Source organism: Agrilus planipennis, unplaced genomic scaffold, assembly GCF_000699045.2.
Source record: "Agrilus planipennis isolate EAB-ADULT unplaced genomic scaffold, Apla_2.0 scaffold218, whole genome shotgun sequence".
In the NCBI taxonomy this organism is placed as follows: Eukaryota; Metazoa; Arthropoda; class Insecta; order Coleoptera; family Buprestidae; genus Agrilus; species Agrilus planipennis.
The window spans coordinates 458,081-520,842 of NW_020440118.1; the positions used below are offsets into that span (position 1 = coordinate 458,081).

A 62,762-nucleotide genomic window follows, 5' to 3' on the forward strand; every position below is an offset into this window, starting at 1 on the left:
TTTCAAAAGCAAAGATAGACCACCCACTGAAAAACTGAAACCTTTATATACTGAACCTCCAAAAATTAAAGGCTTAAAATGGAAACTTCTGTTAGAGTTTGTGTCTCCTGTACATCATAGTTTTTACACAAATTTATCACACGAAATTGAATCCAAAAGAAACACCAAAAAGAAACCCAACAGCAAAAAAGAAACAGAAATGTCAGCAATTTCTGAAGTGGAAAATGATAATGAAAATATGGATGATACAGACAACTTTGAAGAAGAACGTAGATTTCTTATCGAGTCTGATGATGATGAGGATTCATAATGTAAAATACCCATGTACTTACATTAACATTTTCTTGTTATTTTTTATAATATTAATAAAAATTTCATAGCATATGTACCATTTTTACTCTCAACATTTCCTTGAGGAAAAATGATACAAGTGTCGCGCGTTTAGACGTTGGATCGCAAATAAATTTAATGTCGACAGCTACATGTAAACGACTGGGCCTAAACCCGACAAACACGACTATTTCCGTATTGAGAATTAATCACACGTGCACCAAAATTTCAAAATCAGTCGAAATATGGATCAGGTCGTCTGATTCCAAATTTAAAATACACGTTACTTGTTGTATCACAGAACCTGTAACTTCAAATTTGCCCATCGTTTCATTCAATACCGAAAACCTTCCTATTCCGTCAGACATCTGTTTAGCGGATCCAGATTTCAACACAAGTCGTCCTATTAATTTATTATTAGGGGCTGAATTATTTTGGAATTTATTGTGCGACGATCGCAGCAGACTGTCGAATCCTAGCTTGTTCCTTACAAAAACATTGTTAGGTTGGGTAGTTGGGGGAGCATTTTATAATTTAGAGAGTTTGGGACGATCCGGAAATCGAGTCGCGAACCTGGGTATAAAGGATGAAAGCGACGAGCTTCAACGACTCATGGAAAAATTCTGGATTCAAGAAAAAATCCCGGAATCCAAGGAAAACTGGTCCAAAGAGGAAACAGAATGTGAAGAACAGTTTAAAAACACGTACATGCGTGATCCATCGGACGGTAGATTTGTCGTGAAGTTACCATTCAAGAAAGAAAACGTAGAATTGGGTGACTCAAACGGAGTTGCGCTCAGAAGGTTCTTGTCATTGGAAAGGAGATTCAAAAGGGATCGTAAACTGAAAGATTTGTAGTCAAACGCCATGCAAGAGCTCATTCAGTCGAATATTGTGGAAAGAGTACCAGAAGGCGAAGTCGCTCATGATTCCACTTACTATTTGCCACATTCGGGCATAATAAAGGAAGCCTGACAAAAGGTAGAGAAACGAATAGTGTATGATGGTTCGGCAAAGTCGACCAACGGGTTGAGTCTAAACGACAATTTGATAACGGGCCCTAATTTACAAACAGAATTATTTTCTCTGCTCATACGCTTCAGGATGCATCAAACTTCCTTCTCATGCGACATAGAGAAAATGTTTCTACAGGTCAAAATAAATCCTGAAGACACGAATTATCAGAGACTTTTCTGGAGAAATTTTGAAAGTGAATCTGTTCAAATTTACCGACTGACAAGGCTGGTCTTTGCCTTAACAAACTCCCCATTTACAGCCATGAGGTGTAAGGCAGTTAGCCACATAATTTCCCACTGGCAAGCGAAACCCTCGAAAGAGATGTTTATATGGACGACGTCTTGAGTGGCGGATCGACTATTCAAGATGCGTTAAAATTGAGAGACGAATTAATTGAAGTCCTAAATGGAGGAGGATTTAAACTGTCAAAGTGGGCTAGCAACGATTCAAAACTAATACCCTTACCTTTGGAACAAGGAGATGAAGACCGAAACGCGATCGAACTGGATAAAGCTGACACATCCAAAGTACTAGGCTTAAGATGGAACTTCAGGGAAGACACCTTATATTTCAGAGTATCTGTCCCCACATCACATTCTAAGATTACGAAAAGATCGATACTTAGTTCGATAGCGAAACTATTCGATCCCATTGGAATTGTTTCCCCGGTTATTGTCAAGGCTAAATTAATAATGAAATAATTGTGGTCATGTAAGCTAAATTGGAATGATGAAGTTCCCCTAGAGGTCCGGAGAGTTTGGGAAAGATATCTTGAAGAGCTTGAGGAATTAAACTCGCTAGTAATACTTCGTAAAGTGCTACCCGTCTCAAGCGGAGTTCACGATTTGATTATGTTTTGCGACGCCACATTGCAAGCGTATGGAGCGAGCATTTCCGTCCGTACGAGAGGGAGTGACGGAAACTATGACTATTACATGGTTTGTAGCAAATACAAAGTGAATCCAGTGAACGTGATTACCTTGCCACGCCTCGAATTTGCGTTGCTGTTTTAAAGGCAAAATTAATGAATAGGGTATCACAAGCGTTAAAGCTGAAAATCAGAAACAAATACTACTTTTCAAACTCAGAAATAGTATTGCATTATATAAAGTCTGATGCGAATATTTGGCAAGTGTTTGTCGGAAATAGGATTTCCCAAAATTAAAAATTTAAGCGACATCCGAAACTGGTATCATGTGGATTCAAAAACGAATCCTGCCGATATCGTCTAAAAGGGAGCTTTCCCAACACAACTCATGGATTCAGAACTGTATTGGAAAGGTCCCGAATTTCTAACTCATGAACAATTAGAGTGGCCAAAGTCAAAATCAAATAATCCACTGGATGCGAATGATCTTCCAGAGAAAAGAGAGGTTGTCCTGATAACAGCAAAGTAAGCAACATGATTGATTTTTCGAAATATTCATCCATTCATTCATATTTCTAAGATGCATGGAATTGTTGGCTATGTGCTGCGATTTTCACACAATTTGAAAAACAAGAACAATAAGCGAGTTGGAAGTTTGACGACAGGAGAGTTGAACGAAGCGAAATTGTTGATATTAAAACAGATCCAAGCGGAAGAATTCCAACCAGAAATCGCTTCATTGTCCAAAACCAATCCAGTGAGTAAATCAAGCAAAATATTTAACTTGGACCCGTTTTTGGATAAACGCGGATTGCTGAGAGTTAGAGGCAGATTGCACAATGCGCCTATTGAATACGAAGGAAAAACACCATGTGACGATTCTGTTTATTCGGTCAGAAACACATATCACTGATGCATGATGGACCTACGTAGACTCTCGCGTCTATCCGAAGAAAGTATTGGCCTATTGGTGCCAGAAACTCGGTAAGAAGGGTAATTAATTCGTGTACAATTTGCTTTGATTCGTCACCCAAACTTGTTCAACAAAAGATGGGAAATTTACCGAAAGTAAGAACGGAACTTGTCAGGCCATTTTTGCACGTGGGTGTTGACTACATTGGACCTTTATATTTGAAATACTGTAAAAGAAGTAAGATTAATGGAAAGGCTTGGGTCGCATTATTCGTATGCATGGCTTCAAAGGCCGTTCATCTTGAAGTTGTTGCAAATATGACGACAGAGAGCTTTATCAACGCTCTTAAGCGAATGATAGCGCGAAGGTGAAAAGTATCAGAAATTTAGTGTGACAACGCGAAAACCTTTGTAGGGGCTAAGGCAGATTTAGAAAGCGTAATGAGTAATCTAAGTAACAACCAACTTCAGGCATATATAGTTTTAGAGAATATCAAATGGAATTTTATTCCACCCAGATCGCCAAACATTGGAGGCCTCTGGGAAAGATTAGTTAGGTCTACCAAACAACATTTTAAGAAAATTGCGTTAAATCATTGTTTAACTTTTGAAGAAGCTGTCACGCTCATTACCCAGATTGAGGCTATAATAAATTCTCGCCCTCTGACCCCATTGCCCCAAGATCCTTCCGACCTACATTGTCTAACCCCAGCTCACTTCTTAATTGGTGAGTCGCTGACCAATATACCAGAAGTCAAAGCCAACCGTTTGACACGATGGCAGCTAGTACAATGGATGAAGCAGTACTTCGAGGAGATGGAGTAGGGAAGTCCTTCATCAGATGCAAACCGGATCCAAATGACAGAGTTCGTCCTAGGCACCGCAAAAAGGTGACCTGGTGTAACTCTCGGAGGATAACATATCACCTTTAGCATGGAAACTGGGGAGAATCGAAGAGGTTTTCCCAGGGTCGGATGGTGTGCTCCGAGTAGCATCTGTGCGCACCGGCCAAGGGATATACAAACGTTCAATCAGAAAATTAGCCGTTCTTCCCAGAGAATAGGCTGTGATTACGGACTGTTAAGTGCACTGAAGTGCGCGACTGGAAGTTAAAAACCAGAGATTTTTCATGTTTGTTCTAATTTGAGTTTTGTTCGCATGTTTATTGTTTCAGAATTTTCTGTATTTCTATTCATAATGTTTAGCTGCATTACTGATTAGTTGACCATTTGTCAAAGTGGGGAGGAAAGGTGCAATTCAATGATTGTTTATTTGGTCAGGTGTTATTCATATAGCAATTTGTTACATTTCAAAAACTTCCAGATTATTAGTTCGTGTTTATCGCTGTCGCGACATTGTCTATGTTATTGTTTCAGCGACTGATTTTTCGCTGCTAGTAATAGGTTTAATAATGATTCATTCATTCGCCTGCTTGTATTAGTGAATGCAACCCGGATTATTCCCGCGGTACTAAATGTATAACTTTATAATAATCTTTGAAAGAATAAACGTTAAAACTTAGCAGCTCTCTTATTGAGAAAAGCACGCTGTACAATTATTAATACAGCGTATTATGGTGAGATACCCTTCATTTCATCCACATCAATTTGGTTTTTCTAAGAATAAATGTACGGAGGATGTATGTAAAATCCTATGTGAACAGGACAGAAGCCAAGTATGTGTTAGGAATTTTTATAGACTTTAAAGGAGCTTTTGACAATATCAAATGGCCCATAATTATAGATAAACTTAGAGAATTAGGATGTGCTGAATATAACATATGGCTAAATTACTTCGATCACAGATCGGTCATCTTATCCTCGGGTATTAAATCTATTCGGAGACAAATTAACAGAGGCTGTCCCCAAGGCTCCATTTGCGGTCCATTTTTCTGGAATCTACCAATGGATGAGCTTTTATATAAATTAGAATCTGCTTGGGCCAGTTTTTCTGCATTTACGGACGATCTGGTCATACTACTTGGAGGGGACAGTAGGAGAGAAATAGAGGAAAAAGGGACGGCTCTAGTTGGAATAGTTAGGGACTGGGGTGGAAATGTAGGAGTTGAGGTTTCCTACTCCAAAACCGTTTCGTTATGGTTAAAGGGACATTTATCGCATACACGTCCACCAAACATACGTTTAGAGGAAAATGTATAAAGTTAGTTAAGTGTTTGAGGTACTTAGGAATTTATATATGAGAACGAATGAATTTTAGAGAGCATTTTTTTAAAATTAAGGGATAAACTAGTGTGTGCAGTTGGATGTTTAATAAGAACTATGAGGGTGGGTTGGGGACTAAACAGAAAATCCTATGGAACTATATATCGCAACCTATTAACATCATGTGCTTTATATGGGGCTGGGGTCTTAGTTGAAACTATGCAGTTAGGGCACATTAAAGAATTAATTAATAGCTGTCAAAGGGTATCATTATATGGCTGCCTAAAAGTATGCAGAACTGTATCCACGGAGGCAATGCAAGATTTGATGGGAGAATTACCTTGGGAGCTAGAATTATATGGGAAAGGCATAAGATACCGAATTAGAAAGGGACTTTTAACCTTAGTATTCCCGGCGAATGTTTTGAGTCACATCCTGTTGTAAACGCAGGGGCCGTGAAAACGTTGCTGTGAGCGTAATGAACGGCTTGGGGTTGGCGATCCCACGTACCCGAGCTGGCCTATCAGTGCCGGAGTTGCAAGTAATCCAACTGAGAGGAATAGTTTTGTTGCTCTGAACATCCAACCAGTGATGCTGACTGGTACTACGGGAGGTCCGGGTGCCCCAGGCAGGGATCTTTCCTGTCTGCCCGGCTGACCAGAGGTTGGACTCGTAGTGACAGTGGTGACGGATGAGCGGCGTTCCGCTCGGGTACGAAGCCTGCTAAGCTTGGTACCGATTAGATAGATCCCGCCCGCACCAGAGGGTTCCAGATGGTCTTGCTAACCACATGGAAGGACCTGGTAGCGGTGACATAGTCATCGCGCGCTGATTGAGGATATCTCAATCCCGCGCCCCTGAGGGCCGTGGTGGATATGTTATTAAGTAGGAATCACCACGTTAAATTAAATAAATTGGGGATCATCCCTTGTTACGTCATGTACCCTCCTGCGAGGACACCTGCAAAAAATAATAACTAATGAATTGTTCTGAACGTATGTTGCAGTCTACTTTCTTCTGTGCTGCCATCCGCGTATGCTAGTCTAATTGTCCCATGTTGTTGTCGAATCCTCCTTGCTCACGCTACCAATGTAAGGTGTGGGCAAAGAAATTTCCTCGACACTCGTGCATTATATGTTACATTTGATTACTTTCATAGCACAAGTTTTGTTCACCAACCAATGACTTTTCCCACAATAAGGATTCTCATTCACCATTTTACGATATACAATTTACGTCATCTCTCCAACAATCCCGTCAAAATTACCATGTGTACTACAGTTCCTCTTCACGTACGCCACATTTAAGCTGAACAAAAAAAGTACTAACGTCTACAATATAATAATTTCCGTAATTAGCCAACAAAACCCGCAAAAATACCTGTGTGAACTACACTTCACCCACAATAAATCTAATATTAGAACATGAAGTTTCATATACAAGCGAAAATAAATAGCGTATGTAGTCTAATAACACTAAATAAAACATTGGAGTTAAAATCAAACTTTAATAAACGAAAACGTATTGTTATGTAAGGATACGGCGAAGCGACTGTACAAACTATCGGGCATGTAATGGCACATATAACAGTTCATGTTCACGTAACGGGAAGTTTCCATCCATGTCGTAGGCAATACAGTACTGACAATACTGTACTTGTCAAACATTTATTTTACGAATCGGTCGCTCTTTTACGGAATCAGGGAATATTTATGTCATTAAATCGACAAACTGAACTTCTATGAAGAAAATGATGTTATGTCCTGTGAACCAATAGAGCCCAACAAAAAAGTATCCATGCAATCCGATAGATCTGTTACTATTGTACAGGGTGTTAATCAGAGCGGAAATTTCAGATGGATTATTAACCTCTAATCCATCGAAACACTCATAATGGTATATCCAATCGCTTAGATAATCTTCTGCAGACATAGACATTGTTTTGTGACAAACACATCCGAACTGGGAAACAGCTCTGTGAAAATGAAAATAAGATTAACCAGCTTTACTCCTATGTTACAGACCATATAGACATTCCTTTCATCAGCGACAAATAGTGCAAGGTATTTTCAATGACCTTCTCAAGAATGATATTATCGATCCAACTGTTTCTGAGTACACAAACCCTATATTACTCGTTAAAGAAAAAAACTAAGTGAGATGCGTCTATACGTTGATTACCGCAAGTTACACTCAATAACGAAAAAAAGACTACATAGGTCTATGTTCCAAAACTCCCACAGGTAATTCTCGCATTTTAGGGGTAGTGCATATGCCTTCACTAAATTTACATGGTTCGAGGTTGTTAAAGACACCAGTACACAACTGTCATTCGCTGCCTACAAAAATTAATTTAATTCTACGGAAAAAAGGATTCATATGCAAGGAAATGGAGCACTTCTTGTAAAAAAAAAGAACATTGAACACGTAAAAAAGCGATATCGCTTACACCTGCAGCAACGATAAAGCTGACCACTTCAACTATACTATCTTAATAATGACAGCCATTGAAGACAATCATGAATCATGGAAAGGGAAAACCCCAGTACGGTGATCGTCAGTTAGTGTCTAAAATACGTTGTAAATTTACTGAGTACTAGTACGGTTCATGACAGATTGGATAAACTTGAACTATTACAAAAAACGGCTTTTAGTAATATAAACAAATGCGTGAGTGCAACCAAACGATGTTATTATCGTAACAAACTAAAACCACGTGAGTTTAAAATTGGCGAAATGGTGGAGAGGATATCAGTAGTAAAACAATGGCGGAGCTTGGACTGAGGATGGCCTATTCATCCAATTCTAACCATCTTTTAGTTCTTCGGCGAATTTGGTGGTCATTCCTCAGCTAAAGAAGGTCATTTACGGCTAGGCCGAAGGATGCACACACACACATACACATACACATATGCTCAGTAAGCATCCTCTACAACCCCGTTCCATCATAGACGTCGCTGTTACTGCAGTTATGGGTGTGTGTGTGGTTTTTGTGCGTGTTGTGTATTGTTTGTTGTGTGTTGTCTATGTGTCTGTCTTGTGTGTTGTGTATTTGTGTGTCGGGGGAGGATGGATGGATGATCGTTAGGTTATGATGATGACGTAGACGTCTTTCTTTCCCGAAGCCGGATTCAAACCGAGTACGAGTTCGAAAGTACGACGACCGATCACGACGTTAACGCGCTAGGTCACCACCTCGGCCCGTTTGATCGATGCCTAAAGGCGGCTGATACAACAAGTGGTGTGCGGATGTGCGAGTGTACCATGTCGCCCGCCGACGCGTTGTGGCTCGTCGCACCAGGCCACAGCAGCCGTCGGCTTAGAATCTTGTAACATGTATGTATACGTATAGTAGTAGTAGTACGTAACATACCTACACACATGCATACATACCTACTTACATAAAAAATCAGTGGTTGTTATTCGAATCCACTTCGCTCATCGTTCGATGCCTGGTAAATGATATCCATTCAATACTGTACATGGTCACTATGTTAGATCGCTCGTCACTTATGAGAGCGAACGGTATCCTGGTCGCATATTATTATTATTATTATTATTATTATTATTATTATTATTATTATTATTATTATTATCATCGTATTTCGTCTGTCATCGACNACTTTTTAAAAAGAAACCTTTTTAATTGAAAAACGTAAGTCACTTATTGGAGGTGATGTTTTGGGGTTCTATTTCTTAGAAGTTGCCTTTCGCTGTTTTACTTATTCTGTAATTTGTTTTTTGTTCGTTAACAGTGTCGCTACAAAGAGAACCGTCGCCAGCAGTGCTCTTTTCGCGATACCGCCTTACGAGGAACGTGTTCTTACCATTCTCGAATACCCACTGTCCAGGCGTGCACGTTGGTGCGCATTTACCTTTACCCATTTTACCCAAAATGCCCCCCGAATCCATTATGCCCATGGACAAACAGGTCTTTCATCGAGAACCGTGGTGGATGGGTTTTCGTTTATAAGGGAAGTTCTGATCGACTGGGTACATCGTCGATCGGAAAAATTAGGTGGACCGGGAAAGATAGAAAAAACTGAAAACTGGCTAGGTTCGGAAAGTAGAAGCACATCCGGGGCCGTCTTCTTGGCGGACAGTGGGTTCTCAGCGGAATTGAACGGGGTGAACGCGGATTAAATCCCGGAACAGCGTTTTTAACGTGATTGTTAAAAATGTGTTGCTTGGTTTGACAATTTTAACTAATTGTTGGCGTAGTTATAATTTGTTAAGTGAACATGAATACCGTCATCTCACCGACAACCAGTTGAACGCACTGAGAACATTTGTCCTTCCAAGATTGGACTTTATCCTGAGAGAAGCTGAGGTGAAAAAGAAACCATTAACGGAGGCGGATAAGGTCATTAAAAACTACGCAAAGAAATGGATGTTTCTAAACCAAACAACGAGTGCAGAATTGTTATACATCCCCAACTGGAGAGGAGGGGGACGACCCGGATGTTGCGGACGTCGCCTGGAGCTCCCTCACATCAACAGTCGGACGAAGAACTAAAAAACAACCACACAGGAGTGACATATGTGACCTGCTTTCAGGAGATATGGACCATGGTTTAGGCAACTTCTTGAAAGACAAAATCCTTATGGCCCAGGGCGAGGAACGCAGCTATACGAAAGAAAAAGAAACTCAACATCACATGTGACAGTAGGACACCTTCTCAGGCATAAAAGTCTAGTCCGAGACATATTACAGCCAGAAACGGAAGGAGGCGTAGAGGTAGATCTAGATTAGATTACTGTTCAAACAGTTAAGGATATGGGTCGTTCTAGTTTTAGGGAATTTTCGCATTAGCTCAGGATAGGAAAGAGTGGAGGTGCGTGTTCAACCAGTCTTAGGACTAACGACCTTATGATGATGATGATGATGTTGTAGGGGTCCCAAAGGCATAATTACCATCCCACCGAACGCAGGTCATAAGAAGGCTCAAAAGAGCACTATGCATATATGCTGATATCCAAACCGGACCAGGAAAAAACTTACAACTTGCTATTAAGCTAAAGCTGGTCAAACAAATTCACCTGTGACGGTAAATTCACCAGATTCGCCGACTGGAAATTTATCCATTGGGCAAGACTCAACACTCTCCCTAAATGGCGCTAAACAACGACAAACGCTGCAGAAGATGCGGATACGTAGGGGAAACACTCCCCCATGTACTATGCTACTCAAACGCCTGAAACAAGAATTTCGAAGGTCAGCAAGATCGAAGGAACAAGGAGCGCAGGCAAGAGAATAGAAGCATTGCATGTACATCTCGGCACGTTAAGAGCTGATCTAGTTATCCTAAACAACAACAACTACATCATCATTGACGTCACCATCACCTTTGAGAATGGAACCGATGCATTTCAACTGGCCAGAAATGAAAAATTTCAATTTCAAATACCAGTTCATCGCTGAATTTCTGACCAGCCGGTGTTGTACCGTACAATAACTACACCAAGACGCATCACCAACTTGACTAACTCTTTTAATTCGATAGCTACTGTGCCCACATGGCTAAGACTAACTAGTGCAATACAGCATTACATATGAGGGGGTCAGTGGAAAAGTGGTACAAGTAACATTTTTTTAATTTGAGAAGAAGAGAACTACAGAAATAGGTAGTGGAAGTAAGGAAGTGGGACAAGTGATAATCTTATTTCATAGGGACATATGTGACATTATAGCAAAAGTTCTTTTACTAATGCTTAACTTTCATAGGAGAAAAGTGGTACATGTGAACTTGTATTCCTTTTCTCCTACAAGGAAGAAGTGGTAGATGTGCACTTGTATTAGTTTTCCTTAACAAGTCTGAACTTGGTCAGAACAGCATATGCACACCATTCATTCAGATTGATTCAGTTTACATACGTGTAATCCTTTTGTGCTGCAAAAAATTTGTTGAAACGTTTAGTGGATTTTGTTAAGTGGAAGTTCAAAGAAAAAGGAAGACGGTAAATACAGTCTTGAAACTGAGTTATTGCAAAATAACTAGCCTTAGCCTATCTTTTTCAGAATTTTCGGATGTTGATGACTCGGACGTAGATAAAACGTATTACCTCGATAAAAGCACTAGTGAAAGTGGAAGTGAGGTTCCATTGGCATCATCGCCTGTTATCAAAGAAAATGTTAAAGGAAAAAAAAGAATAAGACCCGATACATATAAAAAACAAGTACGAAAGAAGTTGAGAAACAGTGGAAAAGCCTATTTAGGACACAAAAATAAGCCCAAAGAAGGGAAAAAATTTACGTACTTTATTCATAATTGCCGGTATAAGTGCAACGAAATTTTAGAAGCAGATGCATTGAGGATTTTTTCCAGTTTTTGGGAGTTGCAAACATCATTTATTTCTTCCTGTTTAAAGATAGGAAAACCTTCAAGAAAAAAAAATAAAACACTTTCACAGAAAATCTGTTTTAATAACATTAAAGAACCATAGAGTCTGCAAAGATTTGTTTTTAAAAACGATGCAAATAAGTAATGGAAGATATTCAAGGGTTGTTAACAAAAAGACAGATACAGATTTTGCCGCTCTCGACGGCAGGGGAAAGGCAGCTAATCCAAAAAAGATTGCAGAAGATGATCGAGACTTTGTAAAAAAATTTCCAAAATACAAGAGTCATTATTGCAGAAAGGATAAACAATATCTTCCATCTTATTTGAACATTAAGAAGATCTATCAACTGTATACGCACTTTTTCGAAGAGAAGAAGAGAAAACCAGTTAAAGAATGGCTTTATCGGGAGATATTCAATACTGCTATTAATCTTTCATTCCATCAAGCACACACAGACACATGCAACAAATGTGACTATTTCGCAATTTCCCTCAAATCTACAGTAGATGAAAAAAAGAAAAAAGCTCTAGAAATAGAGAAAGAGCTCCATCAACGTAAAGCAGAGAAAGCAATTGAAGAAAACAGAAAAGCAAAGCGCCTTCCTCAAGAAACAGAAAATCAAACTGAGATTAAAGCGATATGCTTCGACCTCCAAACAACACATTCCCTGGTTAACAACGAAAACAAGGTCTACTATTTGCGAACCTTATGGACATATAACTTTGGAGTTCATGATCTAGGCCAGTCTAAAGCTCACACGTATACATGGGATGAAAGTGTTGCTTCAAGAGGTTCTTCAGAAGTAGCCTTATGTTTACTTAAATTTGTTAAGCAGTTGCCGCCATCCACGAAAAATATTATATCATTCAGCGATTCTTGTGGGGGCCAAAATAAAACAAAAAACATACTTAAATTGTGGATGTACGTTGTAAACAATATTAACGTAAATACTGTTGACCATAAGTTCTTGGAACCAGGACACACGTACATGGAATGTGACGAAGATTTTGCTCTCATAGAAAAAAATAAACGTTATATCGTGGAAGTCAATAAAAAATAGGCGAGATAGGTTGGTAGGACACCTTCTTAGGCATGAAGGTCTAGTCAGAGACNTGCGAACAGTAATCTAATCCAGGTCTACCTCTACCCCTCCTAACTCCTGTTTCTGCCTCTAATATGTCTCATCTTTTCCCTATACTTTAAAATAATTAACCGTTTACTCAATGCAAACAAAAGGAGAGGAAAATAGAACGTACGGAAGAATTTCAAAAAGAATTTCGTTTATGTAAAGATATTCTTTGCAATTATCCCATATTACAATATTCCGATTTTAGTAACTCTTTTATCGTAACTACAGATACTTCCAATGTGGCGATAGGTCTTGAGTCAGGATACGATAGGAAGGGATCTATTGGCGATACAAAGATTATCGGCGCGCCTCTGGATGCGAAATTTAAAAGTTGTCTAAGAACGACAATCAGCACTTTTATTAGAATAGAAAGTAAACTGAGCTACCGCTTTGGAGGCTGTTTGTCTCACCTTTCTAGCTTTATGCCAATAAGAAGTAGCCTGCTCAGCATTGATTATTTCTGTACTTTGGTCTAATGATACAGCTACATGTCTTTCGTAAAATTCAATTTCATTTACTTCACCAGTCTTCTTAACACATTCATAACCCGCCACGAATTAAAAGTTAATAGTTTTTCAGGAAATTTTGTTTTGTCTACACTTCTACTAAGTAGCCTTTCACTATGAACAACAAGTCCATCACCTCTTCACAAAAAACTTGTAAAAATAGAATGTTCACTATTTAGTGTGCCTAAAATAAACAATAATCAATTTTTTAAACTTCATTCTAGTTTCTAACTACTTTTTATCTGCCAATTTAGAATGTTTTATCAAATTGATGTTTTCCAGATAGGTGCCGTATCCGTATCCTCTGATGCTTTACAAGTATTTACTTTGCATTAATTTCATTCTCCAACGACATTCCATCTCTTCACTGATTTCTGGCATTGTTTTGACATAGATGTCCCTTTGTCCTTTCACATGACACATTTCTGACAATGGTTTCGCCTCGTACTCCTTCAATGCTGTAGTTTTAAGTGTACCCCCATTGTTTCTCAATATCCGTACAACTCAGATCCTCCAGATCTGCCTCCTCAATTCTGAAAAAGAAAAAAAATTGGTGATCATTTACAACATTATGATCAAAAATTTTAGTACTTATATAAGTACTTGACATTATCTATTACTTAGCTGTACAAGTATTACAGACAGCCACAGTTAAATGCTTTAACATTTATAGAATTCATCGTATCGATTAGGAAAGATACAAATGGATATAAAAGTAATAGATCAATTCACAAACCTTGAGAGATAAAGCATGACAGATAAGACGTGTTTACATTTCTCTGAAGATTCAGCAGGGCAACGCAGACTTTTGTGACTTCTTGTTCAATATCACCAACTAATGTATTTCCATATTCTTGAGATACATCTATCCACAGTTTTATAATGGCTGGATGTTTGGAATTTAATCCCGACGTGTGCAGTACTAGTGCTTGTACATGAATTATGTTACTTTTTTTCCCACAGAAATCACCATTCCACTCCGTAATAATTCATCTCCAGAACGCAGAACCTCTAAAATCATCGACAAAAAACGTTTTACTGTCGTAAACCTCGACAACAAAATTGTTCAAACACTCAGTAACTCAATTTACCCCTTTCCAGGTAATCAACGGACATTTTTATTCGAATGAGCCTTTTGAGTTATCCGACGAAAAAATTATTTCAAAATAGAAACGAACCTGCATCATTTGAAACAAATAAAGTAGCTTATATTAATACAAAAAATACGAACAAAAGCAAACCAAAATTTTTCAAAGGTGTGGTTATCAACGATGGAGTTACTAAAGTAACTACAGATAAGGGAACCTATCATAAAATAATTATAAAAAAATATTTAAGCAATGTTTTCAGGGAAATGAAGATTGTCAGGACAACAACCCTTTTCCTAATAAANTTTATGTTGAAGAAATGAAATCAGACGATTTCTTCGCTTTTTCTGAAATGGATGGAATATCATCTATAGTAAAGAAAGATAAAGAAAAGCAAAATATTTGTTGGAGAATGATAGTGGTTGAGAGTAGAAAAGAATAAGCCATATACTATGCAACTTAAGTATACTTTGAATGAAGAGTTGGAGTTTATGGACACAGACTGGTATTTCAAAAGCAAAGATAGACCACCCACTGAAAAACTGAAACCTTCATATACTGAAGCTCTAAAAATTAAAGGCTTAAAATGGAAAAATTTGCAACTTCTGTTAGAGTTTGTGTCTCCTGTATATCATAGTTTTTACACAAATTTACCACACGAAGTTGAATCCAAAAGAAACACCAAAAAAACCCAACAGCAAAAAAGAAACAGAAATGTCAGCAATTTCTGAAGTGGAAAATGATAATGAAGATATGGATGATACCGACAACTTTGAAGAAGAACGTAGATTTCTTATCGAGTCTGATGATGATGAGGATTCATAATGTAAAATACCCATGTACTTACATTAACATTTTCTTGTTATTTTTTATAATATTAATAAAAATTTCATAGCATATGTACCATTTTTACTCTCAACATTTCCTTGAGGAAAAATGATACAAGTGTCGCGCGTTTAGACGTTGGATCGCAAATAAATTTAATGTCGACAGCTACATGTAAACGACTGGGCCTAAACCCGACAAACACGACTATTTCCGTATTGAGAATTAATCACACGTGCACCAAAATTTCAAAATCAGTCGAAATATGGATCAGGTCGTCTGATTCCAAATTTAAAATACACGTTACTTGTTGTATCACAGAACCTGTAACTTCAAATTTGCCCATCGTTTCATTCAATACCGAAAACCTTCCTATTCCGTCAGACATCTGTTTAGCGGATCCAGATTTCAACACAAGTCGTCCTATTAATTTATTATTAGGGGCTGAATTATTTTGGAATTTATTGTGCGACGATCGCAGCAGACTGTCGAATCCTAGCTTGTTCCTTACAAAAACATTGTTAGGTTGGGTAGTTGGGGGAGCATTTTATAATTTAGAGAGTTTGGGACGATCCGGAAATCGAGTCGCGAACCTGGGTATAAAGGATGAAAGCGACGAGCTTCAACGACTCATGGAAAAATTCTGGATTCAAGAAAAAATCCCGGAATCCAAGGAAAACTGGTCCAAAGAGGAAACAGAATGTGAAGAACAGTTTAAAAACACGTACATGCGTGATCCATCGGACGGTAGATTTGTCGTGANTAAAAAAAAAAAATGGAATTATTTAAATGAAACGTAACAGTCGTTCCACACTGTAGGTAGGTACGTAGGTAAGTAGGTAATAATATTGGTCGGTGATGACTGATGATGCTGCAGCTGTGCTGCTACGCTGTCTGGTCTTACAAAAATTCTAGGTATGCACAGTTCGAACCATCAATGGTTGTTATTCGCAGTCTATTTAAGCCACGAACTTGCCGTCCGCTCGTCGTTCCAAACCGGGTAAATGATATCCGTTCAGTACTGTACATGGTTACTACGTTGCCTTGCTCGACACTTATGAGAGCGAACGGTCTCCTGGTCGCATATTATTATTATTATTATTATTATTATTATTATTATTATTATTATTATTATTATTATCATCGTATTTCGTCTGTCATCGACGGCAATAAAAGCTATGATATCTCTTCTGCTACAACCGTTTTTCTAACCATTATAGGTATATTTAAAATACACACAAAATACCTACATAGCTTTTGATTCTAAAGTAGCAAATTACATACATAAATATTCTTTTAATAGATATAGGGTGTCTGAGTTATAATAATTAGTATTTATACGACACATTCCTACGGATATTTTGAACATAAACTTTCGACTTGAACCAAAATGAAAAATTATAAAATTATAGCAGTTTGATGCCGGCCCTGCACAATTAATTACGATTGCCAGTTGTTCGTAGAAAAATTCACCTTTAGTAGGTCGGAATCAGCTGCTTTTTGGTGTAATGTTATTGTTTATGTTTAGTATTAAGTTACGTATCAGCCGAAGAAAATGCACTCGCGTTAAGGTACATTAGATGATAGTTAGTATGTTAGAAAAAGTACGTACCTATCACAATGAAAATTGTGCTGCAGTGTGTAAACGGAAAATCATTGTTTATCAACAAATGTGCAATGACATTGACATTGATAGAGTGTTCGACAAAAACGAGCGGAAATGAATTATTTTTGTTGACAAGATGTACATTTTTGTCTACAATATCAGCTTTCACTCGAAAGTCGGAAAAAAAACGATTAATTGCGTACATGGATAGGTATGTAAAGTAAGTGACAGCGTAGGCCCCCATAATCGCATGATCGTACAACGGAAGTGGTCCTAATGTAGCACACGACAACGAGTATTATGTTATTTTAAATAGAAAAGAAATTATAGGCCACTCAGATTTGTAACATAGCCTACTAGTGTACGAAACCAAATGTATGTGTTCTGGTTGTAACAGTTGAGACAAGATGAAGACCTACTTTGACCAATCACATGAGTTAAATTGCTCATTCTGGCGTCAGTTTTGCCTGACAGTGCCTATTAACCCCACCTGGAGTAATATAAGGATGTGTCCAGAAGGACTCTCTTGGTTATTTTGTTTTATTTAAATTGAAAGGCTATATATTGATATAACTTCTTATAATTGCACTGCTGAAAGTAACTGGAATAAATACACATAATGTTCCAGTTTCTAACAGATTCTTCAGTTTTCTTTGGGTTGTTGTGGAATTTACTTGCTTGTTAGTGTTAGTTTATTTATTTAGTGGTCATTTCATAAAAGACTGCTACAATAAGGACAATTAGTAGTGTAATAGCATTCCAGTAGGGTTTGTATTCAACCATCGGTTGGTGGTGAGTTATTGAATTGAATTATCAATGCTTTTCGTATAATTCAAACTACTCCCAGTATCTGGGCCAAAATTCGCAGCAACTGGGAACGCTGCTGTCAGTGTTGCATTGAAGCGAATGGCAGGCAATTCCAACATTTTTTATAAAAGGTACGCTTTTTTTTTACGTTTACTTTTTTCAAAAGGTGGAAGTGCATTCGGCTCCTTCCCTGGTAGGTACTTGTTACATCCAACTAAATCAGCTGAGCGACGTTAGTCGCCTACATCCAGGCCCGTAATGAAACAAATTGTACGTTCAAACTTACAAAGACGATTTGCGAGCTCAAGTGTTACTAGATTGAAAAATTGTATAGTACTTTTTTATTGTATTTTGTTTCAGGAAGCCATGGGTTTTTTTAATTATTATAAATGAGATACCCTGTATATTACTTTTATTATTCATAATACATAGTACATCAGCCCAGTTCTCATTTCACAATACCTCCCGTTTACATATTATTAGACTAGAATATAATCTAAATTGTTTACAAAAAGTGAAATAGGTAGGGGAGACCGGGGCTAGTTGTCACAAAGACAAGTTGTCACAGTGTTAATTACAAGAAAATAGGGGGAGCTGAGTGGTAGCGCCATCTACCCAGTAATTGGCAAAACGTTTAAGAATCACACCACAAAGTATCCTGCCTTGGCGCCTTAATACCTATGCCTTATCAATCTATGAAAAAACGTTTCAGATGTGTACACGTACATTTAGGTTACAACGAATATTGTGTTTTAGTCAAGTCGTTTTTAATTTCCAGGTAAGAATTAAGCGGTATTTCTTTTGGTATAGATAATGGTTTATTAATTAGTGAAGAAGTAATTCCGATTAGTTTTACTGTAAGCTGAAACCAGATCAAATAAATGAATAATGTCGCTTGGGGCAAGTTGTCACGCTATGCCAGGGGCATGTTGGCACTGTGACAATATGCCCCATGAATAATTAAGATATGAATTTTAATATTATATGCATAATACACTATACATATGACATTCTTTTAGATGGTCCGAAATTATAAAAGAAAAACAAATAGAACAGCACCGTGTGCTGATGTTTTGCTTAGAGTTGCTGAGGCTGTTAAGGACAAAACTCACCGTATTTCAATCAGACAAGCTGCTGGGGATTTCAATGTTCATTACAGAACGTTAGCAATATTTTGCAAAAAAGTTACGGATGATGAAGTCGCTAATAATCTTCCAAATGTTCAGATGTGATGCTTTCTTTTCCGCCCCATTGCAGCCATAAATTGCAACCACTCGATAGATCTGTTTTTGGTCGTTCAAAAAAATATTTAAATTCTGGTTGTGCGTCATGGTTAAAGACACATCCAGGTAGAACTATTACTATTTATGATATACCAGGACTTGTTGCAACTGGTCTTGCATTAGCAATTGTTCCAAATAATATAACATCTGGATTTAGAGTTAGTGGAATTTATCCATTTAATAAGGATATTTTTCTTCCTAGTTATGTAACAAATCGCAAAAATCCAAATAAAGAACCGTCAGATGTGTTAGAAGTTGAAAAGGAAAACACGCGTTTGACAAACATGTTATTCGATTCACCTTCAACGTCTAATTCTCAACCAATTCCTTCGACATCAGCTCAAACAGATACAATAAGTATAGCCTCAACGTCTATTCCATCTAAAAAGTTTCTGATTTCCCCAGAAATTGTTCGACCATTTCCGAAAGCAGGTGTAAAAAAAGATGTGAGACAACAAAGAAGAAAACGAAAGACTGCTATTTTAACAGACACTACGGTAAAGGATGAACTAGAAATGCAACAATCATCAATAGTACAAGCTAAACAAATAAAGCGAAAAGTGTTTTCTGCAAAACAAATAACGTAATCAAAAGAAAGCGGAACAGAAAGCCTTTACCAGAATCTTCAAAATTGAAGAGGAAGAAGAAACATTTTGTTTAGTATGTGAAGACAGCGCTATGGTGAATCGAAAGATCCGTGGATGCAGTGCTGAAAGTGACAACAAGTCTCATATTAGGACTTGATTGATGACAAATATGCTGCGGCATATGTATATAAAAACCCAATTTTTTAGTAGCATGTCAGATTTAAAACCATCTTTAAAGTAAGAAAATGTCAGGTGTGTTTTCAACGAACGAAAAGCTGCAGGTTGCAGCATTATACAAATTATCCAATATGAACAAAATCTTCATACAGTATCTGACATATTAATCCAACTGTAATTTTTTTCCGGAAATCCGGAAAAGACTCATACTTTTACGTTTCAAAACTTCCAACTAAATATATTGTTGCTTCTCATGCAATGAATATTATATTATTTTATTATTCATAGCAATTCTTGTATAGAAAATACTACAAACGGCGCGGTAAACGCCATCTGTAACACGATGCTACATTTTAGGATTACGTATGCTCCAACAAGGTCCACTTGTGTGGATATCTACTTGCTGAAATCGAATCCCGGCCTAACCAACCTCAACGTGATAGGCACGTTAGCTTAATCGAATAAAATAATTCGAAGTGGTCCGTGCCTATCACGTTGAGGTTGGCTACGCCGGGATTCGTTTTAAGCAAGTAGATATCCACACAAGTGGACGTTGTTTGAGCATACGTAATCCTAAAATGTAGCATCGTGCTATAGATGGCGTTTACTGTGCCATTTGTAGTATTTTCTAAAACGCACTGTTAAGACAGCAGATAAAAGTTGGTCTGTGTTCTGTCGGAGCTGCCTGCGACGCGCTGATGAGATCCAAAAAGATCGAAATCGCGATCCGCGTCTGGCAGTTTCGACAGAATACAGACCACTTCGAATTATTTTATTCGATTAAGCTAACGTGCCTATCACGTTGAGGTTGGCTACGCCGGGATTCGTTTTCAGCAAGTAGATATCCACACAAGTGGACCTTGTTGGAGCATACGTAATCCTAAAATGTAGCATCGTGCTACAGATGGCGTTTACTGCGCCATTTGTAGTATTTTCTAAAACGCACTGTTAAGACAGCAGATAAAAGTTGGTCTGTGTTCTGTCGGAGCTGCCTGCGACGCGCTGATGAGATCCAAAAAGATCGAAATCGCGATCTGCGCTGGCAGTTTCGACAAAATACAGACCACTTCGAATTATTTTATTCTTGTATAGATTTGAATTCTACAGCCGACGTGAGAAAAACATTTTTGTTTATAATGGTTAAACAGGTATTCCATTTAATATTATTTATTTGTGAGGTACCGTCTGTTGTAAAACTTTGTATTATTTGTTACTCACCTTTCATGGTTATTAGTGTAGTTTCCAAATTTTATTTCGCCGAAATATTTATACATATACCTGGATGAGGGCAGTAGCCTTGTTGCTAGTTGAACCGTTTTGCACCCCCATACAATGCTCGCTACGCCTAGTTAAGAAACTAGTTATAAGTATATTTAAGAGTCGAGAAACATGACATATCAACATTCATTAACATCATTCGTAAGAGTACTAAACATAACTTTCATGCATTAAAATTGAGATTGATAGAGCTATCTAGCTAATTTATTAATTATAATTAATTATAATTGTTATATGTACAAGTTGAGGGTTAATAATTAAATATTTTACAAGACTATTGGTTTTTACAACTGTTTTTGAACTAGGTTACTCGCTATTAATTTTGCGTATAACGTGAGGATATCAGAAAGTATTCTTTCATTATATAGTTATTTTCTTCACAAAACAAAACATGGTCCTTCGAGCCGGATTAAGAAACGAGTGATAAGTTAATAAAAAAATGAACTTTGTAAACTGTTATAATTATGTGTCGTGAAACAAATTGTTCGGACATAAATACATTCCGTTTGGATTAAACACCGTCGATTTGAAGCAGAAGTTTTCCTTATTGTTCCAGTTTGGACTGGTATCGACACCATTTATTAACACATTCGAAGACTTCTTGATACGGATCCCGTTTGGATTCAATTAGCAACAACATTGCCAGAATCCTGTTTGGACAACATCGACAGAAACTCGTTTGGATTTTGGATTCATTTAAACAACGTCAACACGGTAGGCTCTTGAGAATCTCCAATTTTCCTTTGTTATCTAGATATTTCCACTAGTAAGTTAGACTTATTCAATTTCTCTATTAAAATAACTGATATAAAAATTAAAGGTTAGATTAAAACTCGTTCTGCTTGTAAAGCTAATATAACGAGATTAATCAATTACTTAAATGATAACATCGATAGTACTTTTTTATTGTATTTTGTTTCAGGAAGCCATGGGTTTTTTTAATTATTATAAATGAGATACCCTGTATATTACTTTTATTATTCATAATACATAGTACATCAGCCCAGTTCTCATTTCACAATACAATACCTCCCGTTTACATATTATTAGACTAGAATATAATCTAAATTGTTTACAAAAAGTGAAATAGGTAGGGGAGACCGGGGCTAGTTGTCACAAAGACAAGTTGTCACAGTGTTAATTACAAGAAAATAGGGGGAGCTGAGTGGTAGCGCCATCTACCCAGTAATTGGCAAAACGTTTAAGNAATGATAAAGCAATTCCCGCGGTCCAAAAATTTCAGTTCTGTGTCAACTTCTAAATCGCCTGTATGTAATTCAGATAATAAGGTCCAGCAAATAAACGCTTTGTTACCTAAAATAATAATAAAACCATTTTATGGTAATCCGATAGAATGGTATAGCTTCCATGACTCGTTCCAATCGTTGGTTCATAATGATAAAGCAATTCTCGCGGTCCAAAAATTTCAGTTATTAAAAAAACGCGATCAGAGTAGAATTGACTTCAATATTTAATCCCCTAACTGCTTCAGAAGAAAATTATTTTGTAGCCTGGGACTTACTAAAACAACGTTGTCATAGATCACGCGTAATTGTTAAAACACATATTAAATCACTTCTTGATATTCCTGAAGCTTCACAGGTATCTCCGCAAAGTGTGAGGGCGTTAATGAAAAAATCGTTAATGCATGTTAACGCGATAAAGTCGTTAAAACTACCTATAGATCCATGGGATGCAATATTGGTATATATTGTTACCCAAACATTAGATAAGTGTACCCGTGGAGCATGAGAGAGAACTCTTGAAAGTAAACAAATGCCAAAATATTCAGAATTGATTGATTTCTTGACTAAACAACCGCGAGGCGACGAGTTAGAGTTGTCTAACAATAATAATCTAATAAATCGGTATAAAAATTTTAATCAGTATTCAAAATCAAACCCTCGAGCAAAGGCCTTTGTGAGAGTTCAAAAGGGAAACCACCTTATTTATAAATGTGAAAACTTTCTAACGCTAAGTCCGCGAGAAAAGGGAAATGCCGCGAGAGATCGTCGCTTATGTATTAAATGCTTGCGTGACAATCACGTAACAAATAAATGCTCTGCATCAGGATGCATACTATGTCAAAGACGACATCATACATTGTTACATTTCGGTACGTCTAATGTTAATCAAAACAATAATAATAAACCAGAGGGTATCAAACAAGTACAAAATATAATACTGATAATCCAATGCCGTGTTATTCTATTACAGCAAATACGGAAGTACTGTTAGGAACAGCTCGTACTAAAATACTCGACAACAATGGTAAAGCCCATGAATGTCGCGTTCTTTTAGACTGATGTTCACAAACACACTTCATATCTGAAAAATTAGCTACCAAATTAAATTTAACACGAGAAATTATAGATTTGCCATTTGATGGTTTAGGACAACTTACGACACGCGCTAAATTTCGCGTCAAAACGACTGTTAAATCACGTACAACACATTTTAAGACAGATGTAGAATTTGTAGCCCTTCCTCATATAACGGGCATTTTACCGTCGCGTCCAATAAACAAACATTCCTAAAAGTATTCAATTAGCCGATCCGGAATTTAGTAAGCCCGCAGAGATAGTTGCACTATTAGGAACTTTGTTGTTTTATAAACTACTTAGCATCGGTCAGATTATACTTTGCAATAAAATGAATATTATAATTCGTGTCTCGCTCGAAGAGGTCACTATGTAGTACTGTCACTGGCCGTTGTTTCACGACAGCCTTTAGCCTATATTCAAAAAAGGTCCATAGACTATACCTTGGACGTCATTTCCTCATAATGTTTTCTGTGCTCGTTGTGTGAACCACGTTTCGTATTCTCTTTGATAACAAGTAATTTAATAAATACACATTTTTTTTCCTTTTTTGAAGATTTGTTTGATTTTAAGATGCTTAAGCGGAAGTTAAGTACGTCGGAGATTGAAAAATTACAGCATAAGCTAATTAAATATCAGAAGAAGGTTCAAGATAACGAAGAATTGTCATATTACAAAGAAATAAATAAGAAATGTTTGTCTTATTAAATACAATATTCGTTACTGGTTCTTGACAGTCTCTTCATCCTGTAATAGGAGAGGACTGTACATTTGACTAGTTAGAATAATTAGCATCAAAGAGGATAGCAATTCTAACTGGATCTCTGATTGTATTTTTAGAATCAACTGTGTCGGGGTCTGATGACCAGGTGCTCATTGACAACAAAGTTGATCCCTTATTAATTTGGGTCAGGCCATTGGCTCTTTCTTCGAGGAAGCAGAAGACAGTGAGATGAAACCACATGTCCTTGGTCACCTTTGTGATGCAAGCCAGTTGTGCACCAGCTCACCAAGACTCGCCGTATTTATTGGGTTGTTCGGAAAGTCATTTCGTTTTTTCCCGACAGAGGATTTAATTGTATTCTTTTGCACCAAACTTCACATTTAAGCCGTATAATTTTTATATGCTTTGAGAGCTCATATAGCAAGGCTTGTGTGTGAAAAATTCCAATTAATTCTACGCAGTAGTTTTTGGTTGGTGCCCTTTTAAATATGGAGAGCGATAAGCAGCATTTTCGACATATCTTACTGTTTTACTACAGAAAGGGTAAAAATGCTGTTCAAGCCAGAAAGAAATTGACTGATGTGTATGGAGAAGGTGTGTTGACAGTACGCCAGTGCCAGAACTGGTTCGCTAAATTTCGATCCGGCAATTTTGATGTCGAAGATGCACCACGTTCGGGAAGGCCGGTTGAAGCTGATAAAGACGCGATAAAGGCATTAGTTGATGTGAACCGGCGAATAACAACACGTGAGATCGGATTGAGGTTAAATTTATCAAATTCAACAGTTTATGACCACTTGAAAGGCCTGGGATTATCCTCGAAGCTCGATGTATGGGTTCCCCATGTTCTCACAGAGAGAAATCTGTGTCGCCGCATTGACGTCTGCGATTCGCTTCTCAAACGTCACGAAAATGATCCGTTTTTGAAGCGCATCATCACTGGGGACAAAAAATGGGTTGTATACAACAACGTCAAACGCAAGAGGTCATGGAGCAAAAAATATGAACCGGCTCAAACCATTTCCAAATTTATGTCCTCATATTTTTTAGTACCTAAAAGTAACGGGGAAAAAAATTCGTCCTTAACTTGAAAAGATTAAATGAATTTATTCCTAAGGATCATTTTAAAATGGAGGATGTAAGGATGTGGATATTTGGTTTTCTGTATTTCTTCGTTGTAAAAACCTCCGCTTACAGGATTGCCATTTAAATCTTCCAGTAAATATGTGTAAGTATAAGTGTACTTAATTTTTGCTACTCTAAATAATTCAGTTGTCCAGTTAAGTGTGTAAGACATTGAAAATATATTGTAGTGACCACGAGTGTGTGTGAAAGGTTTATCGATTCGCCGACTGGCCGCGGGCGCCTTTCTTCATATGCGCCGTATTTGTAAATGTGTGTGTCGTACCTGCGTTCTTGGAAAGCAGTTAAACAGTTCAAAGAAATAAATAAAATATCCGGATGTTTCTAGAATGCTCCAGAAAGTAAACAAAATAGTATTTAAAGGAAGAAACGATCGCCGAGAGAAGTAGAAATAAATTGACTGTCGCAGAAGTGAATCCAGAAATAATTTTACAGTGATAGCAGTGAAATAAATAACGCAGTGAATAGTGATATATCAACAGTAGTGTAAATAATTAGAATAATTGATAACCTAAGTTTAGTAATAATTTAATAGTGTTTTTAAGTTCTTCAATAATTAGTATAAATAAATAGTTTTGTCGTTATCAGTCTTAGAAGTAAAGTTTGTTAAACCCACGAACATTACAATATGTTCAATATCACCCACTTGAAATTTCGGTTTCCCATCTACCATTTTAATGTGATTGTAAGCGGTATCAAGCAAGTACTTTTCATTTTGTTTTTTTATCGCTTTCGATGGTACCATATTTATTGTTCTACGTACAGTATCGCTGTATTCATTGACACCGTCATCAGTTACGTCTATGCACTGATATGAACCTCTATAGTCAAGTGCTTTAAATAATTTAGTTTTGATTGTTCTAATTACATGCTCAACAATGGATGCCTTTTTTACTGAATAACTACTATAATGATTAATTTTATATTTTTCCATTGAAGATTTAAAGTGACGATTATAATACACTTTACCATGGTCAGTTTGTAAATTTTGAGGAAAGGCATGGAAAGTTTGAAGGATAGAATGCATTGCTTGTGTAACCTCGTTTGCCGATTTATCATTCATTGTTCACACCCACACATATTTTGAAAAACAATCTATAACGATCAAAATAAATCTATAATTATCATTTTCTTTTGCATAATCTTGCATATCAATTAGATCACTTTGATATATGTCAAGTAAACCTTTAATTATTACACGTCGACGTTGAAAAGTTTTTCTAACAGCTCGATGAATTTCATGAACCACACTGCGGTTTACGATGTTTTCTTTTAGGAACGTTGGTTAATTGGAACGGCATGCTTCATCTATTGCTGCCGATGCTGTTGGTCTATCGCTGTTGCTTGTTTTTTTTTTGAAACGTATTTATACAGCAATATATGCAATGTTTTCTCAATGGGGCAGGTCCGTCAATAAGCTCTGAGCCCCTATTCTAATGCTTGAAACAGGGTTATTCTTGTTTGAATTCTTCGTCGTCCCTTAAATGCTTCGGCATTTTGTCCCACGCATAATAACGGTCCAGGTAACTAATACGGTCCAATAGATACTGTCTTGGTAGAACCGCTATCTATTCAGGCGTTAAATGTTTTAATAACCAATTTTTCTTTTTCAATTTTTTCAACACTATTAATATTAGATATTTCATTTCTTATCTGCTCCGTGATATTTCTTATCTGCTCCACGGTACTCATTATACTGAATTAAATTGAGAAGAACATCCTAAATGTAGGTTCGGAACTACCTACTGGTCCTAAAGATGACGCTGCTGTGTTGTTTTTAAAAATGGGAATGATTTTGTTGTTAGGGGGCGTTACTTAAATTAATTGCATCCTTAACAAAAGTCTTCTATTCTTGCACCTGACGTGGCATTAATTCTTGATGTTGATTATGTATATTATCACGCAGTGAAGTTTTAGGGAACTCAAAAACTATTTTAGACTTTCAAAACATATTTCAAAATTAATTAAATATTTCATAATTATAACGTTGCTATTCTTTTCAAATTCATAAAACGGATATCGAGTTCATTTACTTGCAAAATAAGCGTATTTGGCATTCTGCAGCAACGAGGCAGTAAGTGAAAACAATTATTTATTTACAAGCAGAATTTGACGCCAGTTCGATAGCTCTAGTCATTGGAAAAATTATTGAACTTCGCGAAGTCATCAGTAGGGACTTAGTCAGTTTTTTTCATATTGTTGGGCGTTGGTCCAGTATTGTAGTCGGTAGAAAGATGTTAGTTGGAAGAAAGTCTGCCCACTCGCTCCACGGCTTTTCTTTTTCATTGTGGTTGATTTTTTAAATTGTATATTGTGGGAAGTCCATGTGAAGTGAACAGCTCCATCGTTTTCTATCTATCGGCGACCATTGATAAGTGATGAAGTGGTATCCCATCCCGGTAAGAGTTGGAATTGGTGTCTCTTCCGGTTCAGAAACTATAACTTTGATCTGCTGTTCTATTTTGTTGGTTTTGGTTGAGCAAATATTTGATTTTTGTGGATACATCAGTGATTTATGGGTTATTTATTTTGATAGAAATCGTCGTCTTCATAATCAGCATTGTTTGTTGTGCTTTCTTGCTGTGCCTTACCCAAAAAAGAATCAGAAGAGTTAAAATTTGTTGATTCCTCTACTGTGCTAGTGCTAAGCTCTGCAGTTTCAATATTGCTTGTGTTTTCATACTATTCTTGATTATATTTAAAAAATTCTTTTGTACAGGCGATTCTTTAAGATCATTTACATTTGAAGTGTCTCTTTTTTCTTCATAGGTCTTTTTGAACTTTAATCTCTCTGAACCCATTTCTCATCATAATTTTGATCAACAATTACTACTACATGAAGGAAGACAACGTCCGAAAAGAATGCTGCAAACCCTTACTTTCCTCCGACCATTTTTCAATATAATTTTGATCNTGTGGGAACACTCGGTATAGCAGTAAACAATTCAAATGTGTAATAATTAAAGTTCATCATTTCTGCCGACTTAGTAAAATCGCGGTACAGTGCGGCTAACTAGGTCATAGACATTTACACACACATATGTAAACTGCTGAACTAACTATTGCCATTAAACTAATGTAAATAATTTTTGTATAAATAGCTTGTAAAGAATCGAATAAAATTAGTCTAACACCAGGCTCGCTATTATTCGAACGCTGATAAAGCGTCAACCCTTGGAAGCTGTGAACTGGTGCCAATCATCAATGATACAGATAATGTATCCAACGATATTATGAATCGGTTCTTCTCAGAACCACAACTTTGATAGTCACACCTTACTACGACCACACAGGGTGACTACAGTGGTGACTCCGACAACGAACGCATGATCAGTGATGAACTACGATTGGTGACCACAGCCGCAACCTTTTGAGGATGACCTGCCGCCGTCACACATTCTCCACCGGCCGATCCTCATCAGGACTACATTGGTCATCCTGCGGAGCAGCGCAACCCTGCTCCTCAGCAAGCAGCATGTAAGCTAACAACACCGCCCAGGCCAGCCGCAACGTAACGCCCAACCTTGCCACAACACACCGCCGTTCACCATGTCCCTTGACCGACTTGAAGTCAAATTGCCACCCTTCGTGCCATCCGACCCCGAACTCTGGTTTTGCATGGTCGACCGCAGTTTTGAGGCCTACGGAATTACGCCCGAATCAACAAAGTTTGGGTATGTACTAGGCAACCTTGACCCTCACTATGCGGCGGAAGTGCGTGAAATCATTGTCAATCCCCCGGCGACTGAACCATATGCCACCATCAGGGCAGCACTCATTCGTCGGCTGGGCATCTCCCAAGAAACACGGATGAAACAACTCCTCGAGCCAGGAGATTTGGGAGACAGGAAATCCATGCAATTTCTGTGCCATCTACGCGGTCTGGCCGGAACCACTATGTCGGACAATTTACTGCGAACCATTTGGTCAAGTCGTCTTCCTTTTAATATTCAAGCCATCATCGCAACTATGCGCAATAAGAATCTGGATGAAACAGCAGAGGTAGCTGATTACATCATGGAAGCAACGCAAACACAGTTCATGATAGCAGCTACAGCCACACCTACTTTCCAGCACCATACCATCCAACAACTAGCCAACATGGTACATACCCTCCAGATGGATCTGAACAACATGAGACGACACATGGCAAGAAAATTGAAGAACCAACACTGTTCAAATTCACGCAGTTCTCTACCCCGACAGCGTTCCAACCACAATATTAGGGCAAATGGTCAAGGGCAAGGCACACTAGCGCATCCCACCATGACGGATGACAACAGGAAATTAACCAAGCAACCACGTATGGCAACGACAAGTGAGGTCCACACAGCGCAGCGTCGCCTATTTGTAACGGACAGAGCCACAAACCAAAAATTTCTGGTCGGCACCGGTGCAGATATCTGCGTGTATCCCAAGTCACTAATACCTGGGCCACGTCAGAAATCCACATTCACGCCACAAGCAGCGAAAGGCACCAACATACCGACCTATGGCACTATTATTCTGTCGCTCAACCTAGGCCTACGAAGATGTTTCCCATGGCGTTTCATTATAGCCGACGTCACCAAACCAATTATCGGTGCAGACTTCCTTGCGCACTACCAACTGCTGGTAGATTTAAGCAACCAACGACTCTTGGATCGACTGACAAAAGAATAATGTGTTCAACTAATTGTTTTCTCACTTTATCTAGTGCTGGTTGTTGGGGCAACAGATTCAGAGAATTTTCAACATTTTTGATCACAGTTATAACGTCTTTATCTTGTAATTTCTCCTTTTCTACGTTGAATTGTGGTCCAAGGGAAACTACATTTTTGACATGCTCGGGAATGTCTAAATCAGTCAGATTAACTTACCATTTTTTCTTGTATTGGTTGTTATCATTAGGATCAACGAGAACACGGTATTTCTTCTTTCTCAAAAAATATAATTTTTTTGCGTGTGTTAGATGACAGGTATTATTAATTCTATCGATTTTCGGTCGAAAAAAAGTATTAAAATCATTAAGAAGATTGCTCGAAATGGTTCCGCGTAGTTTTTCTTCTACTTTGACGATATTTTTCTCAAGGAATTCGATATGCGTGTTATAGTATTCAATTTGGAGGTTGAGCACTCTTTGTTTAACCATCGTCATAAGTTTTTGGTACTTATGATTCGTTCTGTTGGCACGGAACTGGATATGACTAAGGCTGCAACTAATATTATCAATGAAGTTCGGTGTCAAGTCCTCAGTTCTGCATGATAGAAGAAAGGTGCGTCGACGTAAACTTTTTGTCAAGGCAATCCTGATGTTAAGTAATTTTTTCATCATGGATGTAGTTTCCCAGTTGAGCTGGATCGTGATTGTGTTTAGGAAAATGGTTTCTCCTCGTAGGTCTATCTCATCATTTATCCGTGGTAACATATTTGCAGGCATATCCACGTTGTATTAAATTTATTAATTGAATCTAATTTCGTTGGTGTTCAAAATTCAAATTGTAAAAAATGACTATAATCTCGCCAAATAACCAACGATGTGTTCTATATTTGAAATTTCTTTATTGTAAAGGCATAAAAGCGACGTTTCGACTGTCTATTTCAGTCATTTTCAAGCTACAAAATTTAAAATTACAATAGTAAGTTTCCATTATTCAATCACAACATTTTAACAAAAGTAATAAAACAAAAAATTATACCTCGAATTTCTATCATTGCTTGCAACTAANAGAAGATTAAAAACCAGAATCAAAGAACATATAACAAACATTTCACAAAAACCGGAACGTCATACAATAGTCACTGAACATAGAATAAACAATAATCACAATTTCAAATGGGACCAGGTTAAAATTTTAGAAAAAGAACCTAATGAGAAAAAAAGATTAATTTCAGAAATGATACATATTAAGAAAAACAAAAATTGTATTAATGCGCAAACTGACACTGATAATTTGAATAATGTGTATTTACCATTACTTACGTGAGACATCCAGTGCTTTACAAACCTTGCCTCTTGACATATCGATAGTTTGACTCTAAACACTACCAAAAACTGACTGTGATAAATTTATTTATTGTTACTATTTATTAAATAAGACAAAGTTTGTTAATATGAAAACCCTTGTTAAAACCAATTGTGATACTAGTCGACATTAGATGCAAGCAATAATAGAAATTCGAGGTATAATTTTTTGTTTTATTACTTTTGTTAAAATGTTGTGATTGAATAATGGAAACTTACTATTGTAATTTTAAATTTTGTAGCTTGAAAATGACTGAAATAGACAGTCGAAACGTCGCTTTTATGCTTTTACAATAAAGAAATTTCAAATATAGAACACATCGTTGGTTATTTGGCGAGATTAGAGTCATTTTTTACAATTTGAATTTTGAACACCAACGAAATTAGATTCAATTAATAAATTTAATACAACGTGGATATGCCTGCAAATATGTTACCACGGATAAATGATGAGATAGACCTACGAGGAGAAACCATTTTCCTAAACACAATCACGATCCAGCTCAACTGGGAAACTACATCCATGATGAAAAAATTACTTAACATCAGGATTGCCTTGACAAAAAGTTTACGTCGACGCACCTTTCTTCTATCATGCAGAACTGAGGACTTGACACCGAACTTCATTGATAATATTAGTTGCAGCCTTAGTCATATCCAGTTCCGTGCCAACAGAAAGAATCATAAGTACCAAAAACTTATGACGATGGTTAAACAAAGAGTGCTCAACCTCCAAATTGAAGACTGTAACGCATATCAAATTCCTTGAGAAAAACATCGTCAAATTAGAAGAAAAACTACGCGGAACCATTTCGAGCAATCTTCTTAATGATTTTAATACTNTAAATATAATTTATTGTAATCGACTCAGAGTAGTTTATGAGGTGTTAATTAATTTAAAAGAGTGACGAACTTTTTTCTATGTAAAATTTATTGTAATCGACTCAAAGTAATTTATGTGGTGTTATTTAATTTAAATGTGTGACGAACAAAAAAGGGTAACACGCAGTCAGAAAAAATCGAGCTCGGAGGCAAACGTTGAACAAATAAGTAACAAAAATAATCAGGGGGCAACAAATTCGAAAGAGTTCAGACCAACACACAGCAGCACTACTACAGATCCTTTCACACCTCAATCATCCTTGTCTAGGAGTCCACCACGACAATCTCCATCTATTTTTACATTTGAATTACCTGAAGTATATCAGGCACCGAATTCTAACTCTACTCAATTAAAAATTACACCAGCCCCTACTTACACGCCACAGAACGCTGAAAAATAACACAAACACCCGAGTCACCCACTGTTGTATTGGTGTAAAGCACGACAAAGTGCATGTGTGCCGGCAAGTATACGAGTTATGGGGATGTATCGATCCGCGTACCCGCGCCGAATATAGAACCATATAAGGAAAGGTATGAAGGTGCGTCAGTACAGTACTGAGACGGCAGCTTAGAGGAAAGGNCCTGTTCCATAAAGCTTTCAAACGTTTGGTAAAGTTCACCACTCCGATAATAGCCATGAAGTTTGAACCAGTTTCGGCTGACTCTTATTTCTAGTAGAGATACGTTAGATATTAAGAATTTTGGTATATTCAGAAGAAAACAATTTCTACCATCATCTGGCCTATATCTAAACGAATTTAACGTATTCTATCATCTTAACATATATTTAGGCGAGTTTTCTATTTATTTTTTGTGTGAGTGCACTTATCCTTCGAATATTTTGTTCATGTGGTACAGCAGTACACCGACGATTGTATAATATTTTTTACGCAGTGATGGTTAAGATGGACAAAGAGGAAGGGAACAAAGAGGAGTGTGGCGATATGGTTCCTCAAGTTAAACTGAATACACTTCATGTACCTGGAAAGGAATCGTTCTGTATCTGCCATACATCACGACTGTGCTGGGAATAAAAGAAAACTATGTAGCACTACTATAGTATTTCTGTCACATTTTAACCCATTACAGTTAATGGACAGTGTTTTAAGGTAGTACTCTCGTTACCACAAGTGTCAAATGACTGCTCTGTTATTTGACTTTCGTAGTACATTACATTTGGCAACGCCGCGTAAAAGCAAAAGAGACAGAAGTATGCTTACAGTAACTCTCCTAGTGTTCGCCGGTCTTATTAATAATGCATGCGAAAGAGTTGGGAATAGATAATGACAAAGCACATGATATTCTCTATTACGTAAGCATTTTAGATAAGATTTTACAAAAATTAAATATTATACTTCGCTCTTTACTGAATTGGGATGATGCTTGCAATAAAATAATTTTTTTCCAAAATTTGCCTAGCCCAGTGAAAAACCTTTAGTTATTAAAAGATAGTACATCAACTGGTATGAAAAAAAAATGGCTGCTGCAAACGTGACATAAGAAATGCATATAAAACGAGTAAATAGGCATATATACAACTTTCAGGTAAGGAGAATGGTGCTGTGAAAGTTACCAATTTGAAACAAGAGAATAAAATTAAATAAAAAAATTTTCAATATTTTAGTTTGTTTATGCAATAACATATATTTTGTGTTATATGTCATTTTATGTAATAAATTTAGCTGTATTAATGAAAAGTACTTGTCNTTTCCAAATTTTGCTTAACACAAATACCTAGGAAATTTGACACTAATCCCATGCTCTTTCATTTCAAATTCTGGTTTTAATTTGTCTTTTAATTGTGAAATATGTTACTCAATTGATCCAAACAAATAAATGTCATCTACATATAACAAAACATACAATCCATCTTTCCCATTGCACCTTTTAAACAAATATGAGTCACAATTTGGCTTCGAAAAACCTTCTCTGGCCATAACAGTATTAAATTTTGTGTAACAGCACTTTGGTGAGCTTTTAAGTCCATATAATGATGTAGTCACCCTGACTGTGTAGTCGTAGTAAGAGGTGACTATCAAAGTTGTGGTTCTGAGAAGAACCGATTATAATATCGTTGGACGCATTATCTGCATCATTGATGATTGGCACAAAATCACAGCTTCCAAGGGTTGACACTTTATCAGCATCCGAATAATAGTGAGCTTGGTGTTAGACTAATTTATTCAGATATTTACAAAACTTCAACGCAATTCGTTTTATTGTTCTTTTATTGTTTGTTTTTATTTTGCATTAAAATTAGTATATTTAATCTTTACTTTTTGTTTAATTTTATATTTTTTTATTCTAATGTTTATTATAAATAGTTTTGTTAATTATTATTAATAAGTGTTACTTTATGTGCGGCCCACCAAAAAATTTTAAAATTTAAATTGGCCCGTTGATTAAAAAGGTTGCTCATCCCTGGTGTAGATTATGACAAGAAAAAAACGATAACCGGCGGTAAAGTGCAGAGGGGTGTATTTGGGCGTATACTTGGTATATCTATTGACCACAAAGTCGATATAGTCAAAATTTTTTCGTATCCCATAACTCCAGTTCGATTATCAATGTGCCATTTTGATGATGGCATTTGTAAGACTCAAGAATCCATTTTAATGAAAACTTTAGAAAAAGGAGTTGAACGTGATCCACCGTCTCATATAGATATTTTAGTAATTGATGGATGCTACCTACTTCATTAATATAAGTCTTGCCTAGTAAAGGGCGCGTTTTTTGAGACTGCGGTGTGTTCAATTTTTGGAAGCCGTTAATCTTTTCATTAAGAAGGTGTGTTCTGATAATATTCTTTCGAGGAGAAAAATGGCTTCAAGAAAATTAAAATAATATCTTTTGTAGTTAAGTTAGTGTACTTATTATTTTAACTTCTGTTATGTTGATTTTATTGTTTGCTTTTTAGTATTACCTAACGTAACCTTATTGTTCAAGTATTAAATTGCAGAAAGCTGGTAAATACGAAGAATACGGTTCTATTTTCCACGATTGGTTGAGAAAGGGGTTCATGGAGCGTGTTAAAACGGCACCTTATCTTAAAAATAGAGCACTCGCAGATACAGTTGAAACTAAAACACCGTATGAAATATTTTTCAAAATAAAACCAAATGTAAAGTATTTGAGATTGTATGGCAGTAAAGTTTTTGTACGGATACCAGAACAGTTAAGAAAATCTAAATGGGACAATAAAGCAAATCGAGGAATTTTGTTGGGTTATACTGACATGGGCTACAGAGTGTTAGTAAATAATAGAGTGATTGATGCAAGACATGTAGACATTATAGAAGAAAATGTAAAGTGTATATGTTTTAGTGATGAGGAAAAGGTAAATGATACTCGTAGTGAATTAGTATTACCTAACGTAACCTTATTGTTCAAGTATTGGAACAATGAGCATGATAGGGTTCAAATATTTTTCGTTTTTTAAACTTGCTTATCTTATCATTTTATTACCTTACCTCCAGTCACGCTAAAATAATTAAATTGCATTAAAATCAGGTAATTAAAATAAATAATTAACAAATTACCGATGTAACATAAATGGTGAAGACACCGTTTCCAAATCGACCGTGACAGAATTTTCTTTATTTGTTCCTTAATAATGTCCATAAAAACAATTCTATAATCATCCAGCGTTCTTAAAACAAATGTATTTGTATTTTCTTTTTCCCTTTGGAAAACTTTATCAGTTGTCTGCTCTATTATAGTTTGTAAACGATCCGTGCTACTTGCAATTTTGGAATCAATCGTTGTTTGAACAGATGCAATAACATGATCGATCCTGTTGTAACTTGTTATCAAAGCAATTTTTATTTACAGTATCGTTAGGATTAATGGGAGATTTCACGTTACATTCATCCAGGTCACCTTCTGTAGTAAACATGAAACAGAATTTTGTAATTTTGTTAATATTTACTGGTGATGACATTGGTCCACCACCACCACCAGCAATATCTGTAGAGCATTTTGACTGACCGAATTTGTTTACACTCATTCTAGCATTGATTCTAACTTACTACTGTGTCAAATAGAAAGTAGGGTAATTTATTCGTTTTAAATAATCAGCCCGCCTCCCTCAATTCAGAAATTATTGACGCTATTTCACTTGTATGAGAATGATTGTCGGCTTCTTCCGAAGCTAAAAGCAACCTTAGTCGGTCAACTATTTCATTAATGTCGTCAAAATAAACATACTTGATAGGTTTCTTGTTATATACCATGTTTAAATTTAGTCCTTTGGCATTGTTTTTACTTATTTGTTTACTAGACAGGTATCTTGGCAGTCTTGTATTAGGTGTTAGTAATTGTGTTCGAAATAATGGCTGTATTATTTCGGTATATTTAAAAGATCTCCCCGCTCTTATTCGTTTTTTTGGGTTAAAATCATGTCGATGTGCGTTTGTTAATTCTAATATCTCTTTACAATTTTTATAAGTCGTGTTTTTTGTAACCGGTAGGTGTTTTTTGAATATTAATTCAAATAAACCTGGTGTTCCACGGAAGAGAACATTCTTTACTTTTATGTTACTGTCATCATCAATTACCAATTCACTATATCTCCCATAAGCAATTTATTAATTGTATGATTGAAATTAATGCCATACGTGGTGTCGAATTCATTCAGACTATCTTTTAAAAATCCCTCTGTATATCCTCTTGCTAATAGCTTATATGAGACGAACGAACGTTTTTCTGCTTACACATTTGAATAGGATTTGACAAAAAACAAATATCAGGTCGGCAACTTACAATATTAAAAACAGTGTTGTCAACCTTTTTACAGTTGACCAACATTATTTAATATAATATTAACGTGTTTGCATTGCTATATTTATTTATTATAACACCCCTTCTCAATGAAAATTCATTTTATTTTAATTAACACAAGTTTATAGTTGCGATCATAAAACTACACTTATTTAAATGTTTTATAAATAATTCTCTACTTAAAGACTTGGTTAACATGTCCGCAGGTTGGTCTTTGGTACTAACATAGTTAATAGAAATTTTATTTTGTCTTACTAATTCTTTTACAAAATGGTATCGAATATCGACATGTTTTAACCGTTTTATTGTATATGTCTTAGCGTTTAACAACATCCAGTTAACATTTCTTTATAGTTGTCCATAATTAACCCTTTAAGAACACTTTCCAAATAATCATGTTGATCTAGTTCTGTAATTCCTGTTTCCAAATTTTGCGAATACCTAGGAAATTTGACACTAATCCCATGCTTTTCATTTCAAATTCTGATTTTAATTTGTCTTTTAATTGTGAAATATGTTCCTCAATTGATTCAAACAACAAAATGTCATCTACATATAACAACACATACAATCTATTTTTCCCATTGCACCTTTTAAAAAAACATGAGTCACAATTTATTTCAAAAAACCTTCTCTGGCCATAACAGTATTAAATTTTGTGTAACAGCACTTTGGTGAGCTTTTAAGTCCATATAATGATGTAGTCACCCTGACTGTGTAGTCGTAGTAAGAGGTGACTATCAAAGTTGTGGTTCTGAGAAGAACCGATTATAATATCGTTGGACGCATTATCTGCATCATTGATGATTGGCACAAAATCACAGCTTCCAAGGGTTGACACTTTATCAGCATCCGAATAATAGTGAGCTTGGTGTTAGACTAATTTATTCAGATATTTACAAAACTTCAACGCAATTCGTTTTATTGTTCTTTTATTGTTTGTTTATGTTTTGCATTAAAATTTGTAGATTTAATCTTTACTCTTTTTTTCTAATGTTTATTATAAATAAGATTTTATAAATTATTAATAAATGTTCCATTATGTGCGGCCCACCAAAAAATTTTAAAATTTAAATTGGCCCGTTGATTAAAAAGGTTGCTCATCCCTGGTGTAGATTATGACAAGAAAAAAACGATAACCGGCGGTAAAGTGCAGAGGGGTGTATTTGGGCGTATACTTGGTATATCTATTGACCACAAAGTCGATATAGTCAAAATTTTTTCGTATCCCATAACTCCAGTTCGATTATCAATGTGCCATTTTGATGATGGCATTTGTAAGACTCAAGAATCCATTTTAATGAAAACTTTAGAAAAAGGAGTTGAACGTGATCCACCGTCTCATATAGATATTTTAGTAATTGATGGATGCTACCTACTTCATTAATATAAGTCTTGCCTAGTAAAGGGCGCGTTTTTTGAGACTGCGGTGTGTTCAATTTTTGGAAGCCGTTAATCTTTTCATTAAGAAGGTGTGTTCTGATAATATTCTTTCGAGGAGAAAAATGGCTTCAAGAAAATTAAAATAATATCTTTTGTAGTTAAGTTAGTGTACTTATTATTTTAACTTCTGTTATGTTGATTTTATTGTTTGCTTTTTAGTATTACCTAACGTAACCTTATTGTTCAAGTATTGGAACAATGAGCATGATAGGGTTCAAATATTTTTCGTTTAGAAAATGTAACCACTATTTTTAGATGTATTTGCAATGTAATTGTCAATATATATATATATTTATTTTTTCAATTTATTTTTTTTCTAGACCCCTAACTATAGAACAGTTTACTGCCATGAAGAGAATATCTGGAAAGCCGACATTTATATGGAACTGCCGATTGATGGTGATGAAAGTGAAGAAGTGGTGATGAAGATGATTGTTCAGATGTAAATCGATTTGGTGGTGGACAGTTGAGAGCTGGGGCCAGTGCAAAAATTACGCATCAAGGAATGTCATTCAGATTGGGCGAAGAAGGCAACGACGAAGAAGAAGAAGAGTTATATCAGCGACATAGGAAAAAGTAAGAAAGAAAAGTCCAGAATGAAACAGAGATTCAGAATGAAAATATTCCAAGGCATGCTTCTGAAATAGAAAGTGACGAGGAGATGAATATGCCATTATCTAAGCTAAGAAATAAGTTACCTTTTGGAGAAGTAATTAGAGAATGGCACAAAGGTGTCGAGTTGAAATCGACTTTTTCAACATTTATTCCTTCGAAAAGTACTTCTCAGGTGCTAGATGATGCGGTTTCTTGTTTTGATTTTTTTTTGTTGAAGAAACAATGTTACTTCTTACAGAAATGACCTGCTATTATGGACAAAATCAAAAACATCATCCAAATTTTGTAGTGACTGCTAATGAATTTCGTTGCTTTGTTGCCATTCTATTACTATCGGATTACTCTACAGTGTCAAGATGGCGCATTTGGTGGGAAATTGGAAGTGAAACTGAAAATACTTCTGTCGTAAACGCAATACGTCGAAATCGTTTTGAATTAATAAAACAGCAACAAAAACAAACAATGCTAAACAAGAGATTTTTACACTTTGCAGAGAACCAAGAACGCATTGATGAAAGATTGGTGCCATATTTTGATCGCCATGGAGTTAACCAATTTTTGAACGGAAAATCAAATAGGTTTGACTACAAAATGTGGTGCATGTGAAGAACTCTTATCTAACTAAGTTTTGAGCCATACCAAGGAGGTTTGCAAAAGTGGAATAAAGTTTCTGTTGGCCTGGGTGGGTCAGTGGTGTTGCACTTTTCGTTAACTTACTTTCAACTCTTCCATTTAAAATTTATAGCGATCGTTTCTTTTCGTCACTAAAACTAGTACATAGACTAAAGCAGAATGGTATTAGTTATACCGGTACCATAAAGTACAACAGAATTGAAGTGCCAAATTTTGCAGTGATGTCAAGGGTGAATTAATAGTTACAGCGTGGCATGGCAATTGAATTGTTTTGACAGTAAGTAGCTGCGACAGTTCACACGAAGAAAAAAAGTAGATAGGTGGATATCGTCACGAAAAAAGAAGTTAGCTGCAAGTCAGCCACTGGTAGTTTCCCAATATAATAAATTTATGGGTACTGTAGATCGGATAGTTCAAAACATTGACAACTATCGAGTTGGTATTAGATCAAAAAAATGGTGGTGGCCTATATTTACTTTTTGTCTCGATGTGTCAGTTCATAACGGATGGCAGCTTTGAAGAAAACAGATTGTTTAAACCAATTTTCAAAATTATAGTCAAGCACCAATCAGAGGTGGGCATTCTACAATAACAAAACCATTACCTTCCAGAGTTTCAGATCATTCGATTTGATCAAACTCAGCATTGGCTTGTCCCAGTGCCAAACAAAATCGTTGCGCATATTGCAAAAAAATACTACAAAGATATGCAGTAAGTGCCATTTGAATTTACACGGAGATTGCTTTGTTCCTTTTCAAAATTAATAAGTGAATTAATAAAATTATTATGTTATTTTTAAGTTTTTTGAAAAAAAATAATAGTTATTTTTATTGTTTTATTTAAACGGTTCGGTTTAGTTCATTTTTTTTGTTAGAAATGTGTTGATTATTTGTCCAATAAAATACTTTTTTATAAGGCAGTGGTAGTCTCATACATGCTCATTGTTTTGGCCCAAGTTATGGCTAAGAAACCTAAAAACAGTTAAAAATACCAATTTTTTACAAAACACCAGACAAAATAATAACTCGAGCAAAAAAACGGGTTAAAAACATGACAACCCCCACCTGTAGATATTGAATGGTATCGGAAATAATGCAAGATATGTTGATGTCACTACCACTCCTTATATATTTAATTAATTCTTCATGTTAAGGGTAGAAACTAAGTTCCTTAATTCCAGCAGCTCACCATTTTCGCTGGGTGGAAACGTTCTTCATTGAAAGACAAACTTTTTTTATGGAAACATTTTCCGGTTATCTGACAACCTTCATAAACTTTTTGGGGCTAAAAGTATAGGGTTTAACCACGTAAAAAAATACTCTCATACTTTTTGTGTGGGATCATTTTATTTACTGTTAAACACATTTTACAAGAGGAACACTTTTTTATATTTTCACTGCTTCTACTTTTTTATTTTTTTTTGAATTTCGATACTTCTCGTTGGGGAGTATCTTTGAACAACAAAATTTCAAATCGGTGTTTGAGTAACTTCAACCTTTTTTTTTTTAATTTTTTTAACTTGAATTAAAGCTGTAAATGTACTAATTCCTCACAAAAATAAATTAAAATATGATCGCTAACAGTTTAAGACTTAGAGCACATAGAGTAGATACACATAGCTTGAGCACTTTCTAAGCAATCGGGTTTATGCGCTGACATGCTAAAATACTACGCTATTAATATTTTATTCTTTCATTCTAATATGCAAAAATATAAAAATAAACGATATTTTTCAGATAAAATACAATTAACAATATAAATACTACATGCATCTGATATAGTAATGCAAGTTTATACAAAATAGTAATTTCAAAAACTATGATACGACGGTGAATATGGAATTTGACAAAACGAGTTCAAAATAAAGCGCGATGATAATGGATAACAATTTTATTCCAACGAGGTAACACAAGTAAAGTAATTAGTATAACCGTTGTTAATAGCGTAACCATAACAATATTTTCGGTTCTAAGTGTGTATTCCCACCTGAAACACACCAGTAACGCCATCTCGTAGCTATAAAAGTGTCATTAACAAATACAACACTAATTGTCGTTACTTGCTAGAAAGACACAGCTATATGACGCCGAACTATCTCGGTAATGTGTAAAAATCCGTTATTTTTAGTTGAAACTTTGACCGCTCATCAACTGGACGCGTTACTATTTCCTATTTTTTTAAATATGGCACCCTACGGTGATCGGTGTTCCTCTTGACTCGTCATAAAAAACGTGTGAAAATTAGAAAAATATCTAAAACATTAAGTGAAAAATAGACAATTTCGCCTGATGTTTATGTGTATGAGTCGTGCAGAACACGGCTGTTACGAGACGTGGTTAATCTAACATCTAGAACTATCATGCTTCTTTTATCATATAAAAGTGCCTACAAATGATGATGTGTGCCAATCCAACGCCGAAATGTCATTTAATTTCTACAAAGACAGCAAAATCTGCAAATGAGCGTTGCTCTTCCTGTCCTGGTTTTAGCGGAATACATGATCATTTAAAAATGGTATTTGATGAAAATCAAGTGACAAATATTAGTTTGAAAAATGGGAAAGTACAGACCGTTTCACGATAGCCACCCAAGTGCTTTCTACTGACGATTCTGTTGACTATTTGTCTAACGCTTTGGACATTTTGAAGCCGCATGCTCATATCGCTGAACAACAAGCGCTTTATTTTAAAACACTGAAGGAAACCATCTCTGAAGGTGAAATTCTCGTTCAATGTGACTTTGCCGAAAATTATAGTTTTGTCGAGCCACACNATGCAAGACATGTAGACATTATAGAAGAAAATGTAAAGTGTATATGTTTTAGTGATGAGGAAAAGGTAAATGATACTCGTAGTGAAATTATCACAGATGAAGCGTATCAAAGTCAGAATACTCGAAATACCAGTGACTTTGAAGAACCTGAACAAAATATTAGTGATACTGAAAACAGCGAACCAAATACAATTAATATTAATGATAGTGAACCAAATACAATTAATGTTAATGATGAGACTGAATGTAACTTAAGACGTTCTACTAGAGAGCCAAAACCGAATAGTCGTTATTTTAACGAAAATACTGTTCAATATGTCTATGTAAACTTTTGTAATGCAGTCGTTCCTGGTACAGTTAAGGAAGCGATGCAAATGAGCGATTCTGAAAATTGGAAAAAGGCGATGGATAGTGAAATTTGTAGTCTTGAACAGAATAATACTTGGAAACTAGTCGAAAAACCAAAAGATAAGAAAATTATAGATGTAAAATGGATTTTCAGAAAGAAAAATGAGAAAACATATAAAGCTAGGTTAGTTGTTAGAGGCTTTCAACAAGAAGATTATATAGATAACATTTATTCTCCTGTTGTAAAAGTACAAACATTTAAATTATTACTTGCGATTTGTTGTCAAAGTGGGTATATTATTGACCAGTTGGACGTTGAAACAGCGTTTTTGAATGGAAAAATAAATACAGAAGTCTATGTAAATCAGCCTGAGGGGTTTGATGATAAATCAGGTAGAGTTTATAAATTGTTAAAGTCTTTGTATGGCTTAAGAGAAAGTCCAAGGTCATGGTATGAATGTTTTAACGAGTTCATGTATAAATTAAAATTTACAAGAAGCAAATATGACTATTGTTTGTATGTGAAATGTCAAAATGACGTATATATCTATGTAATATTGTTCGTAGATGATTTGCTGATATGTAGTCAAAGCCAAAAGGCAATTTAAGATGTAAAATTAAAATTGTCTAAACGATTTAAAATGAGAGACATGGGTAAAACAGGAACTTATGTTGGAATAGATATTGACTATGATATTATAAACAATAAAATGACATTTTGTCAAAAAATTATATAGAGTCTTTGGCAATTAAGTATAATTTGGAAAAAGCTAAATTGTATAACACACCCATGGAAACTAATTTAAAGCTAAAACCTGCGAAAATTCCAAATCCAAATATAAAATATAGAAATCTAATTGGCGAACTCTTATATATAAGTACAGGCACTCGTCCTGATATAGCGTATAGCGTTAACTATTTAAGTCGTTTTCAAAACTCTTATGACGAAACACATTATAAATATGCTCTTAGAATCTTGAAATATTTGTATGCAACTAAAGATCTGAAAGTAAGCATATAGAGATGGATGAGCTCACAAATACTATCATTGATTTTTTGTCGAGCGACGAAATGCAGGAGGCTGCCATCCAAAAAGAATACGATGATAAGGACGCGTATACTTGTAAGTTTTTACAACGCAAATATAAGTTTGACGCGCGCGTAGTTCAAAAAAGTAACGCGCGAACAGGGAATCAACCCGTAAAAAGAAGCCGTATAAATTGTAAACGTTAGAAATAAAAAAGTTCGGTGGAGATGTACGAGATTAGCTCAAGTTTTGGAGTGGATTTAAAAAGATACACGAAGACTCAAACATAGTCGGCGAGGATAAATTTCAGTTGTTACAGCAATCCATAGTACCAGGATCACCCGCAGAAGAGCTTGTTGATAGCTATCCACCAACAAGTGATAACTATCCATGTGTAATCAATAGTTTGAAACAACGATATGGCCGTGATGATCTACAGATAGAAGTGTATGTGAGGCAGCTGCTTCAATTGAGAATGCAGTGTCCTCCGAAAAATTGCCATTATCTAGGTTGTACGACAAGATCGAATCTCAATTACGCGCTTTAAGTACGCTCGGGGTAACCACAGATAAATGCGCGGCTATGCTTTTACCGTTGGTGGAATCTTCATTGCCCGAAGAAATATTGCGTGTGTGGCAAAGGTCGAGTGAGACCAGAAACGCGAGTGACAATGTAAACGCACCAGATATGTCAAAAACGCGATTGATGAAGTTAATCGATTTTTTAAAGGCGGAAGTAGAAGGTGATCAAAGAATCTGTTTAGCAGTCGAGGGCTTCACCCTGGCGGATAACGCGAATAAAGCAACGAGTGCCAGTAAACCGAGAGCGAAGCAAGAAACGAAAGATGTAGCCACTGCTCGAAATTTGATTGCTGTGAAAAGCCGAGATAAATCGTGTGTGTTTTGCGAAAAAACGAATCATGAAAGTGCTAACTGTTTTAAAGCGAAGAAGATGTCACTTTCGGAGATAAAAGAGGTGTTGAAGAGAAAACGCGCGTGCTACAACTGTTTGAACGTAGGCCATGCGGGTAAATTTTGTCGCGCGAACGTAAAGTGTACGAAATGTTCGCGACATCATGTCGATCTGACGTGTTACGATGAAGAAAAACGCTACACAGAAAATAGAGCAAACGCGCAAAGTTCGGTAGACGCCGTCAATGTGAAAAAGGAGTGCTCATTAACAACTTCTTCGAATGTACCAACTTGTTTTATGCAAACTCTAAAAGTAAAATTGTACACTGATACGAATGAATTGACAATGCGCGCGGTGATAGATAGCGGCTCGCAGAATTCTTATATTTTGAAAAGCGTTGCACGACAATTAAATTATGAACCGATTGGGAAGCAAAACGTGGTACATTTATTATTCGGCGATAAAAAATCGAGCGTCACTTCCCATAATAAATATTTAGTGCGCGTTGGAAATCTTGCAGATAGTTACTGGTGCTATTTTGAAGCGCTCGACGAGGATGAAATCTGTTCGGAAGTGCCGTCAGTAACAAAGGGAAGCTGGCTGCAAGAATTAGATCGCTTCAACATTAAATTAACAGATGTGGATAGCACCGAAAACACCGTGGGTCTTTTAATCGGTGAAGATGTAGCGGGTAAATTACTTACGGGACAAATACGTCAGCTCAAAAATGGCATGACAGCAATTGAGACATACCTGGGCTGGACGCTGATGGGTAAAGTACCCGTAATAAATGAAAGAGAGAATCTAGCCGTATCAGCAATCTCCATGTACGTAAATAGCAATATAATCGAAGACTTATGGTCTCTAGACGTTTTAGGGATTAAAGATCCAATTGAGCACAAGACACAAAAAAGACACGACGAGGAGGTGGAGATAGTGTTCAGACAGACGATAATAAAAAATGAAGAAGGCCGATATGAGGTGAAATTGCCGTGGCTCGAATCCCACCCTACGCTTGTGGATAATAAACATTTAGCCATACAACGTTTGCAAGCCATGGTTAATAAATTGCAGAAAGCTGGTAAATACGAAGAATACGGTTCTATTTTCCACGATTGGTTGAGAAAGGGGTTCATGGAGCGTGTACNTGGTGGGGAGGGTTCTGGGAGAGACTTTTTGGTGTCCTCAAACGTTTGTTAAGGCGCACTTTGAAAAAATCGTGTCTAAGTTACGAAGAAATGCTGACAACGCTTACCGATTGCGAGGCTGTGATCAATTCGCGACCTATTACCTTTATGTCAGACGGCTTCGAAGATACAATCCCCTTAAGCCCGTCAATGTTTTTGCAGGAAATAAGAGAAATCGGAGTGTTAGATTTAGATAAGATAGAACAACTCGATATGAGTAAGCGTTTTAAGTACCGTCTGAAGTTAAAAGAAGAGCTGCGCGATAGATTCAGGAGCGAATATTTGGGTGCATTGGCACACCAAAAGCGAAAACATTGTTACACTGTACCACGCGCAATTAAAATTGATGACATTGTATTGGTGGGCAGTGATAACACCAAACGTATGGATTGGCCACTAGCTCGAGTAAAAGAAATTTTTCGTGGTAAGGATGGTCAAGTTCGAGTAGTGCGTTTAATAACTGCGAACGGAGAAATCACGAGACCAATTGAACGTATTTATCCGCTTGAAATATGTTCAGAAAACGAAAACGATATAGTCGAAGTTGTAAAGCAAAACGCTGATAAGCTTGTGCAACAGAAAAATAATGTCAAAGAGGTTATAACTAGAAGTGGTAGAGCTTCGAAAAGGCCACACCGGTTAGGATATAATTAAATAGTATACTAGTTGTAATCATTAGTACCATTTTCCTTTGGATTGGTTTTATTTTAATTTGATTTTTTTTAGTTTTATACGATTAGAGAGTAAGTTTCGATGTAATGTTAAAATTTTGTTGATAGTGAATTTTTATTATTTTATATGTAATAACATATTTTCTTATGTATGTAATGTGAATTTTAGCTGTCAATGTGTTTTAGATAGTCACTCTTTCTAGTATGTATAACGAAAATATTTGTATTGTGCCTTATGTTTGTATGTAGTCGAATTAAAAATTCCAAACCCTTTTTTGGTTGGGAGGATATCGAGTTCATTTCAACCTCAGAAGGGACTTAGTCGGTTTTTTCATTTAATCAGCTAAACCAGAGAAACTTCTAGAACCAGTGAATGACCCATATTGAACTATAGAGAAATAATCACTGGTGCATCAAAAAGTTTAGCGGGTGAACGGGGATCGATAGTCTGATCGCGATCAGTCGATTCCGGAACGCGAAGGGACAAAGTCTACCCTTAAAAGAGTAACATGTGGCAAACTCTGGGTGTTGGTGACACTAGCCCTGAGCGATGATGATTGCGACGCTCCTATCAATGTAAGTAGACCACTTAACTAGTTTTTTGTGTGTTGATCTACATTGAGAGGAAGATCCTTTTTGTAAATGTTTTTTTTCTCCAATATTACTTTATATAATAAAGTCGTTATTGTTTTTAAACTTGCTTATCTTATCATTTTATTACCTTACCTCCAGTCACGCTAAAATAATTAAATTGCATTAAAATCAGGTAATTAAAATAAATAATTAACAAATTACCGATGTAACATAAATGGTGAAGACACCGTTTCCAAATCGACCGTGACAGAATTTTCTTTATTTGTTCCTTAATAATGTCCATAAAAACAATTCTATAATCATCCAGCGTTCTTAAAACAAATGTATTTGTATTTTCTTTTTCCCTTTGGAAAACTTTATCAGTTGTCTGCTCTATTATAGTTTGTAAACGATCCGTGCTACTTGCAATTTTGGAATCAATCGTTGTTTGAACAGATGCAATAACATGATCGATCCTGTTGTAACTTGTTATCAAAGCAATTTTTATTTACAGTATCGTTAGGATTAATGGGAGATTTCACGTTACATTCATCCAGGTCACCTTCTGTAGTAAACATGAAACAGAATTTTGTAATTTTGTTAATATTTACTGGTGATGACATTGGTCCACCACCACCACCAGCAATATCTGTAGAGCATTTTGACTGACCGAATTTGTTTACACTCATTCTAGCATTGATTCTAACTTACTACTGTGTCAAATAGAAAGTAGGGTAATTTATTCGTTTTAAATAATCAGCCCGCCTCCCTCAATTCAGAAATTATTGACGCTATTTCACTTGTATGAGAATGATTGTCGGCTTCTTCCGAAGCTAAAAGCAACCTTAGTCGGTCAACTATTTCATTAATGTCGTCAAAATAAACATACTTGATAGGTTTCTTGTTATATACCATGTTTAAATTTAGTCCTTTGGCATTGTTTTTACTTATTTGTTTACTAGACAGGTATCTTGGCAGTCTTGTATTAGGTGTTAGTAATTGTGTTCGAAATAATGGCTGTATTATTTCGGTATATTTAAAAGATCTCCCCGCTCTTATTCGTTTTTTTGGGTTAAAATCATGTCGATGTGCGTTTGTTAATTCTAATATCTCTTTACAATTTTTATAAGTCGTGTTTTTTGTAACCGGTAGGTGTTTTTTGAATATTAATTCAAATAAACCTGGTGTTCCACGGAAGAGAACATTCTTTACTTTTATGTTACTGTCATCATCAATTACCAATTCACTATATCTCCCATAAGCAATTTATTAATTGTATGATTGAAATTAATGCCATACGTGGTGTCGAATTCATTCAGACTATCTTTTAAAAATCCCTCTGTATATCCTCTTGCTAATAGCTTATATGAGACGAACGAACGTTTTTCTGCTTACACATTTGAATAGGATTTGACAAAAAACAAATATCAGGTCGGCAACTTACAATATTAAAAACAGTGTTGTCAACCTTTTTACAGTTGACCAACATTATTTAATATAATATTAACGTGTTTGCATTGCTATATTTATTTATTATAACACCCCTTCTCAATGAAAATTCATTTTATTTTAATTAACACAAGTTTATAGTTGCGATCATAAAACTACACTTATTTAAATGTTTTATAAATAATTCTCTACTTAAAGACTTGGTTAACATGTCCGCAGGTTGGTCTTTGGTACTAACATAGTTAATAGAAATTTTATTTTGTCTTACTAAATCTTTTACAAAATGGTATCGAATATCGACATGTTTTAACCGTTTTATTGTATATGTCTTAGCGTTTAACAACATCCAGTTAACATTTCTTTATAGTTGTCCATAATTAACCCTTTAAGAACACTTTCCAAATAATCATGTTGATCTAGTTCTGTAATTCCTGTTTCCAAATTTTGCGAATACCTAGGAAATTTGACACTAATCCCATGCTTTTCATTTCAAAATTTTGATTTTAATTTGTCTTTTAATTGTGAAATATGTTCCTCAATTGATTCAAACAACAAAATGTCATCTACATATAACAACACATACAATCTATTTTTCCCATTGCACCTTTTAAAAAAACATGAGTCACAATTTATTTCAAAAAACCTTCTCTGGCCATAACAGTATTAAATTTTGTGTAACAGCACTTTGGTGAGCTTTTAAGTCCATATAATGATGTAGTCACCCTGACTGTGTAGTCGTAGTAAGAGGTGACTATCAAAGTTGTGGTTCTGAGAAGAACCGATTATAATATCGTTGGACGCATTATCTGCATCATTGATGATTGGCACAAAATCACAGCTTCCAAGGGTTGACACTTTNTAACTTGAATTAAAGCTGTAAATGTACTAATTCCTCACAAAAATAAATTAAAATATGATCGCTAACAGTTTAAGACTTAGAGCACATAGAGTAGATACACATAGCTTGAGCACTTTCTAAGCAATCGGGTTTATGCGCTGACATGCTAAAATACTACGCTATTAATATTTTATTCTTTCATTCTAATATGCAAAAATATAAAAATAAACGATATTTTTCAGATAAAATACAATTAACAATATAAATACTACATGCATCTGATATAGTAATGCAAGTTTATACAAAATAGTAATTTCAAAAACTATGATACGACGGTGAATATGGAATTTGACAAAACGAGTTCAAAATAAAGCGCGATGATAATGGATAACAATTTTATTCCAACGAGGTAACACAAGTAAAGTAATTAGTATAACCGTTGTTAATAGCGTAACCATAACAATATTTTCGGTTCTAAGTGTGTATTCCCACCTGAAACACACCAGTAACGCCATCTCGTAGCTATAAAAGTGTCATTAACAAATACAACACTAATTGTCGTTACTTGCTAGAAAGACACAGCTATATGACGCCGAACTATCTCGGTAATGTGTAAAAATCCGTTATTTTTAGTTGAAACTTTGACCGCTCATCAACTGGACGCGTTACTATTTCCTATTTTTTTAAATATGGCACCCTACGGTGATCGGTGTTCCTCTTGACTCGTCATAAAAAACGTGTGAAAATTAGAAAAATATCTAAAACATTAAGTGAAAAATAGACAATTTCGCCTGATGTTTATGTGTATGAGTCGTGCAGAACACGGCTGTTACGAGACGTGGTTAATCTAACATCTAGAACTATCATGCTTCTTTTATCATATAAAAGTGCCTACAAATGATGATGTGTGCCAATCCAACGCCGAAATGTCATTTAATTTCTACAAAGACAGCAAAATCTGCAAATGAGCGTTGCTCTTCCTGTCCTGGTTTTAGCGGAATACATGATCATTTAAAAATGGTATTTGATGAAAATCAAGTGACAAATATTAGTTTGAAAAATGGGAAAGTACAGACCGTTTCACGATAGCCACCCAAGTGCTTTCTACTGACGATTCTGTTGACTATTTGTCTAACGCTTTGGACATTTTGAAGCCGCATGCTCATATCGCTGAACAACAAGCGCTTTATTTTAAAACACTGAAGGAAACCATCTCTGAAGGTGAAATTCTCGTTCAATGTGACTTTGCCGAAAATTATAGTTTTGTCGAGCCACACTTTTGACATCTCTTTATAATTATAAAGATGGAAATGCCATTAAATATGGAACCATCATCATGATTTCGGACGATTTAAAGCATGATACTGCTACATTCTACGCTTTTCAAAAAATACTGCACCGGAACATTGATGAGCACAGAATTGTGGTTTCTGTCATGAAATACATCACAGATCGGCTCCCCAACATTTTAAGAATAGATTCAATTTTGCAAACCTATTTTACCACAAACATGATTTCAAGAAAGACGCACAGTTATACATCCGTGCCACCGCTCATGGAAAAGGGTCATGTGATGGTCTTGGGGGAAACCTTAAACGTTTGGCAACCCGTGCAAGTTTTCAGTTTACGAATAATGCTATCACTACACCTATAAGATTATATGAATGGATCAAGTCATCATTGACTGAAACATCAATTTACTACTGCTCGGAGAAAAGTATTCAACAAGAGCGAGATTTTCTGCGAGTCCGTTTCGCTTCCGCTATCACTGCTCCAAGAACTAAACAACTGCATGTTTATCTTCCAACCAACGAGGGCTTATGTGTAAAGAGAATTAGTGCTAGTGCAACTAGTGAAATTGTAAAAATTACAAAATAAATCTTATTATTTTCATTAATACTTGTTAAGTATAGTACATTTTAATTTATTGTATTGGCTACTCTACTCGGTCTAGGTTTGGCAGTACTACCCACGCGTTCTTGTGTTCGTAGTAGTTGACTAAAAGTAATCGTAATGTGAAGATACAAAAGTATATTGTAATGTTTGGATACAAATAAACACAAGTAAATTAATAAAAGGACTATTTTATTAACATGATGGCAGAGTGAGGTTTCAAAAAGTTAGTGTGGAATAAAAGGCGTAAAAAAGTTGAAAGTTGTTTGTGGAAAGAATTTGAAGCCGGTAAATTTCAAGATGTCGTTCATGAAAATTGATATTACAATACCAATTTTCCATCGATGGGTCAGATTATTCAAACTGGAAAAAGAGAATACTAAAATGTTTGGAGTTCAAGAAGTGTAAAGAAGTGGCTACAAGAGTAAGAGCAATCGGAGACGACGAGGGAGCTTGGAAAGAAGCAGACATCAAAGCAATAAACTACATTTATTGGGACATTTCAAATAAACAGCTTGAATATATTGGAGATTTAGATTCGTCATATGAAATTTTGAAAAAGTTCGATGCAATGTATCTAAAAGAGTCAACTGCTTTACAAATCGTCCGAAGAAGTAAGAAGAATTTAGAAAGCATTAAATTAAAGGATTTTTCAGATGTAACGGAATTTTTTGATAAGTTTGAAAAAGCAGTGAACGAGCTCAAAATGGCGGGCGTGACCGTTAGTGAGCAAGAGAAGTTAAGGTACATGCTCAAGGCACTACCTACAGCATACAGCCATATTGGTGACTTGATAGACGTTTTACCAGATTAGGACAGAACAGTTGAATATTTAAAAAGTAAAATTAAGTTGAAGTCAGCTGAAGAAGGTAATAGTACAGAACAGATGGAAGAGAATCTTGCCAAGTCCAATGCATTTGTGTCTGATCTTCGAGGAAAATGCTTTCATTGTGGTAAATCATGACATTTCAAAAAACATTGTCATTTATATAGTTCTAACATGCAAAGAGGTCGTGGTGGTAGACATCGAAGTGGGTCACGAGGTCGTGGGACTTATAGAGGGAGACACAGAAGTGGCAGTAGTGGCGCAAGTTACGCATCGTATCAAGGTCAAGATGGTGAAGAAAGCTTTAGAGGAAATGCGTTCATTACACAAGTAAATGCAGCAGAAGTAAACTGCAAAAGCGAATTTAAGAAAAATAAAATCAATTGGATTCTCGATAGCGGTTGCACAGATCATGTTGCAAATGATGATAGAATGTTTTTTGAGTCTATTGTATTAAAAAATCCAATTAATGTTAAGCTAGGTGATGGTAGAGTAACTAAAATTGGTAAAATACTGACTGAATTTGATGTTTTTGGTAAAAAATATGAAGTAACTTTGTATAATGTATTCTATGTTAAAGAAATGAGACAAAATTTAATCAGTTATTCTAATGCCACTAAAGAAAATACTACAGTATCTAAAGGTAATATATCAAAAATATATAATAAGAAAAACGAATTGATAGCAGTTGCTTTTAAAAGAGAAAATCTATATCACATGACAAGTTATTTATGTAATCAATCGAATGAGGTTAATTCTAGTATTATAAACGAAAAAAAATATAAAATGTCTTTTAAGGAAAAATGGCACAGAACTTTAGGTCACATTAATCTTAACTATTTAAATATTTTATGTAAAAATGCGTTGCTTGAAGGAATTCCAAGTAAGTTAGAATCTGAGTTCATGAAATGCGCTACTTCCTAACATTTATTAATGGTTATAGTAAGCTAGCGAAAATATATTGTATCAAATCTAAATCTGATGTGATTAATTGTTTCGTTGAATATGTAAATCAAATGGAGAATTTAACTAGTAAGAAAATTAAAATACTAAGATGCGATAATGGCCGAGAATATTTAAATAAAAGTATTTTTGAGTTTGCTAGGAATAAAGGTATACAAATAAGTTCTTGTCCACCATATGTGCACGAATTAAATGGAGTTGCGGAAAGATATAACCGATCAGTAATGGACATGTCTAGATGCTTATTAGCTGAAGCAAAAGTGAATAGAAAATATTGGCCGGAAATTGTTAAAACGGCAACTTATCTGAAAAATAGATCACTCGCAAANTGATGGGTAAAGTACCCGTAATAAATGGAAGAGAGAATCTAGCCGTATCAGCAATCTCCATGTACGTAAATAGCAATATAATCGAAGACTTATGGTCTCTAGACGTTTTAGGGATTAAAGATCCAATTGAGCACAAGACACAAAAAAGACACGACGAGGAGGTGGAGATAGTGTTCAGACAGACGATAATAAAAAATGAAGAAGGCCGATATGAGGTGAAATTGCCGTGGCTCGAATCCCACCCTACGCTTGTGGATAATAAACATTTAGCCATACAACGTTTGCAAGCCATGGTTAATAAATTGCAGAAAGCTGGTAAATACGAAGAATACGGTTCTATTTTCCACGATTGGTTGAGAAAGGGGTTTATTGAGCGTGTACCGGTGGAAGATGAGAACTCTTGGGGTCATTATTTGCCCCACCGCCCAGTTTTCAAAGAAAATTCGACGACTACTACGAGGCCTGTGTACGATGCATCGGCAGAGGGAAAGAATTGTCCATCCCTCAACAGCTGTTTAGAAAAGGGACCGAACCTCATCGAGTTGGTAACCGATATTTTATTGCGATTTAGAATAGGTAAAATAGGTGTAGTTTCGGACATAAAGAAAGCGTTCTTACAAATTAGTGTGGACCCGGTAGACCGTAATTTTTTGCGATTTTTATGGTATGACGCATCGGGTAATTTAATAATGTATAGACACTGTAGAGTAGTTTTCGGGGTATGCAGTAGTCCTTTTATCTTTGGCGCGACGATAAATTTACATTTAGATAATTACTTGGATTCGTTGGCTAATGATGCGAGCAAGAGTAAAAATGTATTCAACACGCTAAAACTTAAGCAAAGTTTTTATGTAGATAATTGCGTTACGAGTCTAAATAGCGTTAACGAATTGAACGATTTTATTTCTAATTCGAAAACACTGATGGACGCCGGTCAATTTGATTTACACGGGTGGGAACACACCAAAGATGGCAATTCCCAGACACCCAGCATTGTACTTGGGATGCGGTGGGATAAAGAGACAGATTATTTATCGTTAAATACGTCTAATTTGAGTAAACTAGAATTCCCGAAAATTACAAAGAGAAATATTCTTTCGGTAGCTCATCGAATTTTTGATCCGTTGGGTTTCGTCTCGCCGGTATCACTTGGCCCTAAAATTTCATTGCAGGAAGCGTGGGCAACTAAATTATCGTGGGACGATGAAGTTAGCGACGAGACTAAAAAGAAATTTAATGATTGGGTTAATGAATTAAAAAATTTAGATCAAGTTAAAGTGCCGCGTTGCATGATTGGAGAAATAGATGAAAATACGAACGTAAGTTTACACACTTTCGTCGACGCGAGTAAATTAGCATACGCGACAGTAATTTTTATTAGAGTACAAAAGGATTCGGAAATAAAGGTTTATTTTGTACAATCTAAAACGCGAGTAGCCCCATCAAAGAAGAATACGACGAACGCATCCACGAGTATGCCGCGATTAGAATTGTTAGCGGCTACGATCGGTGCGCGATTAGCTACGCAAAAATGCATTAAATGTGAAAAATATTGCTAGTTTTTATTGGTCAGATTCGTCAACAGTGATTACGTGGATAAATAGAGAGAATAATTGGAGCGTATTTGTGTCGAACAGAGTAAAAGAGATAAGAGAATTGTCCGACAAAAGACAGTGGAAACATGTACCCGGTCATCTTAACCCTGCCGATTTACCTTCGAGGGGATGCACGGTAAGTCAGCTTCTATTTTCTCGCTGGTGGGAGGGTCCGGATTGGCTGAGGCAGGTACCCGAAAAATGGCCTAATGGTGATGCAATTGTCGATGAAAGCGAGGTTAACGGAGAATTGAAAAAACCGGAAAATTATTCGAAAAAATTGCAGAGCGCGATATTAGTCAGTGTTAAAAAGAATAAAGATCAGGCAGATGACAGTTTTTATAGTACGTGTTTTAGAGATTATTCAAGTTATTCAAAGATAGTTCGAGTTTTAGGTTTCATAAAAAGATTTTGTAATAATTGTAAAGATAAAGTAAATGCGAAGAAAGTAAATTTCTTGACAGTAACCGAGTATATTAACGCAGAAAATTTATTACTTAAATTCATTCAGAATTATCATTTTAAGGGATTACAAGATGAACGCATTATACATTTTTTACCTTTTATCGACGACAACAAACTTATACGAACAAAGACTAGATTGTTATATCGCGACGACACGCTCAATTTTAATTCAAAGAGAACATCATTAAATTAATGATTAGAGAAAAGCACGTAGCATTGAATCACGCGGGAGTGCAAATAACGATGAATGCACTTCGCGAAGAATTTTGGATTTTGCAAGGTAGGAAAACAATACGGTCGGCTCTTGAAAAGTGCATTGATTGTCGCAGGTACGATTCAAAAAATATTTCGGCACAATCATCTCCTTTGCCGCTGAATAGAATACGAGACGCCGCTGTTTTCGAAATAACGGGAGTAGATTTTACAGGTCCTTTATACCTCAAAGGAGGACATAAGTCCTGGATATGTATTTTTACATGCGCAGTGTACAGGGCGGTACACTTCGAATTGGTGAACGCGCTATCGGTAGCATCCTTTTTAATGGCTATGCGGCGATTTATAGCAAGACGCGGAAGGATGAGAGTTGTCTACAGCGACAATGGGACTAATTTTGTAGGGTTAAATAATGCCATTCAAAAGATAGATTACGGAAAAATAGCTAAATCACTAGCGATTGAAAAAATTGAATGGCGCTTCAACCCCCCGTCGGCGCCTTGGTGGGGAGGGTTCTGGGAGAGACTTTTTGGTGTCCTCAAACGTTTGTTAAGGCGCACTTTGAAAAAATCGTGTCTAAGTTACGAAGAAATGCTGACAACGCTTACCGATTGCGAGGCTGTGATCAATTCGCGACCTATTACCTTTATGTCAGACGGCTTCGAAGATACAATCCCCTTAAGCCCGGCAATGTTTTTGCAGGAAATAAGAGAAATCGGAGTGTTAGATTTAGATAAGATAGAACAACTCGATATGAGTAAGCGTTTTAAGTACCGTCTGAAGTTAAAAGAAGAGCTGCGCGATAGATTCAGGAGCGAATATTTGGGTGCATTGGCACACCAAAAGCGAAAACATTGTTACACTGTACCACGCGCAATTAAAATTGATGACATTGTATTGGTGGGCAGTGATAACACCAAACGTATGGATTGGCCACTAGCTCGAGTAAAAGAAATTTTTCGTGGTAAGGATGGTCAAGTTCGAGTAGTGCGTTTAATAACTGCGAACGGAGAAATCACGAGACCAATTGAACGTATTTATCCGCTTGAAATATGTTCAGAAAACGAAAACGATATAGTCGAAGTTGTAAAGCAAAACGCTGATAAGCTTGTGCAACAGAAAAATAATGTCAAAGAGGTTATAACTAGAAGTGGTAGAGCTTCGAAAAGGCCACACCGGTTAGGATATAATTAAATAGTATACTAGTTGTAATCATTAGTACCATTTTCCTTTGGATTGGTTTTATTTTAATTTGATTTTTTTTAGTTTTATACGATTAGAGAGTAAGTTTCGATGTAATGTTAAAATTTTGTTGATAGCGAATTTTTATTATTTTATATGTAATAACATATTTTCTTATGTATGTAATGTGAATTTTAGCTGTCAATGTGTTTTAGATAGTCACTCTTTCTAGTATGTATAACGAAAATATTTGTATTGTGCCTTATGTTTGTATGTAGTCGAATTAAAAATTCCAAACCCTTTTTTGGTGGGGAGGATATCGAGTTCATTTCAACCTCAGAAGGGACTTAGTCGGTTTTTTCATTTAATCAGCTAAACCAGAGAAACTTCTAGAACCAGTGAATGACCCATATTGAACTATAGAGAAATAATCACTGGTGCATCAAAAAGTTTAGCGGGTGANGACAAGAAAAAAACGATAACCGGCGGTAAAGTGCAGAGGGGTGTATTTGGGCGTATACTTGGTATATCTATTGACCACAAAGTCGATATAGTCAAAATTTTTTCGTATCCCATAACTCCAGTTCGATTATCAATGTGCCATTTTGATGATGGCATTTGTAAGACTCAAGAATCCATTTTAATGAAAACTTTAGAAAAAGGAGTTGAACGTGATCCACCGTCTCATATAGATATTTTAGTAATTGATGGATGCTACCTACTTCATTAATATAAGTCTTGCCTAGTAAAGGGCGCGTTTTTTGAGACTGCGGTGTGTTCAATTTTTGGAAGCCGTTAATCTTTTCATTAAGAAGGTGTGTTCTGATAATATTCTTTCGAGGAGAAAAATGGCTTCAAGAAAATTAAAATAATATCTTTTGTAGTTAAGTTAGTGTACTTATTATTTTAACTTCTGTTATGTTGATTTTATTGTTTGCTTTTTAGTATTACCTAACGTAACCTTATTGTTCAAGTATTGGAACAATGAGCATGATAGGGTTCAAATATTTTTCGTTTAGAAAATGTAACCACTATTTTTAGATGTATTTGCAATGTAATTGTCAATATATATATATATTTATTTTTTCAATTTATTTTTTTTCTAGACCCCTAACTATAGAACAGTTTACTGCCATGAAGAGAATATCTGGAAAGCCGACATTTATATGGAACTGCCGATTGATGGTGATGAAAGTGAAGAAGTGGTGATGAAGATGATTGTTCAGATGTAAATCGATTTGGTGGTGGACAGTTGAGAGCTGGGGCCAGTGCAAAAATTACGCATCAAGGAATGTCATTCAGATTGGGCGAAGAAGGCAACGACGAAGAAGAAGAAGAGTTATATCAGCGACATAGGAAAAAGTAAGAAAGAAAAGTCCAGAATGAAACAGAGATTCAGAATGAAAATATTCCAAGGCATGCTTCTGAAATAGAAAGTGACGAGGAGATGAATATGCCATTATCTAAGCTAAGAAATAAGTTACCTTTTGGAGAAGTAATTAGAGAATGGCACAAAGGTGTCGAGTTGAAATCGACTTTTTCAACATTTATTCCTTCGAAAAGTACTTCTCAGGTGCTAGATGATGCGGTTTCTTGTTTTGATTTTTTTTTGTTGAAGAAACAATGTTACTTCTTACAGAAATGACCTGCTATTATGGACAAAATCAAAAACATCATCCAAATTTTGTAGTGACTGCTAATGAATTTCGTTGCTTTGTTGCCATTCTATTACTATCGGATTACTCTACAGTGTCAAGATGGCGCATTTGGTGGGAAATTGGAAGTGAAACTGAAAATACTTCTGTCGTAAACGCAATACGTCGAAATCGTTTTGAATTAATAAAACAGCAACAAAAACAAACAATGCTAAACAAGAGATTTTTACACTTTGCAGAGAACCAAGAACGCATTGATGAAAGATTGGTGCCATATTTTGATCGCCATGGAGTTAACCAATTTTTGAACGGAAAATCAAATAGGTTTGACTACAAAATGTGGTGCATGTGAAGAACTCTTATCTAACTAAGTTTTGAGCCATACCAAGGAGGTTTGCAAAAGTGGAATAAAGTTTCTGTTGGCCTGGGTGGGTCAGTGGTGTTGCACTTTTCGTTAACTTACTTTCAACTCTTCCATTTAAAATTTATAGCGATCGTTTCTTTTCGTCACTAAAACTAGTACATAGACTAAAGCAGAATGGTATTAGTTATACCGGTACCATAAAGTACAACAGAATTGAAGTGCCAAATTTTGCAGTGATGTCAAGGGTGAATTAATAGTTACAGCGTGGCATGGCAATTGAATTGTTTTGACAGTAAGTAGCTGCGACAGTTCACACGAAGAAAAAAAGTAGATAGGTGGATATCGTCACGAAAAAAGAAGTTAGCTGCAAGTCAACCACTGGTAGTTTCCCAATATAATAAATTTATGGGTACTGTAGATCGGATAGTTCAAAACATTGACAACTATCGAGTTGGTATTAGATCAAAAAAATGGTGGTGGCCTATATTTACTTTTTGTCTCGATGTGTCAGTTCATAACGGATGGCAGCTTTGAAGAAAACAGATTGTTTAAACCAATTTTCAAAATTATAGTCAAGCACCAATCAGAGGTGGGCATTCTACAATAACAAAACCATTACCTTCCAGAGTTTCAGATCATTCGATTTGATCAAACTCAGCATTGGCTTGTCCCAGTGCCAAACAAAATCGTTGCGCATATTGCAAAAAAATACTACAAAGATATGCAGTAAGTGCCATTTGAATTTACACGGAGATTGCTTTGTTCCTTTTCAAAATTAATAAGTGAATTAATAAAATTATTATGTTATTTTTAAGTTTTTTGAAAAAAAATAATAGTTATTTTTATTGTTTTATTTAAACGGTTCGGTTTAGTTCATTTTTTTTGTTAGAAATGTGTTGATTATTTGTCCAATAAAATACTTTTTTATAAGGCAGTGGTAGTCTCATACATGCTCATTGTTTTGGCCCAAGTTATGGCTAAGAAACCTAAAAACAGTTAAAAATACCAATTTTTTACAAAACACCAGACAAAATAATAACTCGAGCAAAAAAACGGGTTAAAAACATGACAACCCCCACCTGTAGATATTGAATGGTATCGGAAATAATGCAAGATATGTTGATGTCACTACCACTCCTTATATATTTAATTAATTCTTCATGTTAAGGGTAGAAACTAAGTTCCTTAATTCCAGCAGCTCACCATTTTCGCTGGGTGGAAACGTTCTTCATTGAAAGACAAACTTTTTTTATGGAAACATTTTCCGGTTATCTGACAACCTTCATAAACTTTTTGGGGCTAAAAGTATAGGGTTTAACCACGTAAAAAAATACTCTCATACTTTTTGTGTGGGATCATTTTATTTACTGTTAAACACATTTTACAAGAGGAACACTTTTTTATATTTTCACTGCTTCTACTTTTTTATTTTTTTTTGAATTTCGATACTTCTCGTTGGGGAGTATCTTTGAACAACAAAATTTCAAATCGGTGTTTGAGTAACTTCAACCTTTTTTTTTTTAATTTTTTTAACTTGAATTAAAGCTGTAAATGTACTAATTCCTCACAAAAATAAATTAAAATATGATCGCTAACAGTTTAAGACTTAGAGCACATAGAGTAGATACACATAGCTTGAGCACTTTCTAAGCAATCGGGTTTATGCGCTGACATGCTAAAATACTACGCTATTAATATTTTATTCTTTCATTCTAATATGCAAAAATATAAAAATAAACGATATTTTTCAGATAAAATACAATTAACAATATAAATACTACATGCATCTGATATAGTAATGCAAGTTTATACAAAATAGTAATTTCAAAAACTATGATACGACGGTGAATATGGAATTTGACAAAACGAGTTCAAAATAAAGCGCGATGATAATGGATAACAATTTTATTCCAACGAGGTAACACAAGTAAAGTAATTAGTATAACCGTTGTTAATAGCGTAACCATAACAATATTTTCGGTTCTAAGTGTGTATTCCCACCTGAAACACACCAGTAACGCCATCTCGTAGCTATAAAAGTGTCATTAACAAATACAACACTAATTGTCGTTACTTGCTAGAAAGACACAGCTATATGACGCCGAACTATCTCGGTAATGTGTAAAAATCCGTTATTTTTAGTTGAAACTTTGACCGCTCATCAACTGGACGCGTTACTATTTCCTATTTTTTTAAATATGGCACCCTACGGTGATCGGTGTTCCTCTTGACTCGTCATAAAAAACGTGTGAAAATTAGAAAAATATCTAAAACATTAAGTGAAAAATAGACAATTTCGCCTGATGTTTATGTGTATGAGTCGTGCAGAACACGGCTGTTACGAGACGTGGTTAATCTAACATCTAGAACTATCATGCTTCTTTTATCATATAAAAGTGCCTACAAATGATGATGTGTGCCAATCCAACGCCGAAATGTCATTTAATTTCTACAAAGACAGCAAAATCTGCAAATGAGCGTTGCTCTTCCTGTCCTGGTTTTAGCGGAATACATGATCATTTAAAAATGGTATTTGATGAAAATCAAGTGACAAATATTAGTTTGAAAAATGGGAAAGTACAGACCGTTTCACGATAGCCACCCAAGTGCTTTCTACTGACGATTCTGTTGACTATTTGTCTAACGCTTTGGACATTTTGAAGCCGCATGCTCATATCGCTGAACAACAAGCGCTTTATTTTAAAACACTGAAGGAAACCATCTCTGAAGGTGAAATTCTCGTTCAATGTGACTTTGCCGAAAATTATAGTTTTGTCGAGCCACACTTTTGACATCTCTTTATAATTATAAAGATGGAAATGCCATTAAATATGGAACCATCATCATGATTTCGGACGATTTAAAGCATGATACTGCTACATTCTACGCTTTTCAAAAAATACTGCACCGGAACATTGATGAGCACAGAATTGTGGTTTCTGTCATGAAATACATCACAGATCGGCTCCCCAACATTTTAAGAATAGATTCAATTTTGCAAACCTATTTTACCACAAACATGATTTCAAGAAAGACGCACAGTTATACATCCGTGCCACCGCTCATGGAAAAGGGTCATGTGATGGTCTTGGGGGAAACCTTAAACGTTTGGCAACCCGTGCAAGTTTTCAGTTTACGAATAATGCTATCACTACACCTATAAGATTATATGAATGGATCAAGTCATCATTGACTGAAACATCAATTTACTACTGCTCGGAGAAAAGTATTCAACAAGAGCGAGATTTTCTGCGAGTCCGTTTCGCTTCCGCTATCACTGCTCCAAGAACTAAACAACTGCATGTTTATCTTCCAACCAACGAGGGCTTATGTGTAAAGAGAATTAGTGCTAGTGCAACTAGTGAAATTGTAAAAATTACAAAATAAATCTTATTATTTTCATTAATACTTGTTAAGTATAGTACATTTTAATTTATTGTATTGGCTACTCTACTCGGTCTAGGTTTGGCAGTACTACCCACGCGTTCTTGTGTTCGTAGTAGTTGACTAAAAGTAATCGTAATGTGAAGATACAAAAGTATATTGTAATGTTTGGATACAAATAAACACAAGTAAATTAATAAAAGGACTATTTTATTAACATGATGGCAGAGTGAGGTTTCAAAAAGTTAGTGTGGAATAAAAGGCGTAAAAAAGTTGAAAGTTGTTTGTGGAAAGAATTTGAAGCCGGTAAATTTCAAGANACTATTTAAGTCGTTTTCAAAACTCTTATGACGAAACACATTATAAATATGCTCTTAGAATCTTGAAATATTTGTATGCAACTAAAGATCTGAAATTAACGTTTTGTAAAAATAGCAAAGCTGAAATATTAGACTGTATGGTAGATGCCGACTGGGCAGAAGATAATGTGGATCGTAAATCTACTTCAGGATATTTAATAAGGTTTTTTTGGAGGAAATCTCGAAAACAAAACTCTGTAAAATAATTCGAAGTGGTCTGTATTCTGTCGAAACTGCCAGACGCGGATCGCGATTTCGATCTTTTTGGATCTCATCAGCGCGTCGCAGGCAGC

General features: G+C 35.8%; 2 protein-coding genes across 2 annotated transcripts; both read left to right on the top strand.

The window, feature by feature from the left end:
• The first annotated feature begins 28,654 nt into the window (after window positions 1-28,654).
• On the top strand, window positions 28,655-38,796 carry LOC108738829. Its single transcript, XM_018472426.2, has 2 exons — window positions 28,655-29,639; window positions 38,657-38,796. The coding sequence occupies exons 1-2, from the start codon at window positions 28,655-28,657 to the stop codon at window positions 38,794-38,796; spliced, it is 1,125 nt and encodes a 374-aa protein (XP_018327928.2).
• Window positions 38,797-43,607: 4,811 nt separating this feature from the next.
• On the top strand, window positions 43,608-45,723 carry LOC112906029. The gene is made up of 3 exons (XM_025979584.1): window positions 43,608-43,707; window positions 44,093-44,283; window positions 44,341-45,723. The coding sequence occupies exons 1-3, from the start codon at window positions 43,608-43,610 to the stop codon at window positions 45,721-45,723; spliced, it is 1,674 nt and encodes a 557-aa protein (XP_025835369.1).
• The last annotated feature ends 17,039 nt before the right edge of the window (window positions 45,724-62,762 follow it).

What these genes read in the sequence shown, in the direction of transcription:
- LOC108738829 (XM_018472426.2), top strand. Translation starts at nt 28,655, where the DNA reads ATGTCCCTTGACCGACTTGAAGTCAAATTGCCACCCTTCGTGCCATCC. An exon ending in CAACCTAGGCCTACGAAGAT is followed by an intron (nt 29,640 to 38,656) that starts GTTTCCCATGGC and finishes ATGATTGTTCAG; the next exon opens with ATGTAAATCGATTTGGTGGT.